Consider the following 72,089-nt stretch of genomic DNA (forward strand, 5'->3'; position numbering starts at 1 on the left):
CGTTCGCATAATATGGTAGTAATGCGGTGGTAATTTTGCATTGTTCATGCCTATTAAAACAATTACAAAATTTTAGCACATATAGCTGTTTTTTTTCTTTCCTTTTAGCTTTCGTGTGAAATCCTTTTGTGTTTATATAGCAGGCTTGCATTCGGTGACTTTCTTCATGTGATGCGTATTATTTGAGCGAAACATTATTGGTGACCTTGAAACACAATCAATTTAGCCTGATCTACTTGTACATATAATAATATCGAACAAAAGAAAAAGTTTCCCAAAGCGTTTTTGCAAAACCCGGATATTTTTGTTCACGTGCTCATCACTGACTTCAGCGCTATATTTCGCATGAGTAGCTCCACAAGAGGATGTCACTTCTTCTGTGCACTTCTGTGCCACAACGTGCGGCATTAATCAGTTATTACGTTCCTCGTTTGCTAAGCAAGGAATGTCTGTACTACAATGCGTCACGCGATAAATTATTGCGGTGATGAGAACGCCGGAGGCGACACCTGAGCATGATTGCGCGCACTGAATTGAATAGTTTACCGGGCGGACGTGCGTCCACAAACTAGCACGTCGGCGACACTGGTCACAAGCGAACTCTGTTATTGGTAAGCACAGACAGCATTTCGGTCTAAGTGGCTCGAATGTCATACTGTGAAGAAAGCTTACACGATAAAGTAAAAGGTAAGTAATATGACCATGTTTACAGATCACGATGCAACCGAGCTTAGCTACGATAAGATAGTGTAAATCTGGGCGTATGCAGCATTGGAAAGTCAGTTGTGTTTGCCAGTCCGGGCCCTAGTGATAGTGAACATATAAACAACAATTCATTTCAACATGGATGCAAAATCTTATCGTACAATGAAAGATAAAGGACCATACAAGGCGCTCATTCCCTCACCGCAGCTGTGGCCCAGTGGCTTGGTCGCCCGCCTCGGCTTCGGGAGGTGGCAGGTTCGAAACCCACCGCCGGCCACCCAACCGGTAAAAAATGGGTACAGGCTTCCCCCCACCTGGCGGCCGGTTCTGTCAGGGGGAGCGCCTGGGAGGAGGCTCTTCATCTCCCGCTGTGGCCCGAGAGCCATCCACACCGTTTCGAGCACCGTCTGCAAAGGCGGTTTGGGTGTGTGTTTGTGTGTGTGACGTCCATGTGTTTGTCTTTCTGTGTTGCCCTCCTCTAGAGGGATGCCCAGGCATCAATGCCGGGGTTACCACGAATGGATACCTGTGAAGTGGCGCCATGTCCTGTGTTCTGGCGGGAACGACGGACGCCGAGCCTCCTTTTGCTCCTTTTTCTACCATTGATAACTGAATAATTGCGGTACATCAAAGTTCATTCACTGCAAATTTTTACTAAGGAAACAAAGTAAGTAAAATAGATACAAAGCTATTTTCAATGACAAATAAAGTAAAATAATATTTTCTTTTATGATTTGTACCACAAATTTATTTTAATGATGGACTGAGCAAGGAATGGATCTTTGCGTATATCTGCACTTCGGTCTAAAAAATTAAAAGCTCCAAAGTAATCAGAAAATTCAAGTTAAGGCGTTATGGCACTCTTGGGCACCTTTGTGTTGAAGTCCCTTTCGACGTGTTTTTCCGCATTGGTTGCCGATCTAGCGCTGTGATGACATGGAGCTTGAGAAACAACTCTAAATGTCGCCCATGGTGCTTTTTCTCCTGCAGAAAACACAAAACAGAGACTGTGAGGACCTATCAATTTTTCCTGGGTCACCAAAACGTTACCTTCAAAGCCTAATTGCAGGCAGAACGTTTAAACTATTTTCCAGCAACAGCATGGCGACGACACTCTCGTAAGAGCTTTGAATCTCTCATAGGAGGGTATCATTAGAGAGAAATTGCCTAATTTTGACTTTTTTATGCACGCATGCGATCTATTGCACCAGCGTTTCAGCCTGCAAAGGGAAGAAACTGAATCAAGCTGTGTTGCCCACAATGCACCAATATAAGGTCTCACTTCCACATCGTGCAGAATTAAGTCGGCATCGCTTAGCGCCGTTTGTCCTCCTAAAACTTGGATATTAGCTCCAATCAATTATTTTATAATTTGATGGCAAGTAAAGTATTATTACATCGCCCTCCGCGATAGATCACAAACCATGCCAATTCTGACACCCCGAAAATTTCCGAGGCCTAAAATAGCTTCCTGGAAGCAATATTTTTACCAGTTAACAGCGTTGTTTTTAGACCAGCGAGTTTTGAAAGCAGGCTTCATGACATAAAGTTATATTGGGTTCTCAGTTTTACACCCCAGCCTTCTTATGCATTTCGGAAAATCGCCACAATAGCCACAGAAACACCGGTAAAGCAAATTTTGGAAGATTTTAATAAGGACGGTTACAGAACAGCACTAATAAAGCAGGACAAAAGGGCCTCCATTTTTTTTTAACAAAAAAAGCGGCAATTTAGGAAGAATTGCGTACGCGCGGCTGTATTTCTAACCATCATCCTATTGCGTGCTTTTTGCGTCTTGCCGTTGCTTTGAGCAAGCTTGTGGACACACATTTGTGTCTGAGCCATCTAAATAAATAAACTGCTCGAATAGTGTTTAAATAAAATATGCCTTCAAATCTGCATTTTGTACACCTTCTAGAAGAGTAGTGTATATTTGATTTGACAAATAAAATAATGTTCTTGAACCTTCTCTGGTGTGTGTAGCTTCCACAAGCAGGAAAGAGTTCCCACCATTGATGAATTATAACAATAAATGAACGAAATTGAAATATGTGAGCTATTATGTATATAATGCAACCTATATTTCTCTTCCAATATAGCTTACATCGCTAATGTTATATTTATCCTGCTGGGCTTAAAGTAAACGTTTTGTACTAATATATAACAGCGCAAAAAGACAAGGACGAGGCGAGAGGACAAGGACGGCGCTGAACGTCCAACTTTTATTGCGAACGAACCGCGTGAACATATATGCTCTGAAACAATCAGGCGTCACTGTCAATGCATGCGCAAATAAGAGCGTTCTTTTTCAGAAAGAATGATAGATGCAGAACTAACACATGCTTCTGCCCGATTACATATTAGTTGTGATTCTAGGATTTCTCGTGTTACACGTCGTTTGCTTATTTTTCTAATAACAGTGCCAGCAAGATCAGGAGAACAGTCCTTACAAGAAAGGCAGTGGGTGGCCAGAAAACCTACAAAATCTTTGTCGTCACGGGGATTTTTTACATTGTTGGCGTGTTATCTCAACTATCATTCACACATCTCCCAGTTTGGCCTACATATGTTTTTCCACAGTTTAACGGAATGTCGTATACTACGCCTACTGCGCATTAAACGAAGGGCCGCCGAAGCTTTTTGCCGCAGTTCATTTGCTTGGTATCTCCGGATTAGTAATTTTGCACAGTTTTGATAGTTTGTGCGGAGCAGAGAAGACGACTTTCACGTCGTACCGCTGCGCAACTTTTTTCAGGTTGTGTGACATTTTGTGAATGCACGATATCACAGCTACCGTTCGCGTACGCTGTGCGTGGGTGTCACACTTATTTCCATCGGAGCGCATGTTTTTGAGGAGGCCTTCAGCAACCGAGATGATGATTAGGTGCTGCGGATAACCGGCACAGCTCAGCCTTTCGGCTTGATGGTTAAGCGCTTCTGAGATGAGATGCGGGCAGCTTTTGCCGAGAGCGTTTTTGAAGCAAGAAGTGGAAATGGCTGCTTTTACGAGCTTTCAGTGGGCGGAGTTGAAAGGCAGAAGCGGTTTATTGGCGCGCGGTTCATAGCCCCAGCAGACACCATCGCCTTTAAAATGGAGCCGGATATCTAAAAACCTAATTTGGCCAGTTACTTGGAGTTCATGTGTTAAGTCAAGAGGGCTCATCACCGTTCCAAATGTAGCCAACAGCTTTCTAGTAACATATTCAATTGCCTGCGCGTCACAATCTACCACAACTAAAATGTCATCTACGAACCGAAAGACCCTAAGTACGTTTAGGTCTTTCATGGACGCGATTAAAAGACGAACTAAATGAGCAAGTACTAGGTTGCTAAGGACTGGGACAATGCAAGACCCAATGCATATGCCCTGCTTTTGTAGGTGCGGTGTCCCTTCAAACTTAACTTATGTTGACTGTAAATAAAAGGTTAAAAGCTCTAAGAAACCTCGGACTGGAACTTAAATTGTGTTCTGGAAGGCAATTCAGCCAAAGTTGTCAATAGAATGTTCAACGAATTCAATGATTAGCTTGTGAGGAAGAGAGTAAAAAATAACTTTAACATCAGCTGAGAAGGCTTGGCAGCACTAGTCACAATTATTAGAAAAAAATTCTAAAACCTGGTTAGAGTTGTTAACCAAAAACGGATCGTCCACGAGTGAAAGCTTAAGTTGTTGTAAAAAACCTGCCACAGAATGCCGCCATGTTCCAGACTCAGAGACAATAGTCTTTAGTGGCACATCTGGTTTATGGGCTTTCGCGCTAAAAAATACATTTAAAAAGTTATTCTTGCTCATATCGATCGCCTTCTCAAGCTCCGAAAGGTTTAAACGTTCTCAAAGTTTCTTTGCGCAGGTCTTGACTTTGGTCAGCGATACATTTGGATGATTGGTAAAGACCGACGACATAGCATCCCTAGACTTTGTTTTAAAAACTGTGTTAGGCATTACGGTGAATCCACCCTACTTATCAGCCAGAAGAAGACGAAGCGATTGATTGCGTAAAAAGGAGGCCACTCGCCTGACAGGTACACCGGGTTCCGAATTCTTGCATCGGCATAGGACATCAACACCCTCCGCGACAAACCGAGCACATGCATCCACCTGGGTATACCGAGACACCTGACGAACCAAAGATAGTTGCTCTAACCGAGATTCCCTAGGCGGCACAGCAAACTTTGGTCCGAGGGAAAGGACACGTTTCATGTAATCTGGCAATATAACGTCGCCTACGATGTGCACGTTGCAAGGTGGAGCGGGCGAGCCCTGAGCAGGCTTGGTTCTCAGTCGTCTCAGCACTTGCTGCCAAGATGTACCAACACGCCCAATTTAACACTTTAAACGTTTTGTGTTTTTCATAAATCTGTCCTCAATTATTTCATTTTTCGGTTGAAATGTTAAGCCAATTTTTATTTGTTTGTCAATGCACATTTAGGCGAATAGTATAAACAAGCGATATATAGTTCATTCCTTTAAAACTTTACGAAGCCTAACGCTGTCCTTGCTTTATATTCCAGAAAAAGACAAATACAAATTTTTATACACGAAGTTTCACAAGCAGTTTCTTTAATTTTTTCAACAATGCAAAGACGGCTTTGTGCAGTGAGCATCTTACAGGTTCCTTACACCATGAGCATGCGTTCTTCAAAGCTTGGATATATATATTGTCACTTGGCGGTGAAAATTATGTAGCCGCCACGCAGATAGACTGGCGTGAACCTAATATTAACACCTTTGTTTGCTGGAGCAGCTAAATGTGCCAGTTGGCAGAGATTCACATCAACAGCGCAAGTGCGAAGAGACGACAGACGAGAAATGTGGCGTCTTGGTGTCGATCAGTCGACTCTGTACGATGCACTGTTGATATAACGTTTTTAAGGCGAATGCCTTACTTGCCTCATCAGTGCGGACAGGAAGTATGCGTCCTCACGAGGTGCTCGCTGCATCTATAAATGAATTAATGAAAAAGAAACTTCTGACCAGTATGCTCTCTGGAAGTAGTCGAGCTACGCAATGATCGCCGATCTCCGCCTCAGGAAGCAAATATAAGCCTATAGTACGATGTTTTCGAGTTTTGCAAATAAAACCAACATTTACCTAGCTAACACAATGTTGAGTCAGTGACACGGGGCTTTGATAACGTGTGATAAACTTGGCAGCATCTCGTTTCGCAAAAAAAAGCTTTGGTACCTTAAACGGCTGCTAGGATATCGAAATATAAGATAAGGTCTGTTTTATGAAAATGCACAAGAAGAAAATTACCGCTTTGTTGAATATAAAAGACAGTGGAACGTGAACAGCATTCACCGAAGCCGTGGCCCAGTGGTTTGGTCGCCCGTCTCGGCTGCGGGAGGTGCGAGGTTCGAGGTTCGATTCGCACCGCCGGCCACCCAACCGGTAAAAAATGGGTACAGGCTCCCCCTGACCTGGCGACCGGTCTTGTAAGGCGGAGCGCCTGGGAGGAGGCTCGTTATATTCTGTGGCCTACGGGCCACCGACTCCGGTTTCATCTATTCCGGTTTCGTCTGTTCCGGTTCCATCTGTTCCGGTGTCATCTGCTCAGTCCGGTGTATGTCCTCAAATGCTCGTTTCATACTTGCAGTCCCGGTGTACGTCTCCGATGTTAATTATCCCAGTGATTCTCCACAAGTTCACCATCAGCCACATAGAGTAGTGTTCGTACCCCTTGCGGGAACGACATTCGCGGCGCCTCCTTTTGCTTTAGTTTTCAGTTTTTTAGATATTATAACTTGAAGTATTCAAATTATGTCACTATACGGGGCATAAATTCTGCACTGGAAGCCATCTGCGTCACAAAAATGTGGCAGCGTAGATAGTGGGTGAGAATTTTGTGAATGCAGTTTGTGGCGTAAACGAAAGCGGGAAAGTGAATTTTGAAGAAAAAAAGAAATGATGGGAAGAAATGAGTGCCTTAAAGAGCACCCGCGCCTTGTATTAGAAAGAAGAACGTATTTGGCGAAAATTTGCCGCCGCCTGTGTGCGTAAGCGCTTATGCGTTTCCGCTGTCTTTGAAACCACGAAGGCCTGTCCAGTTTTGCTGCGCTGATATCAAGGCTGTGATGGGGGGCTTTGATTAGTGACTTTTTTTTTAGCTTTTTTTCCGCGTTAGTAATACGTACACTGCACTAATGGAGAAAGTGTTGTTATCGGTCTTTAAAACGTTCACCGGTTTATCTGCGTATCCTGAGCGTCGTGATTTACCGCTTTGTGAGGAATGGAAAATTCATGTTCGAGGACCGGTGTGGTGCAGTGGTAAGATGCCCAGCTACTGTGCCTAAGTACCCGGGTTCGATCCCGACCTCGGCGGCTGCGTTCCGATGGAGGCGAAACGAAGAGGCGTCCGTGTGCTGTGCGATGTCAGCGCACTTTAAAGATCCTCAGGTGGTCGAAATTAATCCGTAGCCCGGCACTACGGCTCCTCTTTCTTTCTATCTACTTTCACTCCCACCTTCCTCCCTTCCCGTACGGTGCTGTTCTGGTGTCCACAGAAACAAGTGTGACAGATACTGCGCCTTTCCCTTCATGTGAACCAATTATTATTATTATTATTATTATTATTATTATTATTATTATTATTATTATTATTATTATTATTATAGGAGCGCCCAACTGAACCTTCCTTCGCTTCACTGCCGTCGCATCAGACTTGATATCACATTTCTGTACAAACTCCTTCATGGCCACATTATGTGCCCTAAGCTCCAAGAGTACATCCTACTGCGCGTTCCGCCAAAGAGCATGACGGAATTCAGACCATTTCAGGTTTCTCCTCTTCATTCCCACTCCCCTCTGGACAGGATGCAGTGGTTATTTAACTCTTTTTGTCCTCACCTTGACATCTTCCAAAACTCGCTCTGTTCATTTACATTGGATGTTCGTAGCGTTGTATTCTAAATTGTACTTTATCACATATAACTCCCACTTTCTAGCCTTAATATTGTATTTACATCACTTTTTGCTTTTTCTCCTGTTCAATGCTGTCTGTATCTTGAACTACTTTTTATCCGTTTCTTACTTATATTTCAACTTTAGACTTTTTATTCGAATCTTACTTTCCCTTGTTCAATTTAACTTTTTTATTGTATTATTCTGTATTTCTAGCCTGTGTTTTAAGTGCCATGCACTCGTTGCGCCTGGAATGGTTGTTTATTTTATGTATATTTCTATATTACTATAATCAATGTCAGTTATTTGTTGTTGTTGTTTTTTTCTACTCTATCTACCGTTCTTTTTTTTTCTTTGCTGATGTGCTCAAAATTGCTCAAAAAAGAAACACTGTGTATATTAGTGATGCTACTCATTGATTGCTTACTTTCCGTGATACTTTTCGTCTCAGTTTCATTTCATGTATTATTTATTTCTTCTTTTGTGTTCTCTGTGTGTGTGTAAACATGTTTGTACTTTTTCATTTTTGTTTCTTTTTTTTTTATTTGTGCTGTAGCACAAAGACCACATGGTTGTTCCTGCGCACAATAAATAAAGATTGATTGATTGATTATTATTATATTCGAGGAGTGCTGTGATATGTACACGAGACGGAAATCAAGGCATTCTATGTCTCCCAGGCTGTTGCCAATGCAGCACGAAATCTATCTGTTTTTCCTTTACTAAGCTCGAAGCAAGGGTATAGAGGCAGGTAGGGAACTTGCAGAGTGCTGAGCAGACTATAATTGGTTCTCAATCATTCTCGTGCCGGATTGTAACGCAAGAACGCCAAACACCTTTATGGAGAAATTCCGCAGTAAGCTTTGAGGAGGCTGCCGGTTTGGTGATCCTAATATCAGGGGAATGCGCAATTCCCTGGCCTTCACAGTTCGGAATATAGTTTGGCTGTACGAGACAATCGGGGATGGCTGAGATGGCAAAAGATTGAAACTGCGGTTTCTCGCTTGAAATAAAGCAGCTAGATTACAATTCCACCCATCGGAACTCCTAGATTGCAAGTCAGGCGCTCTAACCTTATGCGAAATGGTTCTTTGCATCTGTATCGCACCGTTTTTCTCGTAATATGGCTGACAACAATGTAGCGATTCAAATTTTACACACCAGCATATAAAGCCATTAGAGCTAATGTCGCATATCTTGCGTATATACTTGTATCCTGCTGGCGGGCTTTTAATAATTTATAATAATATTAGCTTATTTAACACAATATAATATAGCTACTTCCAGAAATAAATATATATATATATATATATATATATATATATATATATATATATAAGTGAAAAATTGCTTCATACTGTTTCCAAGTTTATTTGTAGTCGACGTCTCGGCAGGAGCCCTGCCTTTCTCAAGACTGATGGTACATGATTCTTCTTTGTCTTCTTATAGGGTTGGCCAGAGGTGATACAAACAATATGGGCACACACAGGTGAGTCAGCTGCACACGCACAACACACACATACACACACAGCTGCGGAGAGCAGGCTAGGCCCAATGGGCCATCAACCCAAGGCACCGGCCGCCGCGAGTCATCTGTATACAGTACAAGACACAATACAGGCAACCGCGGAACAACCTTGGAAGGGAAAAAAAATAAAAAAATAAAAAAGACGAAAACAGGTGGGGGAAGGTGTTTGCTGCAGGTGGTGAGAAAATTATTTTTCTTGTTCTCACTAAAAGATGGGAGCGCCCAGCGTGATGAGAAAACCAGGTGGACACTGCTGGTTAGAAGAACCTGACAGCGGCGAGGTCACCGGTTGTTCCGCTGTTGCCTGTATTGTGTCTTGTACTGTATACAGATGACTCGCGGCGGCCGGTGCCTTGGGTTGATGGCCCATTGGGCCTAGCATGCTCTCCGCAGCTGTGTGTGTATGTGTGTGTTGTGCGTGTCCAGCTGACTCACCTGTGTGTGCCCATATTGTTTGTATCACCTCTGGCCAACCCTATAAGAAGACAAACAAGAATCATGTACCATCAGTCTTGAGAAAGGCAGGGCTCCTGCCGAAACGTCGACTACAAATAAACTTGGAAACAGTATGAAGCAATTTTTCACTTTTATGTAACCTCTAGCAACCAAGTACGTCTATTCATATATATATGTATAGTTACGGTCGTAATATAGAGATGACGACGACCGCACTGGTGTGGTGTTGTGAAGAAGACGACGACGCTCAGGCTAAGCTGGATTCGGTCTGGTGGTGTGTGCTCCTGACAGTTAACTAGCATTTACTGCTGTGTACGTTTCCCTTAATATTTGGTGGAGGATTGCTGGAAGTGCGCCCGTAGCAAACCTGGATCACAGTAGTGGCCGCCAGATTGGTACCATCACTATGCCATCCGACGCGACATCATCTTCAGCGGCACCACCAGCTTCCACCGTCATCATGACACAGCCTTGTGACCCGGGCACCTTTTGCGGCACCGACGATGTCGAGGTAGAAGACTGGATCGGTATGTACGAGCGCGTCAGCAAGCACAATCACTGGGACGCGACCCTCATGCGCGCCAAAGTCATCTTCTATCGCGCGGGTACATACCTTTGCATCGAAGTCGCCCGTCAGTATAGTATAATGTATCTTTACTTTCGTCATTGCCGATTCCACACCTTAATCGAAGCTTTCTACTTCCTTGTCCTTATGACTAGAGGTTGGTGGATGTGCTTGTACATCATTCAGCTTATACCGATGATTTAGATTAATTACGAGGGTGGCTACCCTCTCATTAATGCTAAAGACTTCATCTGTATTATCAGCTATATCCTTATTAATAATAAAACCTTCTCCTAGTTCTAGTCTGTCCTGTCAACCTTGATAACACGGTACATGTCCACCCTTCAGTACGTTATATGCCTCATTTGGCCTCCTCCCCTCACTGAACATGATATCTCATTACAAAGCCTCTAGTTCCTCTAACAGCACTGCTAAACTAGGCTCAATAGCTCGGGTCTTAGCATTAAACTTTGTTAGTGTCAGTTTTCCAATGACGGCCTGCCCTCGTAGCCTGATATTTGTAGCACTCCCTCGCCGCTTCACAGGTCTGACCGCCACCGTGGTCAGCTGCTCGGCAGCTGCTTGTGACTGAGGGCAAAGATTTTGTAAGACTAATCATTTGAGGTTGTGCCAGTTGCTGTACCGTGGTGGCCAGTTCCTCTCCTGGTGAGGGAGTGCGTTGCCGAAGGTATTAACCGGCATCAGGTCGCACCAAAACCTTAATTTTTTTGCGCAATTCTATTGACGCACGTTTTTTTCTTTTTTTAAAATTCGGTGTAGAATTGCGCGGCACCGCGATCCTAACCACGGTACTCTTGCATATTTGAGGCGGATGCGCTACCTCTACCCCACAACTGCAGCTATACGCTAGGTAAATTTATCTGGTTTTGGCGCAGAGAGTGCGGATGCTGAAATGAAATCTAAGAGAATGCAAATGGTTATATCTACGTAATCCTTTAGGTTCTTAGAGACCAAAATAACTCATTTCCTCGCATGTGTCAACAACTATGCCACATATAAACTATTCTAAATCTCATCATTGTATTTGAAGGCTACCTTGGATACAGTGTTATAGGGCATTAGCCAGACATTATAACTTCTAGTATGTTTCTCTCTTCGGCCTCTTCATTAAACTACTTCACGTACAAAAAACGGAAAAACTGAATACCGACACAGTAAGCGTGATGTTACCGCTGCGCACAGTGTAGTTCCGTGTACAGAGAGAGGTAAGTAGAACACCCACTAAAATTGTTAAGAGTGTTATGGTTTTAGCCATATTTGAAAGTTTTTCATAAATCTAAAGTTTTCCATAAAAGCCTTCCAAGGCTTTTGTTTGAAATTGGTGTTCTACAAATGAGGCCCTGACGCTTTGGTATACAAGAAGATAGCCTTTGTGCAGCACGTCTTTTCGGCTGCTAGGCCGTTGGATTTATCGGAGACGTCATAAAGCTGGCCTTTTAAAAGGACATCCCGCATCACACCATGAGCGATTCCATTTCTCATTCGATCCCTGGCTTACGCCGACCCTTTATCTTCATCTTTTTTTAAAGATATGTGTAATTTACATCACATATTGAAAACTTACTCAAGAAGGCTCTGATGGAACCATTGAATTGATGGACGTTCTTGAAAAATGAGAAGTGTACCGTTTTACGGTATAATAACTGCCATGTTGGGATTTTCCTCTAACAGTGCTCAAATAGGGTTCGGTTGGTTCAAAATTTTTGTAAAGTCCGAAAATGTCAAGCAACATGGTCGAAGTGAAAGTGCAAAAATAACAAAAACAAAGAGCAAGCAAGGAAAAATAGTATTCGAATAGGAAGTTGTGTAAGCTTTTCAGGTAACAACAAGAGACAAAGGAACAATTTTAAATTCGATCACTGAAATTGTGAAATTGATGATAAAAATTACAAATGCGAAGTAAGCGGTAAAAGAAAATAGTCACTTGCATGAATGAATATAGCCCTGTGGCATGACTTTAGCTCTTAATAAAAATATAGCATAGATATGTAATACAACAATTGAATTTCGCACTTGTGGAATCTGTACGGTTCTTATGCGTTTCACAAGTAGCGCATTTGACAAAGATTTTCTTCTACTTGCACGAACTGTCAAAAAATAAACAAAATATGCCGATGGGGCAGTTATCTAATGCAATTTTGACCAAGAGGGAGCTCTTCGCGCTACCCAGATTCAAGATCGCATTCGCGGTGTAAACATTTACTTTAGTTCTATACCCACACTTATTCTCCAGAAAAGACAGCTTTTCTTCGTAGTATTCGTTGCAACAGAATTTCTAGCGACAGTGAGAACATACCGCAGGACGATGGACATGTTGAGAAGGGGGAGGGGCTATCTTAGCCTTCTCATAATCATTTATCAGCAGCCGGACAATACACACCTCTGTTCAAGGCCTCTCCGATGTTCCTCAATTAACCTCGTCTTGTGCCAGCTGCATCCAATTCACACCTTCAAAATTCTTAACCTCATCTACCCTGCCAACTTTCTGCTGGCACTGTTATGCTTTCCGTATATTGAAATCCAGTTTGTTACCCTTAGCGACCGCCGGTTATCCTCTCTTCGCTCTACATTTCGTGCCCATTGCTCTTTCTTATCTTTGATTTCGAGTAGGATGGCCTTACTGGAGATATTTTTACGATCCAGTCTGCACGCATCCTATCAAAGTTAAAACATACTGACAAATATCGGGTCAACTTACTGTGTTTTAGACAGGTCAGGGCAAAGAAAAGTTCCCGTTAGGTTTAGCTCTCATAGCAACAAAGCGGGATATAAATGAACCGATACAGATATCATATCTGTTGAGTTAGCATGGGAAAAATCTCAATACCTCCTTCGCATAGAGGCACCACCCAGCTCGTTGACAAAACTCTATAACGAAAATAGAATATGGATACAAAAGAAATGTCGCCAATGCTACATGCGTTCTTAATTTTCTCCAGGCTGCGGTAAGCTTTCACTCCTACCTGTGTTTCTTGAAGGGATATGGAACATTACATCATGTCCTGTCTACTGTATACCACGAAATGCGTGTATTATTGTCGTCTATTTAAAACACGGCTGCATCCAATAGCTGTTTTCAGAACACTTTGTAGCCGCTCGGAAACTGGGCTGTAGAAAGGATGTTTCAAGCTTTCTTTTAATATTCCTCCAGAACTCAGGTGGGGACATAAGATGGTGACAGCAGGAGTGACAATGAATCTTCCGCGTGCATAGTGACATAGATGTGGATGTGCCTGATATATGCCACGCTGTGAGTCCCCATACGCCCAGCGAAGGCGTACGCATAAGGGGCTAAATTAATGTAAAGAAATCGCTTAGTGTCTTGACTCATTTGGTAATTATGGGCTATAAAATCTAAGATATGAACTAAAGGCTGTATTGTTGGCATTTAAAATATCACAATCTCAACCAAACTGTGACCATTAAAGCGTTTCTATGAACTCAGACACCATTTGACTTCTCAGCTACATTTTAATCGTATGTTTAATTTCTGTGGCTGTCCCGCTGCTTAATTCTTCAGCGCACCACAAAACTTCTCCCTCAGGATGACTCAGTAAGAAAGCTAATTTTATATAGTGTGCGTCGCGTCCCTTGGTCAGCTGCAGTTGGCGTTGACTCCAAGAAAAGTGCGACCATCGGATCGTTGAACTAGTTCTCATTGCCATATTTTTGGGAGCCAACTACTCGGGCTTTACCAACAAACAGTCAAGGATGGTACCTCAATACTGTATCGATCAAACTGGGACTTTCATCTCCGATGGCGACAATGTTTCGTTTTGATGGGAACATGATGCAAATTACAATAAAGTGTACGAGTCTCTCTTCTAATGATATCAGCGCCATGTCTGATACAGTGCTATTTTAAATGTTTTGCAGCGCGTACGAAGTGACGGTGTGCAGGTCCCTGGATTTTCCAAAAGCTGGAAGAATGGCACGGTGACGTGCAAGCCTCTTATTAATTATAATGGACTGTGATGTCATTGTCTCTGCATCTTTTCACGTAAATATTGGAAAGACCTATTGAATAAATATCGTTTCCAGCTACACACGAAGCGTTGTCCATTTCATGACGCAATAATAATAGCCGGTCAATGCGGCAGTTTACGCTTGCGTATTTATGCCTTTTTAAGCAGTAGCATTTTTCTTAACATGTGGTAGTATCGTTTAGAAGTAGCGTCTTCCCGGCTGGACTACGACTCTGATGAAGCGTCATGGCTGTCCTGATTGAGGCGTAACGCGTCAGTATTGAATGGCGTAATAAGTCTTCACATAGTTCATTATATTTCACGTGCAGCACCACTGCCTCTAAATCAGCAATAAAACGGCCCAGCGAACCATTCTTCCATCATTAACACCCTCTAGCAATCTTTTGCTATGCCGTCTTCTTTTTCATGCTACAAAATTCGCCTCACTCAGCTAAATTTCTACATGCAGCTTTGTATTCCTCTACTTTGTTACCTGCCTGCCAAGCGTGGCTGTCAGGAAGATTGCTGAGCCTATTTTGGGACATGCGTTTATAATGGTAACGCATTTTAAAACGGATCTCTGGCTGTTCAGGCATAAAAAAACTGGACAGCAGAATATTTTTCCTTTTTCTGTGGAAGAGCTTACTTAGCTCAGCCGTGTATATACCCACAATGAATGGTGGGCATAAATTAACCAGCCCTGTAGACAATTGTCGTAAAGCAATATTGTTGTGTGTAAAGGGGTGCTAAAAAGACAATGTCTCTCAAGGGTAGCACATCTTTTGCGTGAAAGATAACACATCAACAACAAGAAAATAAACAAAAATAATTCCTTTGTTTTCCATTTTATTTTGAAATGTTCTGTCTGATTGCCCTCTGACTGAGTAGAACACAACTAGGCTTCTGCAAGCATCAAGTACTCGCCGGCGTCGTATGCCTGGCCTAACTGAAGCCGTCCGGTGCCAATGTAACACACTCTCGCAAGCACTCAATTTATTGCCGTCAAAACAAAGGAGTGCTTTCAAGCCACCGGATACCCTGCAGGGTGCCCTTGTTGCTGAGGGTTAAGTCATCCGAGTGGAGATCTCTTACTCGAATAGAGGTCATTAGACTCATTCGAATATCCTGGATATAGTTGTAAGTGCGGGCTCCCACCCCGAGGTCATGAATGTTTTTCAGGATAGCATGAAGTCTGACATTATCAAAAGCCCTCTACAGAATAGTTCTGAGAACGATTCTCGTGTCTTCCGTTTTCCCAACAAGAATTCTATGTTTCAGCTGAAGCATTACGTCCTGAGATAGCCAGTTTTGGCCGGAATCTAATCGTGGTGTGAGGGTAGCTCTTGCTCCTTCATAAATCTGTTGAGACGGGTGTGAACGACATGCTCCATGATCTTACCTAACCAAGAAGTGAGCGAAATTGGCCTTAGGTTTTCAAGGCTGAAGGGTTTGGCTGGTTTTGGAATGAGAAGGATCTCTGCCGTTTTCCTTATTCGTGGTATTGAGCCTTCCAACCTGCATGTATTTAGGGAGTTTTGAGTAACTTCATCTAGTTTACAGAGTATCTTGTTGCTTACCCTCTGGGCCGGAGTTGGATTTACAGTTTAGCATGGCAATTTCCGCCCTTACCTCAGCCACATTAATAGGAGAGTCTAGCTTCAGGTTTTCGGACCGACAGAATGTGCGAAGGTTTGGCTAGAAGCAATGCAAATATATCAGTCTTTCTGTTAAAAAAAATAGGTCCTTCAATGTGCCTACATATGCATGTATGAGCTTTTGTGGGCTCTGCCTATGAATGGTTCTGCTGTATGTCAGGTTAAGTAGATGACGGAGCAAATTCTAACTCTTAGAGACTCCCATATTTGCACTCCATGTGGCTGCATGTATCTTCTCAGGTTTGCTGTGCAAGTTTAGCTCCATGATCCTCAATGATGTCCTTGTTAGTCTAACTAATCTGCGCAGTTTTCGGTTCCATTTTTTTTTTGTTGGAGTTGTTTATCAAGCCCTTAATTTTTTTGCCTCCCATAGATGAAGAATACGGCGGTCCGCAATCTCCAGGTGATCAGACCTCTCGAGTGTTCGAGCGGTTGTCTTAACATCCTTGCACAGGTTCTATGCCCAGGCATCCCTGTTTAGAATGTCGGCCTTGCGGCTCGTTTAGCGCGGAAAGTGTCGCATTCTATAAGGAGGGGGGGGGGGGGGGAGGGGCATGCTTTACGATGTTTAGGGCCACGGAAGGCCACTGCCACTGTGGGAAGGCCACTGTGGTAACTGCCGATATTTTAGTGAGTGTTTATTCATGTTGGAGTGCCTGCAATTTTGGCAAATGTCAAATCATGGGACGTATATTTGAAACACTGTTACCTCAGTGGTTGGGCGCTAGTGGTTCTGCAATAAGGTTCAACCCGCACTGTTGTGCCTTAAGCCACATTTTTCGCCTTTCAATTTCCTCATGTGCATATTCCCAAGCAGAGTGTTGAGCGTTAAAATCTCCAGCAAAAATTACGGGGTGATTGCCTGCTAGTTTTAGGGTCGCCTGCAAGAGTGGGCCAAAACTCGCTTTCCTTACATTCGGGCTCCTAGAGCGATTGAGTACAAATAGGTTGGGGTCGGGTTGTTTATGGGAATCAAATCCATTTGTACGTGTGGGACATTAGTAAATGGGGTGTAACGCTGGACAACAGTAATGTTTCCTTTTATTAATGTCATGGCCCCGTGCGTATGACCTCGCGATAAAAAGGAATAATATCCTGCTAGATTGCTATTTATTTGCATCCCTTGTATAGCAATTAAATCAGGTCTATCTATTTTTCCGGAGTTGTTGAATTACCGCTTGTTCGCGGCCTAATTTTCGACGGTTCCACTGCCTGATGGTTACCGACTGCATAAAGAGGGCGGGTCTTTCCTGCTCCCCAACAAAATCAGAACTTCTGCTCGCGCGTGGTAAACCAGGCACAGGGGGCCATACCCAAATCCGGGTGCACGTTAAGAGACAACTTATACCGGAGGTGTTATCATACGAATTTTTGGAATTTACATCCAGAAACACAGCCGAAACACAAAGTCCCTGAATCGCCTAAAGGCTAGCGTCTCTCAGACAGTGCGTCTCATACGTCGAATCGCTAACAGGTATTCAGCTATGAAGGAAATTGGTCTCGTCCGCCTGGCCCAGGCATTTGTTATTAGTAGAATTACCTACACGCTACGCTAACTCAAACTTAACGTAGCATGAACACAGCGTGTTGATTACCTAATGAGACGGGAGTTCATGTCCGGACTTGGTCTCCCGATAAACACTTTCACGGAGCGCTTCAATACCTTTGGAGTCCACAACACTCTTAACGAGCTGGTAGAGGCCCACCTCGCGTCTTAATACGAACAGTTAACCCACACACCGACTGGATGCTTTATTCTTGACGCTCTCTCAATCGGTTACCCCATAACATGACTGGACAAAGTGTCACTTCCGATAAGCCTGCGAAATCGCTTGAAAATCTACCTCTCCCAAAAATATGCACCCTGAATTTCATTCAGACAGGCGAGTAGAAAGAGTAAAAACCCTACACAAGCAATACCAGTCAAATCAAGACGTGGTCTATGTCGATGCATCCGAACAAGCGGACTGTAATCCATTCACGATTGTGACTGTAAATTATCAGTGTCAACAACTTACGGCTGGTTTTGTCATTACCAACGAACCGGAGGAAGCGGAGGAGGCTGCGATTGCCCTCGCGATAAGCTCAACCTCAGCCCTTCATATACTTAGCGACTCGAAAACCCCAATAACAAATTACAGCAAAAGCAAGATATCCCTTATAACACTCAAATTGCTGCTTGCCTTTCAAACAACTCACCGTCGAATACAGCTAATCTCGACACCAGCACATTCCTTCCTTCCTAGTAATGAGGTTTCCCACAATTTCGCCCGAGGACTAGTCAGCCGGGCGACGGGACACCCCCTCATTAGGTCAGCGAGGAACTGTATGGTTTCCTGTTAAGAAATTACACTACACTTCTGTCAAGCGCATACCCTGTACCCTCCGGGACACAAATCTCTTACAAAGGCACAGGTGGTCATCTGGCGAAAATTACAGACGCATTCCTTCCCAACTCCAGTCACCTACGCCCATGCAAACCCTGCATTATACACACCGTACTGTAACTTATGCCACCAGAGGGCCAAAGAACACTGCATATTATGAGCATGCCCAGGAGATCCCCCTCCGCGGGATCTGCAGCCCTCCACCTGCGAGCAGTGGGAGGCCGCTATGCTCAGCTCGGACCCGGTAATCCAACTGCGGGCCATCGAGCGTGCAACCCATGTCACCAAAGCTCAAGGACTCTTGGCCATCTAGCGCGGAAGCTCCTGCCTGCCTGAATTCCTCGAATAAAAGATGTTTATCCTCCCTCCCTCCTGTAAAGAGCATTTGGCGTTATAAGTGCAATTGTGTCTGCTCTTAAGGCAAAGCTGGAGCGATCCCTCAATGTCTTAAATGCAACAAGCAATTTTTACAATAAAGGCGAGGAAAAGACGAGACAGAACACAAAGAAGACGGGACAAAATGGCCATCTTCTTCTTCCCATCGTATTCTCCGCGCTTTTTCCTGTGTTTTTCGCGACTTTAATTGTTAAGAATGTACAGCATACAACTAGTCCAGCGACACGTTTTCATAAACCAGTCATCTAATGAAATTCTTAAAGCCGGTGTGATTGCAAATTTTCTCAACCGTGAATATCTACGGCAGCTAGTCATTTATTGTCAACTAGAAATAAAAGTCAATGTAGAACAGAAAGAATGCTCTCGTCGACGTGACACCTGAACAAAACCTACTCTAGATGCAGCACGAAGTCTTTACAAATATAAGTAACGGGCACAATTCGGCAATATTTTCCTAATTTCCAATATCTTGCAGAACCAGAAGCTATCAAAAGTGTCAGTATAATAAAAAGCCCAGGGAAATGCTTTAGGGTTTTTTTATTTAATCTATATGACCAATCATTTGTGTCAAGGATTCACCTCTTAATCAAAGACACTTTCCATTTTATTTCATGGACGCCTACGCGCCAGCCCATGCGGCGATCCTGGTGGCGATGGTGAGGAAGGCAGGGTGGGCGGACTCGGATGCCTCAGAGGAGGCGACCGAGACACTGGCGAGCGTGGAGGATTGCCTGAGACCTGTTGGGATCCTCGCCGGCTACCAGTCGGATTGGGCGGCGGTCAGTACAGGAGCGGTGGCCCACGCTGGTCGCTTGAAGTTGGTCCGGCTCCGGAGAAAATCCGGCGTCCAGGAATGGGAGGAGAAAGCAGGGTAGAAGGCTGGTACGGAGGAGGCGGCGAAGATGGCTAAGAACGCGGGGGTTCGTAAGGAGGTGGTTGTAAAGGAAGTTGAAGGTTGGACTGGTGCGGAGGGAGTGGGGAACTTGGCGGGAAATCAGGCTGTGCGTTTAGAGGCGGAGCTGATGAAGGCGGGATATCATGTGCCTGGTGTGAAGGTCGCGGTGGAGAAGGAGGCGTGTATATACGTGGCAAGATTTCCAGATGGGAACCTGCACAGAAAAGATCGTTCGTTGACTTTAATTCGGATAGTGGTCCTTGTAGTTTTTGCGGACAATGCTTTGCTGTGGTAAGAGTTTATTATTGACAGCGTGAATGAGCAAAATTGGCACCTTATAAATTTATATTTTCAAGTGCGTTCTCAGCGTCTCTAAACGTAAAAGGGCAACTAAAGAAACCACTTATAAGGTTTTTGAAAACACAGACTCCTGAACTAAATAAAGAGAGCTTGAAGTTTGTAAACATCTATAAATAGTTATTTACATCCTCCTTTAAAATACGTTGTTTCCTCACACAAACTAGGCGCTCTCGTTTCACAGCGAAATGTACTAGTGCATTTTTATAGCAAAAATGGCATTGACTTTGATAGACGGGATACAAATTATCGTGTAACCATGATTTGAATATAAGATACTCAGCTACCTCGAACTTTATATATCTGAAAGGCAGTACCGCACTTTGTTGGCATAAGTGTTCAGTAACAAAGTAGATGCACGTTTGGCGGTTATTGATGACAAGTCTTTCTGGTTTAACGACGAGTGAGGTAAACGCCAAATGAGATATTTATCTTCTTAAACACGTCCTTAGACATTTTCTTTGCCCTTTTAGGCTTGTAACGTATGTTCTTATACGCATACTCTAACAAAATACTACTCGCTCAGTCATGCACATAAGGAAACTGCTGAAGGAACGTCTTAAATAATTTGTGCCAAACTTTTCATATTTGATAGAATTGGCGAGACCTCAAGCTGATTCCTCACTAATGCTACTACACAGCTGGTATCCTATTCTCTCGCCCTATACATAGCTTTGTACTACACTGCATGTTTTCTATGTGCTTTTGAAGGCCCCTGTTTTACAGAGAATTAGTCATCTCGATCCGCCGTTATGATCAACACATTCTTCCTCACCGTGTTTGCGCAGTCTTCTTGTGCCCTTTTTGATCTAAAAAAATTATGTCATTATGTAAGCATACCCTTCTATTGAATTCATCCCTGCTGCGGAAAACTTCAGATGGACCTGAGTGGAAAGCCACTTATCTGCTGGGTGAGGTCACTGTGTGGCAAAAATACCAACATGATCTAAGTTATCTTCGTCATCTCAATAAGTCGCAAGGGTGTATCAATGTCTTACACGCCATATAATTAAACGGTCAATATTGTCAACATGGATGGCTGTTATCGACAAAGAAAACCTATATTGTGGCTTTCTTACACGGTTACATAAATCTGAAACGAGCCACAACCCTATTCAAACTGCCGCCATACTTTACTATGTCATCTGCAGCTCACGGGACTACCGAAATCTATCTTCTTCGATTCTTAATAAAAATTGCAATATGACATGAATGTTCATTGACAAGGCTTTGGTGGTTCTTGATTTATAATCAGTGTTTTTATTACTACTGATAGCTGCCATTCGAAAGGCGTGAATCGGCTGTTATGTTTTGTGTTGTTTCAATTCATCGAGATCGCTTACTGATAGGGCTCGTCTTGCTAAACCCAAAATAATATGGCAAATGCAGCATTTGATTCCTTAACGCGACGGAATGGGGTTTCAAATGATCACAAGTGCATATAATTGTCACATTTCTACGTATTGCATTTCTTTCTGTTCTACTAAGAGATTACTTGAACTTGAACGGGAGCATCTCACCTGCCCTGATTTTCTGCACTAGGCGCTTGGGCCTAAGGCATAACAGAACAAAGCTACTCTTTTTGCGCCAGTATTGATTAGAACACGACAGAAAATGATTGTTTTATGGTGAGTATATTCTGAACGTAAGAACAAAGCACTACTGACCACAGTGGTTTATTACTTTGAAATATAGCTGTATCGTATTTTCGTCTGTAAATATCTTCTTTATGCTGGGTTTTGGAAATTGAAGTCCTAAATAATATCGTTCTACCACGTGTGATGTAAAGGAACGCTGAGAATAAATGTGACCATTTTAACTTATTTAGCGTGCACGGATCGTACCGTATGTGAACGCCTTAAATTATATTTTCATGAAACACTAGCAGCGTGGCTCAGATTTACCTGAACTCGTTCGGCTAAGCAACCGAACACCCGAATCAATGTGCCCGCAACCACTTCCAAGGAAATGTTTCCGAATGAAATAAATATATAAGGGTTCCTTCGAATCCTGATTCGAAGGAACCATTGATACATTGAAAAATAAAGGGTTAAAATTCGATCGAATTTTATTTACTGGCAGTATGAAAAGATAACATGACAACGCACCTTTACTCTTGAGGTTTTCCAATTCTGCACAAACTTGATGCCATGAGAGCACTCTGGATACCCGATGAAATTGAAGGAATGTATTCAGCGATGTAATAATTCGATTATATAATACACAAGATAACTACCATCGTAAATATACCAGAAAACAGGCATTTATAGCAGACGACCAAATACATCCATTATCTGAGATGACTAACATCAGTACAGTGAAGCTCATTCGTGCCCCTTAAGGACAATTGCGGAATACATATGACCTTGGTCTGCCTAAAATTTTTCTTCTGGCTTGCCAGTAAAAATGCGAGCTGTAAAATGTGCGCCCACAACTATTCAGGGGTCTTCATTATTCTGTACGGAAAAGGCCGTGTCACCATGTCTACCCATCCGACGCAGCTGTTTTAGCAGCTTATCTGGTGTTCCTTCTCAGAGGACAGACAGACGTCCGCAGAGTAGACAAGTTATTTCTACTGCTGGATGTACATAGCGCGTTGCCAGATGTGCACACATTTCTAAGATAAGTGAGATTCCCAACAGACAGATCACGTGTTTTACATTCCCTAGCACGGTCGCCTCATATATAATGCGTCATAGAATTTAAAGAACCGTTTCAAAATTTAGCGATTGCTCTTCCCTAAGCACCAGGGCTTATTGGAGATTACGACTGTTTATATTTATTATTTTGCAATTGATTTGTGCGACAGTATAATAAAAAAACTAATTTACCAAGGAATACGTTCTACTGCAGATTTGGACCAGTATATAGAAAAACCCCGGAGGTTATACTGAACGCCGCAATTTTTAAAACGCTTAAGAGGCATCTAAAGGCGCCACAACGAAACGATGACGCTTAACTGCCAGACAAGGGTGCATTGTTAGGTTTTATTAAGGTTTTCGCAACTGTATGTGCGTAAGATTATCGAAAGAGAATTTAAGATTCATGACAAGGCTTTCGCAAATCTGGGGATGGCAGGGGTAAGCATAGTGCCAAAAAGGGGAACTAATGGTTCGCTTAAATAGCGTTCTTGCTAAAATTAACCAGGCTGACCGGTTTGGTTCTCCTTTATATTCTAAAGCCAAAATTAATTCCCAGAGAACCGCAACTTGTTAAGAAATGTGGACACCAGGTCACATTTACTTTGCATAGATTTACAGCATCAGGAGTGGCAAGAATTCTCCACTACCTGACTAAGAAGCGGAAAACGCAGCCTAGTTACTTTGGGCAATGACGGTACACAGGCCGGGTACTTCCGTAACTCTTGCAGTGCGCAGTATATTTTACGCTTAGGGTGTTTTTCAAAAATCTCTCTCAGGTAGCATTTTACGAAGGGCGGCAGGCCAGAAGTGGGAGTAAAAATATTGTATTTGCGCTGATTCCACGACGTCTCCGTTTTTGTGTCAGCAGAACCAGATGAGCCGAGCAGCGGCTTTGAAGAATGTTTTAAGTTACTAGAAGTAGTATCGTGTTTGCTGAAGCGATCGCAATCGAGTTTCCAAAGTCGGCGCAAGACCCTAGGTTTGAGAGAGAATAAGATACATAGGATATAAAATATTCATTAGGTATTTGGTTAATATATGTGTAAATATTATATTGTGGTACATATTTTCCAAACTAAGCTAAATCTAGCATGGGGAACATTAAGCTTATTGCTAGGGGCAGGGCGCTAAGCGTTATTGGCGGTCCTCTGCGGCTTCCATTCCAGAACATTGTTCGCGTAGATTAACCGTACTACTAGCTCAATTAAATCTGTTATCCCTCACATGGTCGTTATAGTTGTAAGCTACCATGTTTTTGCAACAGCTGCTGACTAGATAGAAAGCTCCACTTCACCAAACTCGATGAAGGTGCATTTGAGGATTAAGGCTTCAATGAATGTCTATGATTCCAAGAGTCCCAGTGGGTTAGTTCCGCTTCTCAATCCTACCATCCCAAATAAGCTATCCGATATATACTCCTACTTTGTGGTGTGGTCTGGTTGTGTCTTACCAGCTATCTATTAACAACTGCTGATCATGTCGCCTGCTAGTTAATATTTCCCCAAATCAATGCTTTTGCTTGTCAACTGCAAGAAGTTTCCGGACAACGGGGAAATTAACGCTCTTGCTTCAAAACGCTAATTCAGAATAAGTGTCAACAAAACCAAAAACATGATCTACTATTCATCAGCCTAGCATAGAAAATTTTTTGGGAACAATATTAGGCGGTGAAGTAATAAAAATCTCAGTAAAAAAAAAATAGGGGTCAATCAGTTTATTATCCGCCTGAAACTATTGTGAATTTCCTTATTATGTTAAATATCTACACAACAGGGACAGCATCCCAGATTGTTAACACTGATACAATGAATTTGAGTCTTTCCTAAAAGATCTCGATGATTTCGTTATTTATATGCTGATGGGCACCATTTGAACTACGTTAAATAGAAACGAAGCCGAGTCAGCCAATTTGAAAAGTAACGGGCCCGTCTTCGAGATTAAATCACCACATCTTACTTCATTTATTTGTAAAGGCGAGCTCTTCAGATTACCAAACATAGCAGTGTTTTCATGTAACGAATTGATTCGACGCGAGGCGATCCAGCCCGTTCGGTTTAAACTCGTCGGTATCCTTGACACAGGGGTTAATAAATATTCGCCGGGAACAATCGTGATTGATCGGCATAATTATGGGTTAAAGACACGTGACTTCCTGCAGTAATTTCAATTTCCCCACAGAAAATAAAGCTGTATGACAAAAGCACGAGTCAAAATCAAGGCAAAATCGGCGCGAATGTTCTACTGATCTACCCATAGAGGTATTTCATTCCAGAAGTAAATCACTCAAGTAAATTTGTCGCCATTCGGATCTGAAACCTGCTACTCAGTAGAGATGGGCACGACGGCTCACTTGAACCGCTCACTGGCTCACTTACATCTGTAGAGGTGAGTGGTTCGCTCAGGAGAGGCCGGACATTATATATATATATATATATATATATATATATATATATATATATATATATATATATATATATATATATATATATATATATATATATATGCAAGGAAGCCCACGCAAACGGCGATAAAGACTGCTGGGTTCCTGGCCGATCAGCTGGTGCGCGCACTAAAAGCTCAGACTGTCTTGTTCGAACGAGAATTTGCTTCACTCTACGATCTTCATGTGTCACCTGTCGTCGTCTCCAGTCGTCCGAATAACCCCCAATAAACCCCTCTTCATTATATATATATATATATATATCGGTTCAGTTCAGTCGTGTCCGTCTCTTCGTGACCCTATCGACCATGTCACGCCAAGCTTTTCGGTATCTCACTATATTCCTAACATCACATAACTTCATCTGCAGCGCCTCGAGGATGCCATCTAACCATCGCGTTCGCTGCCTACCCCTTCTCCGGTGAACCTCAGCCTTTCCCAACATCAAATCTTTCTCCAGCGACTCCTCTCTTCTCATCACATGACCAAAGTAGCTGAGCTTTAACTTTAGAATTTGACCCTCCAATGAGCAGTCAGGGTTTATGGTCGAAATATTGACTGCTTTGATCTTATGACCGTCCAAGCAACTCTCAAGAGTCTCCGCAAGCACCACAATTCAAACGCGTCAATTGTTCGGCGGTCAGCCTTCTTCACAGTCCAACTCTCGCATTAATACATCACAATTGGAAAGACCATAGCACGATTTATACGGATCTTGGTTGGCAGACTAATGTCTGCTCTTTACTAGGCGGTTAATGCTAACCATGGCTCTCTTTCCCAGAAGCAGGCGTCTTCTAATTTCATGGCTGCAGTCTCCTTCCGGGGTAATCTTGGAGACCAAGAAGAGAAAATTTGTCACAGCTTCCACTTCTTGTTCCTTGATGCTCCAGGACTTGATAGGGTAAGACGCCATGATCTTTGTCTGTTTAATGTTCAGTTTAAGCCCAAACCTCTCACTCTCTTGTACGCGCATCAGGTGTCTTGAGTTCCACTTCACTTTCTGCCAGTAAAGTGGTATCATCCGCATATCTAAGGTTGTTGATACGTTTTCGTGCAATCTTCACTCCAGCTGAAGACTCGTCCAGACCGGCCTCCCTCATGATGGAGTATGCATATAGGCTAAATAGACAGGGCGACAGTATGCAGCCTTGCCTCACTTCTTTCTAAATCGGAAACCAATCAGTAAGACCCTAACCAGTTCTGACTGTGGCCTCTTGCCCTTCATACAGGTTCCTGAGGAGTCAGATGAGGTGAGTTGGAACTCCCAACTCTTGGAGAGCCTGCCACAATCTACATTGATCTACTCAGTGAAACGCTTTCGCATAATCAATAAAGCAGAAGTAGATGGGTTTCTGGAACTCTCTTGCTTTTTCCATGTATATATATACATATATATACATATATATATATATATATATATATATATATATATATATATATATATATATATATATATATATAGACATGGATTGCTTGTTACTAATGGGCCAGAGTTAAATTCAAACAGGGGGTCACACAACTTTCCCGATTATCTATTTTATTCCAACAGTTTCGGACGGTGGACCGTCCTTCTTCAAGGTAGAATTGAGCAGGGGGGACAGCGGCCGATGTAGCTCAGTTGGAACACCACCGGACGCGTTATTCGGAGGTCGTGGGTTCGGTTCCCACCATCAGCACGTTGTTTTTTCTTCTACTTTGTGTTTAATTATATTTCCCCTAAACAGATTACGTTACTAATCTCTGTAATTATCCAAGTAAACATTAAAAAAAAGACTAAAGTACCATCCCCAACGCTTTCCTTGGCCTCGCCGACTGATGGCTTCTTTCCTTCATGTATTATAACGAACACCCCCATTTCCCCTTAATTGATCTGCTTGTAGCTTACAGGGGTCTCGGTTCTGGCAGTCTTGAAGCCATAGGTAGCGTAAGATTGTTCTAGCACAGCTTTCGCCCTCGCTCTTGATCACGCTCTACGTGACGCTGGTGGTAACAAAGGACGTTCCACGTCCGCCGCCTTGGCTGAGGGTGGCGCTGGTGAACACTCTCAAGGTTCGTATACAGACAACATAAATACCCAAGAAAGTAGCAGGGGGGACAGCGGCCGATGTAGCTCAGTTGAAAAAGCACCGGACGCGTTATTCGGAGGTCGTGGGTTCGGTTCCCACCATCGGCACGTTGTTTTTTCTTCTACTTTATGTTTAATTATATTTCCCCTAAACAGATTACATTACTAATCTCTGTAATTATCCAAGTAAACATTAAAAAAAAAGACGTAAAGTACCATCCCCAACGCTTTCCTTGGCCTCGCCGACTGATGGCTTCTTTCGTTCATGTATTATAACGAGCACCCTCATTTCCCCTATATATATATATATATATATATATAATATTAATAGTAATGAAATGTAAAATCAATTTCGGCTCTTACGTGACGCAGCAAGAGGTGGCATTTAGCAGTAGTTTCTGCCTGCGGTTGTGATTGCTTTTGCGGTTTCTGCCTGTTGAGACGTCTGAGGAAGGTGCTACGAAAGAACGCGGAACATTCGGACCATTACGCTCTGCTTTTCTCCTCTCCGGAGCATGGCACCGCTCCGGACACTAAAAAACACCACGTACTAAGCCCGCCTGGTGTACGACAACATTGGCCGCGATCCCCTGACGCCTGGCCTCAAGGGCGTCGAGGGCCATACTTTGCCAATTATGCTTCTTTACTCCCCCTTTCAGGAGCATCGGGTGTCAAACTATATTACGCATACAGAGCCAAAGCGATTGCCGCGGACCACTTTACACAGGGGACGAGTACGAGTACCGGTCCCCACTGGTAGGCTTGGAACGAAACCACAAAACTGCAAGATAAAAAAAGTGCGGGCATCAGCAGCACTGCGCCCGTGGTACCCGCGGGAAGATCCGAAGGCAGTGGGTTGGTTGTGACACTGACAAGGAAGGGCGGTATAGTTGCTTTTTCGCTTTGCGTTTTGAGAAATCTCACCCGGCTTTGACCGACAAGGCTCACTGAAAGAGAGATAACCGGCTTTTCAAAAGAACTGCCGTTCAAGCCTTCAAGCAGATCTCCATTTATAGAACAAAAGCAAAAGAACCACCTCACTCGCTCTCCAAAAGAACTGCGCACTACGCTCAAACGACAGCCGAGGGCGAGGACATTATTGTGAATCTTGTGAGAAAGGGCATGAGGTTGCCTTCGCGCTTTGCTAATAGATGGCGCGGAAGCCGCACCCGCTGGTGACGGAAAGGTTCACTGAACGAGATAACCAACAACCAGCTCAATAGCTGGCGCGGAAGCCGCACCCGCATAGAGAAAGAGACTGGTAAAGAGCGGACACTACCATAGGGCCCAGTGGCCCATTTGACTGTAGCGCACCGAGCGGCCGGCGGCAACTACTTCCGGTCCTGCTGAATGGCGCGCTATTTGAATGCTAGCATGCGTTGCGCCCTTCCCTGCACTTTTGGCGCATTATTTTGGTTTTACATGGTCTGCTAGTGTTTCTATTAATTTTCAAAATGCATAACATGAGAAATAGATTCCCAGTTCTCTCAACTAGCCATCAACGCAGCTGCGCCACAGCCATTGCAAAACAGTATTGCCGAAAAGACAACAAGTGCTTTGTGAAATGAACATTTATTTTGCTGCATATAAAACACATAACAGATGCAACAGATGTAGAAGGATGCATTGACAAAACTTGGCACACATTAGGTGATGTGCACAGTACACAAAAATAAAAATACACAAGGCGAGAAACAGCACTTAGGTAGAGACAAAAAATGCCATAACATTCATTTCCGAATTAAGACAAATGATATGTATTAAAACAGGCATTATACATAAACTACACAGTCCCAGTCGCGGCTACCTTGCCAAGGGTAACTTGTATTGTTCAGGGCAGAGAGGAGTACTGACACTTGGGCGAAGGCGACACCGTTCACTCGTCGGATCTGCCGTGCTTCGGCTACAGTCCATGGGTCCATGCTGTGCATTTGGAAAAGGAATGAACATGATGCAGAAGGTTGCAATGAACTGTAAGGCCACTGCACCGCGCACACATCTGTGCATATGGGTGCGTACTGAAGATTTGTTGAGCAGCTGTTATGGTCCTGAACAAAAAAGCTGTCATTCGTAAAATTGATACAAAAGCTACTCTTGCAACGTAGAGGTCAGGAAATGCAGGCTAACCGAACCTATCTGAAAATGCATTTCTACAGTGAGTGAAATATCAGCCACTCAACTAACAGCATTCCTCAAAAGCATTGAATAGCTGAAACAATGAAGCTTGCCCTTCATACGGGACTTTGTGAAGCGCAGACCGCCTTGCTGAGCTAAACTGCCCAAAATTCCTCGCAGTTTGTCAAGAATGAAACATTTCTCAGCTTGCAGTTGCCCTGTTAAACGTTCTCAAAACCGCCTCACGCTATCTCACGTCACCACCGCCAGCACGCCTTGTCATGCCTGTTAGCTTGCCCTTCACGCGCGATTTTCTGAAGCGCAGTCGCAGCCGTACTGAGCTAAACTGCCTGAAATACTGCGCAGTTTGACAAGAAAGTCAAGAATTTCAACATTTCTCACCTTACCGCCGCCCTGTTAAACGCGACACTTAAGAAAACGAGCCGTTCGGCAAACAGCGTCAGGCCTGGCCGCACCGGCCGGCTAATACGCCATGTTGGCGCAACGGCGTGCCTTGTTGCCTTCACATGCCACTTTGTCCAGCGTGCTGAGATAAAATATTTGAAATGTAGCTTACTTTCACAGGAACACAACATATTAAACCTCGCCGTGGTTGGAAACTGCCAGAGCGTCACGAACTGCACCTGAACGTCTCTATGCCAGAATAGCCGGCGCGCCTATTCACGAGCTTGGAAACTTAATGGGCCGCGGCCGGCGTGGTCATGGTAAACTGCTTGAAATGCAGCGTAGTTCAGCGAAAAACGTTGCTCACCTTGACGTCGTTCCGCATAGCAGCCCACGAGAGATAAAAATATGCGGTCTGTGCCGCACAGGCCCGGCGAGGCACGAGCAGACAACAGCTCGCTCCTTTCGACAACTTTCTGTCGTCTGCTCCGGCGGGCTACTGCTGCAGCGGGTGTCGTCGCGCGCACGTCCGCGCATGTCCGCGCTGGTACCGCCATCTATCAGTCGGCGGCAGCGCTACAAGTCGCGCGTAATTTCCTGGGGCCAGTTTTCACTGAGTGTCCGCTCTTTACCAATCTCTTTCTCTATGGCACCCGCCTGGACGGAAAGGTTCACTGAACGAGAGAACCAGCAACCAGCTCTCCGAAAGATCCGGTTCTAGCCGCTCCCGATGCGACGGCTCCAGCGGATCCGGCTTTGCTTAGCCAAATCGCTCACCCGCTCTTTGAAAGGAGCGGCTCCGAAGATCCGGCTCACTCCTACTCACATCGCATTCCTATTACCCAGCATGACACACGGATACGCTCCGCATAGATGATGAAGACCAGCAAGCATGTAGCGAATGCGTTGTGTGCTTGTGACTTTGCAATTTATGTTTGGGATGTTCACGGATTTTACAGTGATAATGATTTTAGCTTTCAGATGGTGTTAGCAAGAAAATCTTGAAGTAAAATTCATGCAGTCAAAAGGCGGTGTTAAAGGCGCTTCGCGTATGCTCTTAATGCGGCGTAAGCGTCTTCTAATTTTAGTAAACAAGATTGCGCGTGCTGTTTTGAAAGAAAGCCTACGTTCAACGAGCATGGGTTTGCATAACGCTCAACGTCTGCAGACGTTGAGAGCTCGAACACAAATCTAGAATAGTTGCTTTTTTAGGGTTTTTGACCTGCACATTGTTAGGTAAACAGCTGCTTGTCGACAGGGTTAATTTTAGCTGTTGCTTTGTACAGTTTGTCTTCTCAGAACAACTTAGGGCATCGTACACAAGTCTAGCATTGTACTTAAAACTTCACCTCCAACTCGTTCCGAACATAAATTGCTGTTCAAGGTTCATACCTGCAGCACCTGCTTTGGGCAAAAGCGATAGCATGACTTCCTGAGTTTAGGGGAGTTGCGTAGATTAACCCATGAAGACTGCAAGGTGTTTCGAGCCTAACACCTCGACGCAAACCTCTAGCATGGCACGTATTACGACGTCGTGATGCAAAATACAGCCATGCCTGAATAACAATGATAAGCCAAAAGGCAGCCAACTCTGCTGAGCGTAGTTGCCACAATTTGCCAAGTGGTCCTGGTAAGCTGACCGCTAAGTTTTGTAAGCAGTTTGCATTACCAACCAGTTTCCCGCACATTTCTTGCCTCAGAAAAGGTGGTAGAAAAAGCTGTGTAACAAATTTGTTTTTAGGTGGCATCAGAAATCAGTCAGACCTGTTTTTGCAGATGCTGACGTTTGCAGATTCCGATGCTTTTAGATCACAATATCGAGTAGGTCGTCACCTATTGCGTATATTTTAATGTTGGAGCGAACTGCTACTTTTGAACTCATAAATTCCATCATTGTTTCGTCCGTCAAGCCTAGAGAACAACCACATGTTCCAAGTGTATCTCAAAGAAATTTTTAAAATGACATTGTTTGCTGTTTAAGCAATACTTCAAGCGTTTTTAAGTGAAATAGTACTAAGTGCAAATGGAGCATTTAATAACTATCTACGTTCACGCCACTGCAAAGGCACAAATCTTTCAGTGTTGGAGAGTTTCTAGTGCACTGCGTACCGGCGCAAAGTATTCGCGCCACCTCGCCCTACACTGCCGAGTTCAAGTAACAATCGCGGTGGTGGCCTCTGGCCGCGATGTGGCGGAAAATCTGCTTTTGTGGGCACTGCACGCTCTCCTTATCATCTACGGCGACTTTATCATCGACGATGGCTAAATAATCAATGTGGTTGCCAGTGTTCATGCGCAACCTAAGTGTGACGATTGTTAAACATCGCCATCAAGCCGCTTTCAGCAGTGCATGATGCATCGATTGCGTAATTGCATGACACGTGGATGTACCCAGCATGAACTATTTTTCTTACTTCAGTTATCATATGTCGTTACTCGCCCTCCTGCGCGACAGCATGGAGCCCACGCGAGGTTAAAAGCTTCCTCAAAATTGTATTCTTCAAAACTCTACGGAACATTGTTCAGTACGCACGCATTTCTGCAGTGGAGGAATATAGTCGTATAACTGAGTAGATCAGAGATATTTTCCTTAGGCTAGGCACAGGAAGCTTTTAACAAGTATCAGGTCTCTTTTTCTATCTCGTAATGCCTAGTATCTGAAGGAGAAACCACTTTTCGCGTGCTAAAAATTAACAGCTCTGTCTGAATCATGCGACATTTTCCTCACTCTATACTCGAAACAATGGAACTATTTACATATGAGCAAATATAGGTAACCACTGGGCGACACTTGGGCTTCGTGGAATTTCTCTATCTGTCCTTTCCACTGCTTAAGTATACTGCGTTGGTTGCGGTCAGTACAGAATATGGCGAGTGTCAAGTTCTTCCTTTGCAAGTATTATAGACGGCTTTAATCTACTAAGCTACCAGCGTAACCACTGCAGATCGCCAGCCACACCTTAACCAATCACTATGAACGCGCCTGCGCTACGAAGGAGCCGCGTGCGTGACTTGACTTCTAAGAAATCTAAAGGATTACTTTTATGCCACTTCCCATCAAGAATAAGCAGCCACAGTTAGTATATACCACCCAAATTCCTGATGTCATGTGGTGACGTTAGGTCACCACGAACAATTGCAGGATCAGTGCTCATCCATGTCAGCTGCAAGCGCTTTGGGAGTGATATTTCGTTCAGAGCAGTGACAGCTCCGCATGTTACGATGCGTGATCTTCTGCGTACTTGCTCCTTAGTGACATCGCCTTGCTAGTAATGAATAGTCATAATTTCCTGAAATTATCTTACAAATTGTGGACATTATGGCTCTGTGTGCAGGGCCACCCAACTTATTTCATAACAGGAACAGATTAGCCACAAGAAGAAATGCATCTTTAGAAGAACAAAAGCTTAGTGAGGCAGTTGGTAGGCGCTGTTTACATTTTAGATACGTGTAAAATCTCAGTCAAGCACAAAATCAGAACTGCCAAATGCTACAGTTCTGAAAATTGCCTTCGTATGTAATTTTTCACCCATGAAGTTTCTGGAAAGCTTGCCTCGAAAAACGCTGAACTGTTTACTCCAGGCAGCTTTTTCCTTATAAACTTCCCGGAAGTAATCGGATGACATATGTTAAATTGCCTGCCGTTGGTAAAACTCCACAGCTTTTATAATCATGTCTCAAGATTGTATACGTAATAAGCTGCTGGAGCAAGATCACGACTATAGCTAGGTAGCATAGCGTTACGTATATATATATATATATATATATATATATATATATATATATATGTGTGTGTGTGTGTGTGTGTGTGTGTGTGTGTGTGTGTGTGTGTGTGTGTGTGTGTGTGTGTGTGTGTGTGTGTGTGTGTGTGTGTGTGTGTGTGTGTGTGTGTGTGTGTGTGTGTGTGTGTGTGTGTGTGTGTGTGTGTGTAGCCAAGCACCCAGCAATTCTTCAGTGATTGGGAAAAGGATAGGAGGGAAAAGAAAAATAATGAGAACACTCTCCTTATCGCGTTTTGTGTTTTAATAACAGCGAATACAGCAAATGAAACAGATGCAATAAATGGAGGAGCCTGGAGTAGTAAGACAAAAAAGGTATTCAGTTCAGTTCAGGCGTTCAGTCGTGTCCGACTCTTCGTGACCCTATGGACCATGTCACGCCATGCCAGGTAATATAGCCAGGCAAATCGAATTGTTTAGGGGTGGCAAATCAATAAACAAAAAGATCAGACAAAAGAGAGTAGACATCCGATGACTGTGAGATGAATTCAATGAATCGCGGCGAGCCTACCGTGAGTGCTTCTGCCCACTCCACTGCCCGCTTCTTCCTCAGCCATAACAATTTATTGCCTACCCCTCTATTTTGCTCACTACCTCCCAGCCCGCTGCTACGACCGCACTGATCTGCATACAATATCCCTTGGACATAAGAAAATGCTAACTGAGGCTACCTCAGATAAACCTTAGCTGAATAAGCGTTAAAGAGAATGATTGTAGAGGCTACATGAAATAAATATTTTCAGGATAAATGTCAAATATCTAAATGTTAAATAGCTGCGGACAATGCAAATTGAAACACCACGTTTGCTTCCCAAAGGCACATATAGATGGCAGCAGACATTGTTTACAAAAAGACCGAGTTGAATATTTTGGCAGCCAGGATGACTTATATTCTTCAAGTGAAATAGTTTCTTCTTGATTGAAATGATTCAGCAAATCAACCTTGGCCGGTCAAATTTTTCTTATTATGAGCTGCACTGCTGAATCTTCAGCGAGAGTATTCTACTAATGTATGAGAGCACAACATGTTTGGCATTGCCTAAAGATTCCATTAGGTATTCAATGTAGGACGAGGTTTAAGGCTAGCGTTCCTCTTGTGGGCCGCTCAGATTACGCCAGTCTTTTGGGTGTTAACGTGGAGCAACGGAGACGCCTGTGCGCTTATAAGGATGAGAAATTGCTACTGCGGATAGCAGTTGCAAGTAGGAGACTCCACAGAGTGGCTACTTTTAGTGTAGCCTTTTGACGATGCTGGAAGATTGCGCCGCCCGAGGCCGGTTGCGACGTGGAAAGCCCACAGATGCCCACTATGCAAGGCGGAGCCAGAATAGCTTATTGGGCTGGGAAAAGAACGAAGGTATTACAGAAGCGCAAGCGTCATGCTACAAAAAATTTGTAAAAATGGTTATGTGCAACTTTTGGTTGTCGAACTAACGGTGCTACACGAGATGCTTAAGGGCTTTCTTGCATCATAATAGAAACCAGCAAAAAGACGATAAACAGAACAAGGTGCACACAGGACGAAGGCTGGGCTAACAACTCAGAATGATGAGCCGGAGAGCGTCGCTTTTAAAGAGTACATAACAAAAGAGAAATATTTTCATACTACTTTGGCGGAATTGGTCTGTCGATGAGCTATCAAGCTTTTATGTTTTGTACACGCCCAGACCATAACTGGCCGGTGCCTGTGCTCAAGGTGTTCGATGGCTAAGGGTCATCTCGAGCTGTGAATCAGTGTAGGGCACAAGTAGCTCAACTCAGCTTTGCTTTGCAGTTAATAAATATTGAGCACACAGAAGGGTTATTCGCAGAGATAAAACTGTATTTATGAAATAAACCTGATAGAACGTCTGGTAGGATTGTTTTGAGCATTGTTATTTCATGGCCTTATGTTCCTCATAGTGATTAAACAGGTGGGTTCAAATTATTACTTATAAAGTCAACCAGCTTCATATTCAACATGTTTTGTGACTTTTTAGGTGAACAATATGGAATTAATGAGGAAGCACTACTAAAGATTTAGAGTAAGGTACAAGACAACTTATTTGATTTGGAGGCATATATACTCACGTCAAAAGAAGGCAAGTCAACGCCAGGAAAAAATAATGGCAGGCTGGTCTCATAGCTTCTAACGGGGGATGCTGGCTGCGCTGTCGAAACAGAATTGGGGCGTAATTCTGCTTACGAAAGTTTGATATACCCCTCTGCAAACTCGAAAAAAGAAAACGAATGTACACGTCTTCAAGCCAACTGAATTATATTACACGTGTTAAAGCAAAATGAATTCTAGCATCAAACACGTTCTAAATTAACCGGATGGTAACGCTTAACACGCCTTGAACACCACAATCATAATGTGTCTATTGCGGTAATGTAATCTCTGCTGCTGTATATTAAATTGAGTAGCTAATCACGCATTTGTTACGATCTTCTTGAATAAATAGTACGTTGTAAGGATGATACTGAAGATTTGAACTTTGGCAGTAACATGGAGCATCTCGACTGAACCTTTGCTCAGTTAAACATTAACGTTGATGAGCAGCGGGAGCTGACGTATTCACCGTTTTGTGGGATACATTTGTGACGCAGTGCGACTGTCTTTTTCTGTGTAGCATTACCTCCTAAATGAATACAATAAATGTACAGTTCGCTCTCCTAATTTTGTAGTGTAGTGCAAATAAAAAGTCGATGTCGAAAAGTTCAGTGATTTGTCAATCATTCCCCATGCAAAGGTTTTTACTCCGTCATCGGAGCTTCGGGGACTTGAGCAGCGATACATATACCTAAACAAATGACAGTGGTTATTCATTAAAAGCGATTATAGTGACAAAGTCCGGAAAGTGGCAGTTTCTGCACTACACGTGACATTACGGTAGCCATTCCGTCAAACTACGTGTTCTCCCTGTGTTAATACTGGTTACACAGCGTGAATTTAACTACCGTGGTGAAGCAGTGCTTAATATACTGGACTACTCAACTGCAACCGGTTACCTGCGTTCCAAGCCACCTGGTTTGAATCCGCTCTTATGGTTTATCTTAAGTATGGAATCAGTACAAGACGACATGATCAGTCATCTCCGAGTAATAGGCTCCACGAGTCACTCTGCTGGCTGGCGAACTTAAATGACCGTTCGGAGATCGCTTATTGCAGCCGCTATACATGACACCTCATGAGAACAGCGCAATCAGGGCGACGGGTAAACCAAGAGTGATGACGACTATTGATCGGTGGTGAGGACCGGATTATTGCTTTCGAACTAAAAGCGACACAATAAAGCTTTTTTTAGAGCGCTACGCTCTAGCTTAATTCATTGATTAGTAAAAGTATCTGACGCAGTACAAACCTCGGCGGTCATGCAGGCATGGCGAAATCAGGGTGTAGAAGAGATGTGTGTGAAAATAATATATATATATATATATATATATACATGTGTGTGTGTGTGTGTGTGTGTGTGTGTGCGTGCGTGTGTGTGCGTGTGCGTGCGTGTGTGTGTGTGTGTGTGTGTGTGTGTGTGTGTGTGTGTGTGTGTGTGTGTGTGTGTGTGTGTGTGTGTGTGTGTGTGTGTGTGTGTGTGTGTGTGTGTGTGTGTGTGTGTGTGTGTGTGTGTGTGTGTGTGTGTGTGTGTGTGTGTGTGTGTGTGTGTGTGTGTGTGTGTGTGTGTGTGTGTGTGTGTGTGTGTGTGTGTGTGTGTGTGTGTGTGTGTGTGTGTGTGTGTGTGTGTGTGTGTGTGTGTGTGTGTGTGTGTGTGTGTGTGTGTGTGTGTGTGTGTGTGTGTGTGTGTGTGTGTGTGTGTGTGTGTGTGTGTGTGTGTGTGTGTGTGTGTGTGTGTGTGTGTGTGTGTGTGTGTGTGTGTGTGTGTGTGTGTGTGTGTGTGTGTGTGTGTGTGTGTGTGTGTGTGTGTGTGTGTGTGTGTGTGTGTGTGTGTGTGTGTGTGTGTGTGTGTGTGTGTGTGTGTGTGTGTGTGTGTGTGTGTGTGTGTGTGTGTGTGTGTGTGTGTGTGTGTGTGTGTGTGTGTGTGTGTGTGTGTGTGTGTGTGTAGCAGAGAAGTGAAGGGGAAATGAGCGCTCGTTATTTTAGAATTTAAAGGAGTGAATAGTCTACAAGTTCAAGGCAATGCCGTTTATCAAGAAATTCAGAAAAAATATCTTTTTGTCGACCAGTGTTGCCAAAATGTTGTCAGCTACGCAACGAGACTCTAACTTAATTGTACGCTGTAACATTAGTCCTAACCATTCCTAAAGAATTTTTCACAACCACTCAAGATTTACATACCTGGTGTGCGCCTGACAAGAAAAGGTGATGCCGATAATATTTTTTTGCTTCCTTTGATTTAAGACATACAAGCGATATTAAATTTTGCTTGCTGAGTGAAGCATATAATTAAGGAGTTAGAGCTTTACATGGCTGCTCGTATCAGATTTGTATGGAAGAGACCACATAGCTCTGCTTGGAAGGAAACTACTCGCTAAAAATTAGAGATGGAAGCTCAGCATTCGCGGCCCGAGGTGTGAGATGGAACCCGATGCTTATTCTTAACAAAAACACCATATTTTTGCTTAAGTACCAACTCTGGTTCACGGCTGGGGAACTTTTGGGAAAGTTTTAAATGAGTCCAGCGTAACTCGCATCAGTTTTATGGTAATTTTGGATAAGCTGCCTCATTCAAATTACACAGGTTAATCGTGCTGCTTGTATAAGCAAATGGCGGACATAGTTTGGAGTTTATTAGGCACCAGAAATAAAATCATTTAGATTTTGAAATGGAAAACAAACCTCGCTGTCCAAATCTATTGAATGGGTTCTTCGTATATGTATAACTTGAATTATGTGAAGCCGAGTTGCACACTCACAGTTTACACGCATGACCTCTCCACAAAACAAGCACAGGGGCCGCCACAATATAGGTGACTATGTAGTCCACTGCGTGCTTTCGTTAAACATTAGACGTTTAATAATCAGTTACACAGCAGAGAATAGATACGGAGGCGTTCCTCCCCACTTATAGATCAAACAGTGCGCTTGACATCGTGAAGCTTGACCCGCGTCAAGGTACGCAACTATATTGTGAATACATTAGCAGCCGCATTGCTTAGCTCTTTAAGGCGACAACAGTACCATGACAAATCAGAGCCTATTGAAAGTATAGACTCTAATCTATAATTTTTCGGAATTGCTTTAGTTCACCAGCCATTAATCTTTTAAAATTCGAGCATGAATAGCTTCTTATGTTGTGTCGGATCAGTACTAAGTCTGATATTCAGCGTATTGTGAACAGGGAAGTTGTTGAAATATGCAGATGTTTGTGCGACCCCAAATATGATATGAAAAATAGACGTCGTCCTTAGTACGCCTTGACAAAACGGGAGTTCCACTGCAAAAATTATTTTTCTTCTGACAACGGGCACATTGAATACGCTATTACTCTACTACCACTTCGCAGGGCAAAAAGCTTTAAACGTTTTGGGGGACGTTTTGGAAAATATTGCATCAATTTGCAAAGGCCACATTTAAGACCCAAAGTGTGGGTTTTCATTTCCGAGTTCTTTTAACCTTCGCTTTTGTGACATTTTTCACTAAGATGATTTTTGAGGAAGAAGTGTTGCCCTCTTATATTTTTTTACAGGAGATCTGCACTTCTTGCAGCCAGCCACTTTAAAGAATGCAGCTTAAATCACTTCCATTTGCCGAAATCTTCGTACTAACGGGCTTTTCCGCTCAGCAAAGTAACATAGCTCCCATTGACAATAATTAGCTACGACTATGTTTGATGTAGCGTTGAGCCATGCTTTCGCCTATGAGATGCGTTTCATTCTTAGAGCTCTACATCAATTTGTAAAAAAAAAACGTCCCTGGTTACTGGTTTTAGGGCGCTAAATGTAAGCTTTTGAATGTGCTATGCAAACAGACGCATATGCAGCTAGCTGTCTTCATTTCTATATAAAATGTATGTTAAGCAAGGCTCTCAGTTCAGTTCAGTCGTCCAGTCGTGTTCGACTCTTCGTGACCCTATGGACCATACCACGCCATACTTTACGGTCTCTCACTATCTTCCTAACATCACATAACGTCATCTGCAGCGCCTAAGGATGCCATCTAACCATCGCGTTCGCTGCCTACGCTTTCTCCGGTGATCCTCAACCTTTCCCAACATCAAATCTTCCTCCAGCGACTCCTCTCTTCTCATCAGATGACCAAAGTAGCTGAGCTTTAACTTTAGAATTTGACCCTCCAATGAGCAGTCAGGGTTTATGGTCGACAATATCGACTGATTTGATCTTCTGGCCGTCAAAGGAACTCTCGAGAGTCTATATCTGGGTGAATATTTGTAGAATATAATCAGGTGAAATTATGATGATGATGATGACATCAATTTCGCTTGCTGGACGGCTCATCAATGAAGACCAGATTAGAAGTTGTTGGTGGCGAGCATTTATTAAAAGTATAGTCAGGCCGCACAGCAGATTGATATTTCATATCATATTTAAAGTGAGTGTGATTCAAATAGAAGTTCGGCGACTACGATTCGTTGCAGGAGGTCGCGGGGCGGCAGGCCGCTGCGAAGCGGATGGAAATGATTGGGAAGACAATGTGGGCAAATGTGGTTGCTCCGGTACCGATGAAGACCGACGCTGAAGGCTCCCTGAGGGTTGTTGAGAGTGACTCCGGCTGCCCACAAGGGATGCTGTGTAGGTAGGTGGTAGTCCGCGCTGGTTACCAGGACCAGACGTAGAGTCCATTCTTGCAGGTCGCGCTACGGAGCCCACAAGCGTGGCGGTAGGCCGCTGCAAAGAAGATCGCAATGATGGCGAAGACAACGTGGGCAAGTGTGCTTGCTCCTCTACAGGTGGCGAGTGACGCCAAAGGCTCCCTGAGGGCTGTTGAGAGTCACTTTGGCTGCCCACAATGGATGCTGTGTAGGATGGTGGTGGTCCGCGCTGGTTTCGAAGACCAGATGCAGGATCTGTTCCTGCAGATCGCGCTACGGAGCCCTCAAGCCCTCTCCTTCGGCGTGGAGGTGAGGACAAAGAAAACGGTGCAGAAGCCGGCTGCTGTGAAAGGGGGACGGGCTGCGGCCGGGAAAAGGAGGGTTGGTAGGGAAGCCTTTGTTGGAGTATAAGAGGGTCTTCAGTTCTATACGGAGGTGGAGGTGAAGAAGGTGAATAGCCCGACTGGTGGGGAAGCGGAGCAGATAAAGACGAGGACTGAGGTGGCTCGTATGGAGGCGGAGGAGAATCAGGAGGGAATGCAAATTGTTGATACGGAGGCGGGGCAGAAAAAGAAGGGCTTATAGGTGCCTGATGGGGAGCGCCATGGAAAGAAATTGGAAGAACTTGGACGGAGACATCCACAGGTGAAGGAGGTGGTGCTCTAGGTTGTGGCGAAGAAGGGGGCGTGAGTATTCGAGAAGATATTTCCAGCGGCGAACCTGCACAGTAGAAAAAGACAGGATTTGAACATATTACTGATCATTGCCAGTTGTTAACAGTGTCTACCCATGAGAGGAAATTTATAAACAATATTTAAAAACCATCTTTCCATTGAAAAAAACCGTATTGCTCTAGGTGAAACATCCGACTGCTGAGATTGCACTAATGTAAATAAGCTGCATATAAGAAGGTTTGTTTTCAAAATTATATAAATTCAAGCTGAGAAATATAATGAATATCTCGAAAAAACGCAAGCCATTTAGAGATATAACGATACAACTTGCTGGGATGTTTTGAAATACGTTATTGTCTACGGTGCACGGCGTGTTTTCAGACGCTTGGCAGGCTAATGTACTTCTATGGCGTTCACCCATCCCTCTCTCACAACTTTTATACCCACTAGCCCGTTTCCCCCAGTGCAGGGTAGCAAACCAGTTTCTTTTACGGGTTAACCTCCCTGCCTTTCCTCCTCATCTTCCTCCTCCTCTACCTCCTTCTATTGCATTAGATGACTGGCCTGAGATTTATGTAAACAATCCTCTACTCTGAAGTTTTGGTCGTTTTTATTAGCATGATATAATTCTATCAGTCTTTTTCCCTCCTCGCGATATCGCAATATAATTTAGCATATTTCCTGAAGGAAAAACTTGTAGTTACCGATTCATAATTTAACTGTATTCGAACGCTTGTTGCTCATTCATTGCTGGCTAGTTCCTGTGCCGTTTAAAGAGAGCAGGAATGCAAAAACGATATTCATTGTCTATTGCTGAAAAAACAACGCAGTCTAACTATAATTATGGCAATTTCTTACACTTTCGTTCATACGAATACGTTGCTTCGAGAAATTGTACCTGTTATCTGCTATCTATATTTGTGCATAGCTAAATCTTCAGTGAATAAATGTCACTGTTCAAAAACATTTTGCTTGAAATATGCTTGATTGGATCAATAATACATCCTAAAACGCGACACTGTGTATGTTATCCCTGCTCCAGCGCAATCCACATGAGATTACCCTTTACTGGCTCTTCTATATGTATATATATAGATATATATATTGTAGGGTGGTAATCTTCATCGTTATTGCCACTAACATGCGCCGCGTGCTGGCGCTCTCGAGGACGAAGAAGTTGTTCGTTGTCTTCGTGATTCGGCACGCCTGACACTCCGCTGCGAATTCATCCTGAGCAGCTGAATCCCTCTGCGTGGACTGAATAAACACAGCCCCTACAATTGGTGCAGGTGCTCCTGGGTACGTTCCCGTCCACCCTGGAACTAAGAAGTCGCACATTGCCATCTGCGTCCACCATGCCGGATGATACCGCCTCGACATCGCCACCTCTCCCAACCACGGTCCTCTGTTCTGGAGCTGTACGGCAGCGTGACCCATGCCTCTTCAGCGGCACGGCCGATCAAGACGTCGACGATTGGTTGTCGACGTACGAGCGTGTCAGTAGCTACAACAGATGGGACGACACTACCAAACTAAGTAACGTAATCTTTTATCTAACTGACGCGGCGAACCTCTAGCTTCGCAACCACGAGGCAGACCTGCCATCTTGGTCTGCATTTAAGAAGAATTTTTCGGAAGTGTTCGGCCACCCTGCAGTTCTCAAGCTCTGAGCAGAACAACGCTTGCGCGAGCGCTCTCAGCAGGCCGAAAAGTCGTTCACGAGTTATATAGAAGACATCGTTGATCTCTGCAAACGTGTAGACCCCCTAATGTCCGAAGCGGATAAGATCGAAAACATCCTAAAGGGCATCTCTCAGGGCGCGTGCCAGATGCTGTGGGTGAAAAGTCCTGCCACGGTACCTGACGTGATCAAACTTTGCCAGAGCTATGACGAGCTTCGTAAAAAGCGCGCTTCTACCCGGCGGTCCAGTGGTAGAGACGACGCCATCTCTGCACTAGCGCTGGGCGGTTCTACTCCATCAAAGGACAGCCCTTTGCTTCAACAAATCAAAGCGTTCGTTCGAGAAGAGGTCGCCCGCCAGCTATCACTGATCCCTCAGTTACAGGATACTGGCCGCCTTGTTCCTGACATGGCTCCGTCTTTGGCCCCTACCATACGGCGTGCCGTGCAAGATCACATCGCTGATGTTCTTCCGCCCAGCTCCATGCACCCGCCCAGCCCTGTGCTCCCGCCCAGCCCCATGTCGGCGCAAGTAACGACACCACTGACTTACGCCCAAGTTGCGGCCAGGCCGCTAATGCCATCAGCATCTCTTTCCTACTAGGCCGCTCCTTCCAACCTTCCTTCGCCTTTGCCTGGGTCTGCATTCCATGTCCCTATTCCAAGGGTACGCCAACGCCCTACGAACCCTTGGCGAACCGCCGACAAACCGCCAATTTGCTACTCTTGCGGGCTGCCGGGCCATGTCGCACGCCTTTGCCGCCAACGCCTTCCACCTTCTCGAGCTGACCTCTGGAACTACTCCTACTATACGGAACATATATATAAATATATATATATATATATATATATATATATATAGTACATGCTTTGTGAATATGGATGGGGATATGAGGTCTGATGTACTGTAGGGATCAATATTTGCATTGCATGTAACCATTCGAAAAACTAACCTATAGCCTAAAGAGGCCTTCTGGCTCTTGGCTTGAAATGTCAACACAGTGCGCAACTGTGTATATATAGAATTTAAATTCCTAGCTCAAAACACTGCATTCCAACTCTAAGTGTAAAAATTACAACTCACCCAAACTTTGAGCTTATTTCAATCTTGCGGGCATTTACCAGTGTTTACCTATAGCCCGAAGAAATGTCAGTCTCCCCCACCATACACACAAAGAAGGCCACACAATTCCTGCTTTCGTCGCCTGAGATCATACCTATAATCTTGCTTCCTTATATGTCCAGTATTTCTTTCATCCTCTCTTCTTTTCTCTCCAACTCACACCCCTCCTTCACCTGCTTTTTTATGCTTTGCTTCTTACACCAACCACCACTACATTACCATTGTACTTCCTTCTCTGCCCCCTGTTTCTTTTCAGCTCATAGCCTTTACCCGAACCTACCCAAATCGTTTACATTCTCACTCCTGATGAAGGCCAGCTTCTGGTAGAAACGTCGAGTCGAAATATTACTAAGAAAAAATTATGAATCATATCTTCGAATATATATATACCTATATATATAGTAATAAAGGCCCTTTCACAACGCGCTACGCCTCGAACAATGAACAGAACGTCGGCGACTAGTCTTGGCACGTAGCTTGTTTGAGCACACGAACGAGCATCGGCGCGAGCGTTGTAGGGTTTGTAGGGTTGTCGTCGTTGTATGTCTTCAGCGTCAGGCACTTAAAATTTCAAACCCGAATCCTTGCCTACAATTTCCGCCGCGCGAAAAGACACCCTCCTGGCGGCTTAAGGCGATGTGATCATGGCAAGATCGTAGTAAGGTTTCAGGCGGTTACTGTCTACTATTTCACGGTTGCGGCGACGGCGGTCAGTAGACAGCGCAAGTTGTTTGATGAGATAGTTGACGAGTGATGTTTGCTTGATATATGGTAGGGGCCCTGCTATTTGCTGAGACGTTTTTAGGAACGTCCCCCTAGCCATAGAAGAAGGTACCCACAGCCAGACGGAAGTGTCTGGACGGTAAACAGGAAGAAGTGCTGACTTATCTTTGGTGGCTTCTTGCTGCTTCTGCTGGGCGTGTGAAATGAAGGACCGAGCAAGCTGGCGGTATTCTTCAGCATAAGTTGCAGTTTGGGAAACAGTCGTGAATTCTGAAGAATCCGTTCAGTATGGGAAAATGGTGGTCATGGTACTACAGGGCTCACGACCGTACAGAGGAGGAAATATGGCGTGAATCCGATGGTAACTTGAGTCGCAGAGTCATAAGCAAACGTCACGAATGAAGAAACGCGGTCCCATTCGGAGTGGTTTGAAGCAATATACATTGAGAGCATGTTGCACATGGTGCGGTTGAAACGTTCAACCATGCCATTTGTCGGGGGATGGTGCGTGGAGATGGTGCGGTAAACGATTTTGCATTCTCGAAGGAGACCTTCAATACTTCCGAGAGGTAAGAAGGACCTCTATGACTCAGGAAGTCTATGGGAGCCCCGTGGCAAAGAGTGGTATGATGTAGTGGGTAGCCCATATTTTGCACATAGCCAGCGGGTAGCACATATTTTAGTTAAAATGCTAGCTGCATTTGGTGCTGACATGACTCATTAGTAAACATCTGATCCGGGTCTCAAGTATTACTCATACTAATTGCTTCTGAAGCTTGCCTTTCTGCTAAGAGGCGTGCAATTCGGATTTGATTTGAATTAGTCTTTTTCAGGACAAATTTGGCTATAATGCCTTTAAGTAGGTTAGATAGTGCAGCGGTGGTTTTCTCTATAATGTTTAGGTGAACGCTGTCAATTGCCAATGATATGAGGTTTTCATTATTATACTAATAGGCTCTCTCTTTCCTTTCCTTCTCTACGGACAAGTAGTTGGGGCATACGCTGTAGGTGCAGTGTAGGTGCGCATGCAACTGCTAACACTCTGCGCCATTCGCTACACGTAATGCACGATGCAGTAGTGCTGATTTTTTTTTGCCTCAGCTCTCGTTTCAATCACCCTAAGAACAATGTTTTTCGCTTAAACATATTCTAGTTATGTCATCCGGACCAAATAGCAATGATGTTGATTTGAATTAGCAGCTCTCTGGCTGGTTATAGTTTAAACATTTTTCAGGAAACCATATGGTAAACATTGGTGTATTTTATGGCAAAAATAAAAGAGAATACATTGATTTTATTTAACATTAGGCTAAAGTAAAGTTAGAGCTACCCTTTTTCACGCTATGCCAGCACTGATAGCTGAACACGTGATATGACGTAATTACCTTTACTTGAGAAGTTCTGCCGTTCAGCACAAACACGGTCCCAGGAAGGTGTCCTACGCAGCGGAATGAAAAGCAGTAGGTTACTACAAGAAAACAGCTGTTCTCAGCATAAAAATATTGAACAAGTTTTCAGAAGCAGTCTTTCGAACGAAATATCGGCTAACAACCCCTTAAAATAATTTTAGCTGTTCATAAACTCAATCTGTATGGTGCTCATTGCCGCCTATCACATTTCTTACGGGCAGAAAGCCTCACCGTTGTATTCCCAAATCTACCTTCACTCAAACTTCTACTCGAAGCGGGCCTCGACGCCTGTTTCTCGTTTTAGAAACCAACCTCTACTCGAATCAAGAGTCCACGTTGGAGGAGAAAACTCGAGCTGTCTCTAGAATCTTGTACTTTTCTTTAATATTTCTCACTTCTGAGCGATTGGATAAGTTTTGTTAGTAATTCTACCAATTTTAAAATTTTGGAATCTCAAAAAGAGCACGTAATGCCAACTTTAGATAACGCACCCATGGAAACAGATCGCATGTCCCCAACTAAGGAACCATTGCCCACTGAAAAGGTGGAGACCTCTACAGGTAAGAAAAAGAATCAGGTATGCTCCCAAGCGAGTGCCCCAAAACTCCCACTTGTTAGAAGAATGAATGAGATAGAAGAGCACAAAAGGCAAAGCGTTAGAACTTGGGAACTCCATTGCTGTCCTCGGACGTTGGCGGCAGGAGGCCATCCAGATTCTACAAGAACTTAACATTGCGCATGACAGCCCAGATCAGCAGAGTAAGCACATCGAATCGGTACTGTGAGATGCGATGAGGCAGCAGAAAACTACCGCTTCTCCATGCGGCGCCGAGGGGGCAACTCAAAGTAAAACATGGATTCTGCCAAACGAAACCTTACCACAGTCTGGCAGTGAAAATGCAGAGGTCTGGATGCGGATGTGCAAGTCGGGCCGACTTGCACATTCGCGTGCAGAACATCACTATGAAACCAGCCATTATCGCACTATAAGAACCCTCCAGTGTGACTCTTCTAGGATATGTGACCGTCACCTAACTATGAACTAGCCGCAGATATCCAGCAACGACTCTCCTGTTCAAAAAATACCAGCTATGTGCGCACGAAATTGAGGATGTAAACCTAGATTATACCTTTGTTGAAATCATTTCCAATGAAAAGGGATAGAACATTAAATACGTCCTCAACTTCTACAGCTCTCCCAAGGATCACACCTGAAAACAGGTAAACTCCAAGAGACAATTGTGAAGAAGGTCAGAAGAAACCACGTTATTATAGTTGGGGACATTAACGCCAATCAACCTGAAGGAGATCACCCATAAACTAATGGTAAAGGCCAGCAATATTAGAGAAGAATCAGGAGCTGGGCCTCACGCTAGGAACGATAATATCAAGCCTATTAGAACAGGGAATAGTTTACCGAGGGACACAAATTCTGATATTTCGCTAGTTTGAAACGGGATTAATCCCACATGGATCAACACCAGCGATAACCTTAACAGCGATCACTACATTGTCGTTGTTACAATAGAAATCATCCTCCGTAATAAGAGGACATGAAACTCGTGCAAACATACCGAGTGGGATAAAACCCGGAATGACATGGAGAGTAATGCGCCGTACACCATATAAGAATTGGAATAGTGGGTCCAGGATACATGTGAATACGGCATTAGGCAAAACAGCGGCGTAGAAATGAACGGGGAGCAGACCATCACAGACTCCCGGCTAGTCAACATGTGGAAAGCCAGACACACTCTAGTGAAGAAATGGAAAAAGCAGAGAATTGATCGGAAGCTCAAGCTGCGCATGGCTTTTGAATTAAATTGAAGATCACACCATTAACCTTACACGTCAGAAATCAAGTATCTGAAGATATTAACGGGCGGCTTTGAGAAAGACCACGTGGAGCCTCCGCTGCCACCTCCTTCCCACAGCCCAGGCGCAGACATCAACAGAAACGCTATAGGCATGATCAAACACGCATATTCTGGAAGCGAGGATTAGTTGATATCATAATATAAAGATAGATATGTAACCTCTGTTGTGACCGTGCATGGTCCGCGCTTGCGCGCACTATTGTGCGCCTGTGGGCATGGTATTGATATGTGCTGTTGGGGCAAGGGCTCCAAGTCAGCCTGTTCCAATGAATCTTTTTGTGTGAGCATGCTTTTCTTTGTCGTGACCCTGCAACTGCCAAGTTGGCCCTGCCAAGGGAACGTCAAGAAAAATACAAAGAAACGTCGCCCTGTAAGAAATAGCCGAAAGTGCTTGTGTTCAACTGTTCACCCTTCCTGTCGAGAGGCGCTATTGTCAAGTGAGGAATGCCTATTGTCAAAAGGAGCCGATAGGAGTGACACGTCCGCTGACGTGCAGGAGAAGAAAGGAGCATGAGGATTACGGCCATTAGAGGATTTCCCGTGAATGCAGGAAAGAGTTGCGATTGCCGGAAAGGGACAATGCTGGGAGCAGTATTCGAGGTGCGCACGTACACTTGGGTTGCTGAGAAGGAAATCCACTTGCCCGAACCAACATGGCGAATCTTTGCAGAAGAATCGAAATTTACCTCCTCGCTGTTCCCAAGCTCTACCCGCCAACAAGTGACCACGCCCGACGAAACAATACGGAACCAGTCAGTGCATCAGACCATCAGTGCAATAATGTGATCGGTTGGTTGCTGATATCTGAGGGATGTGCCCTGGAACTGATTGGTCAGCATCTTCAGAGAGGGGCTGGACATAAGGGGATTTAAGGACGTTGCAGAACACGAATTGACGCTCTGTGCCATGGGTAAACAGCTCATCCAGACGCCTCTCGCTATGAACTCTTAACGCTTGCCATTTTGCTGATATACCCTTTTTTCATGTAAATAAGTTTTCTCAAAGTGCCATTAAGCCTGCTTGTATATATTTCACCAACTTCGAAGATTCAATCTTTCATCAACCCGGAGTCTCTGCACGAAACCAACTGAAGGCTGGGTCGACTTAGTCCCAGCGTCACGACACCTCTCGTAAAGATGACTATTGTTGCCCAAACTACATGGGACACGAGAACTGATCCCATCAAAAGCTATTCTCGGACGCAGATATCTGGGCTGCAATGTCTCAACTGAATGCAAAATCTGTGCCTGGCCCTGATAAAATCACTAATAAGATGCTGCCGAACCTAGGCCTAAGGCTGGTCACTGCGTTGACGGATTAGTTCAATAAGTGCTGGGAGAGGTTGCATACCCTAAACCTGGAGGCACGCCAAGATGATTTTTATCCCAAAACCGAACAAAGTCAACCTCGATAGCCTAAGGTCATCTCTCTTTCCTCCTGCTCAGGTAAGCTAAAGGATAATATTGTGCATAGTAGACGGCACGTCTATGCAAAGACTACTCACTTCTACCCCCCCCCCCCCATGGTGCCTTCATAAGGTGGCTTTCGACACAGCATGTCATGCTTCAACTGTAACATGACATTATTAACTGGTCGAACAAGGTAACTACGCAAGGCATAGAAAACATTTGACGCTGTCTTCCATTATATTATACTTAAATAGCTGAAAAAAATTAACCCTGGACAACTACGTGAGGGCCTTTCTCAGTGAGCGCATGAAGAAACTGCGTGTGGGTACCCTGAAATCCGACTCAATAAAGCTGGGAAACAGAGTCGCCCTCAAGGGGCTGTCCTCTCTCCGCTCCTTTTCAGTCTGGCACTAATCGAGATCCCAGATAGACTCGCCAATATACCAGGAGTACAATACAGCATATACGCCGACTACATTACTGTAAGGGAACAAAGAGTTCTTGTGATGAAATCGAGGCCGCTCTTCAAGCAGGTGCAGCCGTCATCATTGACGAGGTGAGGAAAGCAGGCCTAGAATTCTCCCCAGAAAAATCAGAGCTTATGGTCTTTCATAAAGCAAAATTAAATGCGCCCTGTACAACAGTCATTGTACAGGGCGTGAAAGTAAAGGAGGTCTAGCAGGTGAAGATCCCGGGACTCAGGCTTTGAAACATATATGAAAACGCACCAAAATCAACATATCCAAACAGGGGTTCACCAAAGGACCAGACTATTACGAAAAATTACTAATAGTAAACGAGGCAAGAGAGAAAACTACCTCTTCAAACTCTTAGACGCATTCGTCATAAGTAGGATTACGCATTTTTTCTCGCACTTGACGCTTCGATGAGATGAGGTGGAGATAGTCGACGCGAACATTAAAATGGCTGGTACCCAGCAACGAACACTCAAATGCTGTTTCGGTTGGCTCCGGCGTCTCCCGGGGCTCAGTTCTTGGACCCCTTTTATTTCTATTATATGATATTGATATTTTGCAAGACATCGCTTTTAGAATTAAATTGTATACTGATGACTGCGTTCTCTACTCTGAAGGTAAAAGTGCTACTGACCAAATATGTAATTGCTTGGTGTGACATTCGTCAAATGCCTGTAATTTTTTAGAAAACTGCATATATGTAACTGACTAAAAGGGACCTTTAGAGTTTCAGTACAACTACAATCAAAACATATCAAAAGAAGGTTTCCAATACAAATATTTAGAGAGATTGTGTTATAGGTAATGCTAAAACAAGGTATTTTTGCTTCGAAGGACAAATAAAATTTCCACTCCTAGCGTTTGGCTGCTTGCATACTAGTTCATGGTACTTTTCATATAAGATTATGCTATCATTATTTGGTACTAGTACACGAAAACATATCAATAAATTTGAAAGTGCAAAATAGGGCCATTCGCTTTATATATAATACCTTCAGAGATCATCTGCAAGCGCACGACTAACAAGAGCAGGTTTAATTTCATTAGACAACAGAAATTGTATGTCGCGTTTTTAATTTGTGTCAAGTAATTAACGAATATTACAATGTAGGTTTTGCAAACATTATTTCACTTTTATCAGGGTATGCTACAAGGCAACGTCATACTTGGACAATAACCTCTTTTCGCACAAACAATAACATATTATTTATTAATATTTATGTATTCATTTTTCCCAAGAACTGTCACTCACTCGAATTTATTGACCAGCAATTAAGTTCTTCAGCCATTCTTAAAATTACTTGAATGTCATCTGTAGGTCTTCTGTAGGTACCTGTCAAGACGAGTTACTGGAATTGATGCTGTCTTGTTGTGCGCTCTTGAAACTGTCGGTATAATATTTATCCGCCTCTCAAGAATTCTGTATTTAATTTATATGTTCCCAACCTACTAAATCTCTCCACGAGAGGGCGTATGTATTATAAAAATAATAAAACAGCTATGTGCCTGGCTCGCTCGGCTCCCAACGAAGACCTACTCAAACTGAGGGCCACACTATCTGCGAGAAACCTAAAGTAGCACAACGAACTGCCCAAATAAGGCGGCTGTCCAGGAGCCTACCAGTAGAATACTTGGAAGACTAGGTATTGGGGGCGAACCCCTATAACACCTCTCTCAAGCTATTCCGCGCGACATCCGAAAGAGGTTCACTATCGAACCTTTGCCTCATAACATGAACCCCCAAGCACAACAAGTTCGAAGAGAAGCGCAATTTAAGAGCCTGCACAAGACCGTAAGCCGGTTGCAGGATATCATCTACGTCAACGCAGCATTAAATATGTTCAGTGAAACACCCCAGCATTAACCCAGCCAGAATGGCTATGCCCACATCCAGACCGCTAGGCGCAGAGGAGGCCTCCATCGCCTTTACTAAGCAACTATAACACCAAGAGACACTAAGTTGCCGATCAGTAACTTTGCTAGAGGTAGAATTTTCAAGCCCGAATCACAAATGCTCACTGAAACAAGAGAATTTTCTCTCTTGAGAGCTATCGAACTAATACGAATTCCAGCTGATGCAGTGAATCGTGGAAATGAGGCTACTTACAAATACGCTAAAAAAATTAGCCGGCCGAGCACTGTCGCAAAATGAAAAACCAGAATTATTAGGTAAACCATTTATATTATACCACAAACTAATTGCACCATTACACAGCAATAAGAACACTACCACTATCCCATAAAACACTAACCAGACAAGGGCAAGTCATAAGGAGACAGCTACAGACTGGGACACTCCCCAAACCAAACTACATATCAAAATCTATATATAAAACTACATATCAAAATCTATATATAAAAGATATGAATCTCTTCTGCAACTTTGACGGTGAGAAAGACAACTTCGGCCATATAATTTGGTCGTACAAAGCACATAAGCCTCCCTAAGAACTCTTGCCAGGTCCCTCTAACGAAGCTTTGGATAAGCAAAGGTACACCATTAGCCTGACATATAATTCAAGGCCGTCGAATGGGACGGCGTCGCCAAAGTTCACCACGGCCTGCTTCACGCTGGCTAACCTGTCTATTCGTGCACACTTATTGGCAAGAAAATTTACGTCAGGCTCAAGAAGCTTGAGTCAGTACGGACACTACATTGGGCACTCCCAGAAAGCCACTCCACTTTCAACCATGGCGGACGTAGCATCGTTGGCTCTCTGTGTGGAATTCGTTCTCCGAATATAGCAAGATTTAGGCGAAAGTCAATACTGAGAATATGAACAGAACCTATCTGTAAGCATCCGCTTAGTAATAGAGACCCGAAACTTCACGCACGATATCATTTTATGGCTGCGGCCATGGCGAGCCACCTCATGTCCCCCGCTGATATCAAGCATATTTAACAGACATAGGCAGCCAGCACCAGTGCTGTAGTTCAGCCTCGTATTAGCCTTCTTCGACGCAAGCACGTTTAACGTGGTCATTAGATATTAATTATTGTTTGAAAATATCCGAAGTGTCTAGTTGCGGCGAATTTGGGGTCTAATTGTGAGCTCTGCCTGCGCGGTATGTGCGCATGTGGCAGCAGACTTGTGGGGAATGGCGTGTAGCATACAGGGCGCTCGTAGGCACGGGAGACGCATTAAATTTTGGGGATACCTGTGTAGCACGCCACGTATCAGAGGCTAGTCAAATTCAGTACGCGTGCGTTGCATGCATGTTTTTAGTGGTCTCCACCAGGTCATCCTGGGGCCAAGGGCGAGTGACATCGATTTCCCGAAAGATGATAAAGCCAAATATTCACATTATTTCTCAAACCATTCGTCAAGATCTATATCAATGACATAGACTGTTGGACGAAACACCGGTAAAACTTTTTACTAGTCTGTAAACATCAGTGATGTTATCAAGTTGTTTACAAGGGTCTCATGAAAACGAAAAAGAAGCAGCCTTACACTGTGCAGCATGCAGTGTTCGGTACAAATTCTGACATTAACTTTGTAATTATACGTCACTCGCGTATCTACGACTGAAGAAGGCTTCTTCAAGCAGTTCTTGGAGGAACCGCCGAAAGACGTTCATGCATCCTAATGGACCCTTAAGTGGAGGACGGTTGTTTGCGTCACTCAGCGGAGTGGAGCATCCACGCATCGTGCGTTTGTGCTGACCGGCCTAAGACTCTACACCCACTCGGTCCTCTCATTTTGCCGTCTTCCCTTCTGCTCTCCTTTTCAACCAACAGCGCCTTGGACGGAGGGAGAGCATACCACGGCTAACGCATAACGAACTTCGCTCTCTCTTACTTTTAAGGGCGATGACAGAGTCGGAGATAGCGAGCCTAGAGAAAGGCGGGTTTAAGAAGTCCAGAGAGGGCGGACCGAGGCTAGAGGACCTTCTGCCCCAGTCAGATGCTCTATCTGCTGCTGCAAGCCGATTCAACCTTGGCGGCTCAATCGGTGTTAAGAAGTCTAAATAAGTCGTTTGCGTGAAGTCTTTATCTTAGAGAGTTGACCTGCGCGGACGCACGTTTTTTCCAAGTTGGGTACACGGTGCTAGCCCTGAGAGCAGAGACCGTGCCGTACCAGGAACCACATATATTTTTCAAATTTCCTTTATCTCACTCGCTCATGAGATGTCATAAAGCGAGGCATAAATTTATAGATCTGCGCAATGAGCTTTGGCATTTCCTAGTGCAGACATCTAGACATTTCAGACCTTTCAGACACAAAACGCAGACGCGGGTTTTACGCGTGATGGCTGCTATTAAGCTTGATAGAGTCGATTTGAAGATGAACGATTTTTACTAACTAGCCCACCAGAAGGCACTTTAAAGCTACAATTCTCTTCTTTTCGGCTGTTACGGCTCTTTTATGTTCAACGAAGAAGCACTGAATGTTTTGTCTTCCTACCTTGCATATGTCAAGTGCAGGACCCGCATCGGAGCTTTGTACGCGGTTGTTTTATTCGGGCATTTTTGAAGACGAATGTTCTTCACCAACTAGCTCGCCACAAGACACGTCTGAACCATATATCTTCTATCTTGGTTATATGTATGGCGAAAAAGCGGCTAATTTTTGTAGTTCCGCATAGCACGCAGTCATGTACAAGGCCCTCGTCTGCGTTTTGCCTGCTTTATATCTCTGTTCTGTCCTTGTTTTACTTTTGCAGTTTTGAAAAAGGGCCACTTTAACCAACTAGCCCTCCAGAAGCCACTTTGTCTCTTATTGTGGACTCTAGTCTGTGTTCTATGTTCAAAGAAAATGTCGCGATATTTGTGTGTTCTTTAAAGCAGCCATCACATGAAAGACCCGCGTCTGTGCTTTGTCTGTAGCGTGTATCTGCTCTATTGTAACTATATTCGAGCAGTTTCTAACGTAAAGCGATAAGTTGGTAAGCTTTGCTTTGGAGCATTCAGTGGCTGCCCAGCGGCTTTATTATGCACTGAAATTGCAAAATATGAAACGACCTTGCTTCGAAGAAATTTCTAAAACCGATTTATTGAATTTGTCATATCAAGGAGTTATTCTGTTGTCCTCTCCGATGATATTGCCTTCAAAATGCCATAAAATAACTGTTTTCAACAGTGACCTTGTACGTGATCTGCATGCACGGCGAGCCGTAGAAGACCAAGAGTGATCAAAAGAGAGTACAAACAGTTGCAACTTGCGCTATAGAATAACAAGTAACAATTCATTTTGAGGAAAAGAGTGAGAGGTGGCGTCATTTGAAGAGTTTAAATAAACACTACCAAAACTTGGTACGAATAAGATTTGGCAATATGCGAACCTTCCTCCCTCTCTATTTGGTTGATAGCAAGAGTGTCGAAATATACTGCAGGCCATACATTATTTTAACATTTAATGATCAAAACATTCTAATAAACTTCTCAACAATGACGGGCCAAGAGAGATAAGAAATAAAACAGAAAAGCGGGGAGGTTAACTATAGGCGATGCCCAGTAGAGAAAGGAAAGGAAAAAAGGGTGAAAAAGGAAACAAAGAGCACCAAGGAAAATAAAAAAAATAAAGGGCATGTGATGACGAGGCAAAACGAAACCTACGTATGCGATGTAATTATGCAACATGTTATTGCAGGGGTTGTTGAGAGTTGGGAAGAAAGGAGCTTCTACGTGGCCCAAAAAATTGTATAAGTGAGCCTGTACCAGTTAAGCTATTTCCCACTGTTCAGCTTTTGGGTATATTACGCTGTTCACCACTTGTTTCTATTTTGTTTGCACAGATTCATCTCGTAACACTATCGACGACAAAGCAAGATTACCCCAGAAAGGGTAAGAGCAAAACAATATTTTATTTAGAATTTTACATGTTTATCTTCAGAAATCTTCATAAAAACTATGTCGAAGAAACCTGCTTGGCGCCTCGCACTCTGCGAAGCTTCCGTACACCATTCGGCACCTGTTTCTTTTAAATTATAAAATATAAGCGATGATAACTCCATTTCGAACTCAAGAAGTGACGTAGTACAAGTCTTTGAAGGCGCTAATAATGAAAAAAATGCGAAGGTGGCCAGACTTAGTGGAACAGACGCTCACCGTTTGCAGAGCAGTCCTGCCTTAAGGCGGCTATTAAAAGAACAGATCAGTGGGTGTCTGCTGTGCACAGAAAAAGCTCACAAAGAAAGTGAGCTGCGAAGTGGAGTGAGCCTAGATTGGTGTGCGGCGGATGGCACACTTGCGAGCTTTCGATAAATATTTAACCGCACTATGTTGTGCTTCTGAATGCTCATCCCGAAGCCGGCCAATCAACCCCCGGTGTGCGAAATTTCAGACATGGCGCACAGCAACTCCTTTGGAAAACGCGAAAGTAAAATTCATGCAACCTTATACTTGGACCTATACTAGCATTTCTAAGCAGTCTACACTGGTTGGAGTAAAGGTCGAGGGAAACAATATGCTCAATATATGGGTAGACTCAAATTGCCATTAAAATCTATGAGTGTGCATTTCCGTTCTAGAGGCGATTCGTGGTCTTTTAACTTCATGCCTAGGTTTATAGTTTTTGACAGGGAATATTCATGGCTGAGTAATAGAAGGGATGATATTTTGCATCCAGCGGTCAGGGAAGTGAAGCGATTGTTATAAAGCTGCATCTGCGTTCCAGGATAATTGTGCTGGTAATTACGCGAGAATGCTCAATTTCATGCTTCCAGAAGGTTTCACAATGACATACGCTCAAGTATTTTATCAGACCATATAAAAAACAAGTGCAGTTGAAGCAGCTATAATCTGTCACATTTAAATATTTCTCAAAACATCTCATAAAAACGTCCGCTGCTGTTGCTACCCCTTGAAACTCCTGTAAGCGCCTAATATTTGGCTTGCTTGTTTGGCATTAAATTCCCAGCAGTGCGAAATCAACGAATATTTAGCTGTAATTTAAGAAAAGGTATTCTACTGCGTATTTGCGTAAGTTGAGCATTAAACAAAATTTTGAGTATGAATGCTCCTACTCACAGAAATAGGAGAGAACAGACCACCAGATGCACAGTGCAAGGCGCAGGCATCACTGCGTTCAAAACAATGCGAGCGTGTAGCACGTTGTAGGACAGAACTGTACGCCCGAAGAAGCGCAATGCTTAGGTTTTATGCTCAGTTGAAATATGCTTTTCGCACATGTCGTAAGAAGTCAGGAATAAACATTTTTCCGAGATCAGTGCAGAATCTGCTGTGGAGATATGCGCAAGCTTGAGCCCTGATCTTTTGTCCGGGAGATGCGTCAGAGAGATTAAGCGAGTGCGCCATTGCTTTCCTTGTATACTTATTTAACTAATTAATGCAGATCAACCCTTTTGTTACTTGGACATCTTTCTATACCGCTCTAATTGATGGTGCCATTCTTTTTTGATATACCAACTAGTTACTCTTTTACAGCGCCGAATAAGTAATGTCCACATAAAACCTGCCTACATTGCAATTTATTGCATATGAAATACAAGTTTGCCTCAAAAGCTACAAAATACTGTTGCCTACTGTGACCAATTTCCTATAACAATCCAGTTTATGCAGATAATTTTCCAACCAATGCCTTTTTAACTGCGCTGTTCGGAGCCTTCCCTGCGCCTAATGTTACTTACTGATTACTATAAACAAGGAGTGTTTAAGCATATTTTACTTTCAACATGTTTAATAACTGTATTCGCCGTGTTTTCTATAACCATGTATTCTGCTAGATAAAAACACATCGCGAGGAATTACGTGCTATGTTATTCCTAATAAATGTTACCTTTTTTACCACAAAACCTTCCTTATAAACTTACCCAGCAGGCGTAATCGTTTTGCACAAAGGTCGCTCATTAATTCTTCGCAATATATATTCCTTTATATCGCCAGCGAAATTATTAAATAATTTTTCCACAGTTCCCAATAAATATGCGATAACGTGCGTTTCAACTGAAAGCTGCACCGCTTTTAGAATATACATTTAATAACAACCTAATGCTGCAATGCTTTGCACGTGTCTATTTACTTGAAACTAATTTTTGCAAAACCGAGGAATATATTGGTTTCCCAATTTGGTAGCTGGCAAAACATTTCTTCGCTGTTGCATGCGTATTGGTCAATGCATTATGCGCGAAGGCCAATTAATGCATAAAATTTAAATATTCTGTAGAGACCGTCTGTGTCCTCAGTTGTCCCAATGTTATGCTAATTTTTGAGAAGTGAAGTATGAAGCATCGGGCGCTGGTAGTCGTGAGACGCATATTTCTTTCATTCCTTCTTGCACGACTACAGAAGCATTGCCTCCCGAAGAATTTTTTATTTTCACCTTCAAGCAAAAGCCTCACATCGCTAGGTAGACCCCGTCTTCGCGTGACACTAAATTTCACCAAACCACAGGAAAACTATTGCTATGCAGTTTAGGTGTCCACGAGGAAACATGTGACAGATACTGTGCCTTTCCTTTCCTATAATCAAAGAGATAGTGGTGGTGAAAATATTTTAATAAAAATATTTAGAAGGTTGTAACCCCGATTTCAGCCCTGAGTCCGGAACCCCATCGACGTAGGCTGCTGTCCGTGCTCTTTCTATGAATTCTTCTTGATTCCTTGCTTCCCAGTTGAACAGAACTGGCTCCCACCTCTACTCGTTGCCTGGTTATTAATAGTGACCCACACCTTCTGGCACAGGGTAGCCTTCTCTCCGCAGTAGTTTTACTGTGAATCAGATAATTCTATATCTATTGCGTGTAGTTTTCTTTCGTGGTTGATAGAGCTGGTCTGTAGCTTGCGAAGGTGTAGTTCCTCCACTTTGTCTAGTGTCTCAGCCGATGGAGGGTAGACCAGGAGAGATAACCTCACGTGCTGAAGTTATTTCAATCTCAGTTAGCAATAGTGTAGGAGGTTCCACGAGATCTGTACTGGGTGCCCGCGGGAAATATTCTCAGCCTGACGTGTGTGCGCTCTCGTTCGCTGAGATACCCTGGTGACCTAGTACCCATGTTAAGTGTTTACAGTGTGGTCGGTAGCCACGTGCGTAACTTCTTCCAGGACCTCAGCTGCTAATGGTGCATTGCTGCCCCTGAGGTGATTGTGAGATTCTGCCTGTGAATCTCTAAGAACGAATTCTGAGATATTGTGTTGCAGATGAAGCAATTGTCCCTTCTTCCGCAGACAGTCTGTCTTATATGATTTAGGCCCAAATAGAAGGGTGTTTTGCTAATAGTGTCGCACATGATTGATGGATTAGTCCGCTGGTAACATTCCTGCACAAATTTTGAGAGTCTGTGCAATGGCTGCTTTCTCTGCGTGAGTGGGGTTGGACGTGCGGACTGTGCAAAAAAAAAAAAAAAATTGCTCTGTTAAATAATTTGCCTTCGGGATTCGTTATGCGATGGTCGTCTGCCCTTGGAGGATAACATTGGGTTCCAAGGGAAGGAAAGCGTAGCAGGGAAATCAGGTAGGCGGAGGAGGTTAAGTTCGCTGGGCTCAAGTGGATGCAGCAAGGAAAGAACCGGTTTAATTGTAGGGAAATGGGAGAGGCCTTCGCCCTGCAGTTGTTATAGTCAGGCTAATAATGATGATGACAGATATTGCGCCTTTCCTTTGTTATAAACCAACTTAGTAGTAGTAGTAGTAGAAGACTTTATTGAGGTGCCACACTTAGACGCCAAATACATCGATGGCCTGCTGGACGAGCAGGCGCGGTTCTTCTTAACCCTCAGCACCAAGCCAGTCCACCCAGGTCCAAGTAGTTTGGGATGAGGTGGGAAAGAATCCCGATTGCAATTCAACCGAACATGAAAATAGGCAGTGTGAAAGGTTGACGTAAGGGGAAGGACGATTGGGGCATGATGGATCGCGACGGAATTTGTAGAGATATAGCCGGGCGGGGGTTACGAGTGTGTTCAACTGTATTTGCCGAAGGATATGAGCCTCCCGAACGGAAAGATTAGGATGAGGGTCGGGGTAGAGCTTACGGTCTAAGCGAGCACTGTTGTACTATTCGCTGATGTTGGCGCTAAGAGACAGTCTCGACCCGCCTTCCAAGGATCTTGGCCAGCGGATAAACGGTGCCCAGTTACGCGTTTCACGGGCGAGCTGGTTCGCAAGCTCATTGCCGTCAATCCCCGAGTGTCCAGGAATCGATCCGAGGAAGACGTGGCAGGGCTGCGGCGCAACAAGTGCAGCCTCGAGCTCCGTGGACAGATGATGTGTTAGACTCTTAGGTTGAATGGCACGGATAGCAGCCTGGGAGTCCGTGCATATAATATACTGAGGCACAGGTAGGAGAGAATAGAAACTTTGTATTGCATGAATGATGGAGAGGACCTCAAGCAAGATAATATTCGAAGGGTGAAGAAAGGGGCCGCTAGTGTGTGTGACAGGGGTAGATAGACGAGGATGAAAGAGGATGCAGCCCGACTAATGGGCTCGAATACCTGGGTTCAATCACAACCTACGGCGGGTGCATTTTGATAGAGGCGGAACGAAGAGTCGTCCGTGTGCTGTATGATGTCAGTGACATAAGGCTAACGGCGGTCTTCCGACACTGTGACCTGAGAAACGTGAAGCAAAAAGCGAAGACACATTTGGCAGCCACAAGAAGGGTTTCCTAAACCTAAAAAATAAACACCAAGGAGAGCAAGAAAAAGACAGGGGTAAAAATGACCCCCTGTATTGAAGCGACTCACTAGACGTAGGTTCCTCTGAGTCCCGTATTCCTAATGGCAGCCCACCCTTCTTTTTTTCCTCCAGAATTCTCGATACCTGCGTCCCTTGATATTATAGCTGGAGCACCAATGGCGGCTAACAATCGGTCAAGGGTAATAATACAGGAGACATTTGACATAATGTCATGTCAATTACTTGATAATTAAGCATAAGGTGAAACTTGCCTATGGCACATAATATTCGATCGACTGCTTTTACAGAATCTATAAAGTTTTACTATGCTCCTTTATTGCGTTTTGTACACTGAATTACTTGATAGGAGCGTAGATTAAGCCATAACCAGTGTGCTTGCACATAGAGCTCACCTTTCAATAGTGAATATTGCAGTTTAAATGTATTTATGTTTTAGAGCCTGTCGAAGATAGTCATTTGTATGCTTTCGCATTGTTCTCCAGCAAACCTCCATATTTCGAACCTTCTACTCTAACAGATATTTCGTTCCCGTCAACATAAAATATACGAACTATATTTTCTTGCAGCGCAAGTAATATTTCTTTTAAAGCAATTAGGATTGAATAAAGAATTTCAATGACTCCTTGTCTCCTGAACATAGCCTCACCGAGATCTCTTGGCAGTTACGACACTCGTCTGCTAAACTCAATGAGACGTGTGAAATCTTAGTTGTGGCGGCTGCTTTTCCATTGAGACGAAAAGCAAGACGTTGACGTACTGTGCGATGTCGCTGCACTGTAAAAATGCCCCTTATGGTCGACATTTGGGATCCTCCTCTTGAGACACACCTCACAGCTTGATGTACAGTAGGAAGCTAAAGCCTTAAAGCCATAACCCAAACCATATTCTAATGAATATTTTGTATTTGTTCAATATAAGTCTTACTTTTGTTTCTATTCGAAAATGTAGTTTCAAAACTGTTGCCTATCGCTATTATAAATGTACCTTTGGCATGTCGGCCGCCTGCTTTAATGAATCCATTCCAATGAATAGTTTGCTTTTATTAGTCTAGAGTTTCTTGCAGTTGCAGGATGTTCATCGGAATTAACATCAGCAGTCTACAGTCCTTCAAATCAATAGTCCAAAATACTGCAAAAACCATAAAATGCAATCGAACAACAACAGAGAGAGCGAGATATATCCTATGAGATTGGCCCAAAATTACCAAGAGGAGGTTCTATTGCTGAAAGACACGCCGTCATAACTCGATCGCTAAGATCTGCTTCCTCAGCGCAACTTTGATACCTGGCCCAAGTAGCTGTATTTTGATGAAGGTTTAGTTCGCTGCCTTTAGACGTTAAGAATCCCGGACGATCGCAAATAAATAGGAGTCTTTCACGTATATTGCGTCCCTCGTAAAGTGAACCTTTTAGGAGTGGTTTTAAATCCATTTTGCAGTGTTAGTCATATGAGAAATTTCTTTTAGGTAAAGCGGTGCAGCGGTGGCGTAGCGGTAGAGCATCCGCCTCGCATGCAAGAGGATCGGGGCTCAAATCCCGGTGCCGCGCAATTCTCCACCGGATGACAAAAAAAAATAAAAAATCCGCGTGTCGATGGAATTGCATATACAGGTTTGGGGTGCGACCTGATGCCGGTGAACACCTCCGGCAACGCACTCCTTCACCAGAACAGGAGTTGGCCACCCTGGTGCAGTAATTGGCCACAACCTCCTATGATAAGGTCCATAAAACCTCGGCCCTCAGTCACCAGCGGCTGCGGAACAACTGACCACGGCGGCGGTCAGACCTGTGACGCAGCAGGGGGTGCTAAGAAAGCCTGGCTCCGCTGGACAGGCCGCCATTGGAAACTGACCCTGGCAACGTTTAATGCTAGAACCCTAGCTAGTGAAGCTAGTTTAGCAGTGCTGTTAGAGGAACTAGACGGCATGAAATGGGATGTCATAGGGCTTAGTGAGGTTAGGAGGCCGAATGAGGCTTATACTGTACTGAAGGATGGGCATGTACTGTGTTATCGAGGTTTACCAGAGAGGCGACAACTAGGAGTAGGTTTCCTTGTCAATAAGTATATAGCAGGTAATATAGATGAATTCTATAGTATTAATGAGAGGGTTGCAGGCATCGTAATTAGGCTTAATAAGCGGTATAAACTGAAGGTTGTACAGGCCTATGCACCTACATGTAGTTATGATGACCAGGCAGTTGAAAGCTTCTATGAAGATGTAGAATCAGCAATGCGAAAAGTAAAGACGCAGTATACTGTACTAATGGGCGACTTCAATGCCAAGGTAGGGAAAAAACAGGCAGGAGGCAAGGCAGTAGGTGACTATGGCATTGGTTCTAGGAATAGCAGGGGGGAGTTACTAGTTGAGTTTGCAGAGCGCAATAACTTACGAATCATGAATACCTTCTTCAGCAAACGGAAGAACCGAAAATGGACATGGAAAAGTCCTAACGGAGAGACTAAAAATGAAATCGACTTCATAATGTGTTCAACCCCCGCCATTGTGCAGGATGTAGAGGTAATCGGGAAAGTTCGATGTAGTGACCACAAGATGGTGAGGTCCCGAATTAGCCTAAATCTGAAGAAGGAACGCAATAGATTAGTAAGAAAGAAACCCATCAACGAATTAGCGGTGAGGGGGAGGGCAGAAGAGTTCAGGATCTCGCTACAGAATAGGTATTCAGCTCTAACTGAGGGTGGCGACATTACCCTAGAGGCAAGGAACAATAATTTCAGAGATATCATTACTGAGTGCGCGGTAGAAGTAGGCGGTAGGATAGTTAGAGAGGATACCGGTAAGCTGTCTAAGGAGACGAAAGATTTGATTAAGAAACGGCAGAGTATGAAAGCTTCCAATCCAACAGACCAGATCGAATTGGCCGAGATATCAAAGCTAATCAATAAGCGCAAGGTGGCCGATATAACATGGAGAAAATTGAGCATGCTGTAAAGAACGGGGGAAGCCTTAAAGCGGTACAAAAGAAATTGGGCATAGGCAAAAACCAGATGTATGCGATAAGGGACAAGGCGGGCAACGTCATCACTAATATGGACAAGATAGTCAAAGTAGCCGAGGAGTTCTATACAGATCTCTACAGTAGCCAAAGTAGTCAGGACCGTAATGAGATTGGCGTCAGGGAAAAACAGTCAGACGTTCCACTAGTGACGAAGGACGAGGTCAAGAAAGCACTAGAAACTATGAAAAGGGGGAAATCAGCTGGAGAGGATCAGATAACTACAGATTTGCTGAAGGACGGGGGGGATATCGTGCTAGAAGAACTGGCCACCCTGTATACGCAGTGCCTGGTGTCATGGACGGTACCGGAAGCATGGAAGAATGCAAACATTATCCTCATTCACAAGAAAGGGGACTCTAAGGACCTTAAAAATTACAGACCAATCAGCTTATTGTCTGTTACGTATAAGGTATTTACTAAGGTAATCGCTAATAGAATCAGGACAACCTTAGACAGCAATCAAGCAAAGGATCAAGCAGGGTTTCGGAAACGGTACTCTACTATCGATCATATCCATACCATCAATCAGGTGATAGAAAAATGTGCGGAATATAACCAGCCCTTATACATAGCATTCATTGATTACGAAAAAGCATTTGACTCAGTTGAAACCTCGGCGGTGATGCAGGCATTGCGAAATCAGGGGGTAGACGAGCCATACGTGAAAGTGCTGGAATATATATACAGTGGCTGCACAGCAACCATAGTTCTGCATAAAGAAAGTAACAAAATTCCCATAAAGAGAGGTGTTAGGCAAGGAGACACAATCTCCCCAGTACTATTCACAGCTTGTTTAGAGGAAGTATTCAGAGACTTGGAATGGGAGCAGTTAGGGATAAGGCTAGATGGAGAATACCTCAGTAATCTGCGATTTGCTGATGACATTGCCTTGCTAAGCAACTCGGGAGATGAACTGCAAATAATGATTGATGACCTAGACAGGAAAAGTAGAAAGGTAGGCTTGAAAATCAATATGCAGAAGTCTAAGGTAATGTTCAACAGCCTCGGGAAGGAACAGGAGTTTACATTAGGTAGCGAAATACTGGAAGTAGTAGGCGAATATATCTACTTAGGACAGGTAGTAACCGCAGATCCGGACCATGAAAAGGAAATAACAAGAAGAATAAGATTGGGATGGAGCGCATTTGGCAAGCACTCGCAGATTATGACTAGCAGCTTACCGGTATCGCTCAAGAGGAAAGTATACAACAGTTGCATCTTGCCTGTACTCACCTATGGGGCTGAAACGTGGAGGCTAACCAAGAGAGTTCTACTTAAGTTGAGGACAACCCAGAGGGCTATGGAACGAAAAATGGTAGGGGTAACATTAAGAGATAGAAAGCGTGCAGAGTGGGTCAGAGAAATAACTCAAGTTAACGACATTCTAGTGGAAATTAAGAAGAAGAAATGGACATGGGCAGGACATGTAGTGCGAAGAGAGGATAACCGATGGTCGCTGAGGGTAACAAACTGGATTCCAAGAGAAGGAAAGCGTAGCAGGGGGCGGCAGAAAGTTAGGTGGGCGGATGAGATTAAGAAGTTCGCAGGGGTCAAGTGGATGCAGCTAGCACAGAACCGGGTTAAGTGGAGAGATATGGGAGAGGCCTTCGCCCTGCAGTGGGTATAATCAGGCTGATGATGATGATGATGATGATGATGATGATGATGATGATGATGATGATGATGATGATGATGATGATGAAAGCGGCCTTGTCTTGTAATGAATCCTAATTTGAAAATCTCAAATTCACTAAGCGTTTAACAAAAACACCGTGCTGTCGCGGGCCAGGAAACGGTTGTAGCTGATAATAATAATAATAATGATAATGATACATACGTACATCGAGGTCAAGTGAAACGCGAATGCAAAATAAACAACAAAAAAATATTTGCTACCCGAGAAAGGCAGTGCGGAACCTGTTAACGCTTCCTAATTAAATTTATCTTAAGATTTGTTAACTCTTTCAAACAAAACGCTACTTAAAATGCTTGGATATTCACTCATTCATTGGTGTGCTGTACTGCCGTGCCCAAGGACTGAATGACTGTTGTAAGTTGTATTCCTATCCTTGTGACTTCCACCGCAATTACTTAATTTGAACAATGTCTCGTTTTGCTATGAGTAGAAAGCACACTGTCTTCTTGCACAGAATAATTATTGAGGCTTATATTGCATCGCAAATTTCGTATAATCTTTATTTTGTACTAAAAATAAGTTGAAAAAGCGAAATTAATCGGAGCCTTTCTGGAAAACTGGAAGAAAGCCAACTCTAAAATAAGAAAGCACACATAGAAAGCTTCTGATTCATCTGTTTTTCTCGTCTATTGGGTCAACCCGTGATGGTGCTTTTGCAAAGCCGGTGCCCTGTGCTGGCGTGATATCGTCAGCCTTCATCAAGAAAAGAAACCAATGACATCCATCTGAGGCACTCCCTAGATGGATGGAAGAACATATCAGGAAGGGCAGGAAAGCAGTTTTAATCCTGTATTCACTGCATTCCAGTTTTCCATCCCTTTTGTTTTTACATATTGCTGGGCAAGACAACAGTAAAACACTTAGTGCACACGGTTGAAAGAATCGCGCTATTTGTTTTGACATATTGCTGTCCAAGACAAGAGTGAAAAAATTGTGTGCACACGGTCGAAAGAATCGTGTTAAGACGCGTTGCGCTCTCTTGCGAAAGGACGCGTGACTCCGTGGAAGACGTCCACTCAGGAGAACAGCAAAGCAGGTCAGCCCCCTCGGGAAAACTATTTTCTCTCTGGGGACAAGCAAGTGAATTGAATGGCTCCCCGTCTGGCCCACAAAGAGACCTCGCCAGCGACAGGAAATATGATTCGTCGTGAGCATCAATACAAATAAGCCATAAGTAAAGCACAGAGGGTGAAATAGAGAGAGCGGACAACTGAAAATCGCAGCTTACGGGATTTCGTATGCGGTGTGGAATTTTTAGAACACTTTAAATACATCTTGTTCATCCTTCAAAAGTATGTTTGTTTAAACATTAGGTCCGTGAAACATCTGAGGCTGCATTGTAGCAGAAATGCAAAACATTTAGAACGTTCCTGGCGTGAAATTGTTTATTCCTTAACATATGTCCATGGGCAACGGAGCCAGTTTAGTGGGTGTTGCAAGTTCTGTTGCGCCATGCTGTAACATATAGGTGTACACATGTCAATTGGGCTAAGAATTTCAATTAGACGGTCACAAAAAAAAGAAAATGTAAAGCCTTCATCTTTTTAAGCTTCACCTTTTTTGCGGCTGTTAATAGCGCGCTGACATATTAAATCACGTTTGCTCGTACAGGGGTCTATATTTTGTTTTCACACATAATTTACAAAAAGTATTGCATGCGTTTCCCGTCAGTGTGAGAAACCTTTGTGTGGGCGTTTTTTAGGGTGTCTCGTACTCACGAGGACACGTTAACTATCATTGAGAGCTGTGAATACCAAATTTACATCAATAACATCGGTTATGCTTTTTTTCCTATTCATCAAATAGGGGCACACTTTTCATTTGTTAGCCTCCAAATTTCGGGGCTCAGTTCGGGTACAGTGCAATGCAGCTTACTTCTACATAACGTTCATGGCAGTGGTGACATCGCAAAGAGCCTTGTTAGAGGACTCCTGCTTATTAATACAATTCGAGGTTTTTATACCACGGCTCCACAGCACATGAGAGTCCACTGGCTTTGCAAAGTACACATGCACCCTTTGTCACTTGCCTCCATTGAAACTTGGTTGTCGCGGCTTGGTTCCAATCAGCTCACTTGCGCTCTTTAACCGTGCACTTAGCCACTGAGTCACAGCCGAATGTGGAATTTGCGTGTCATTTTGAAGCAACGGCAGTATATTGTAACAATCTGTTATGAATATTTTCATGTTAAATTTCTTGTGCCGCGTGCGAGATTATTGTTGAATGGTCCTGCAGAAGCCTGGAATATTACTACTGCAGGTAAGTGGAAATAGCAGAGGCGCAAGTCACTTAAGTATTGATTCAGCCTCTATCAATATGCATAAACACGAACGAAAATTCGCAAGAACCACTAAGAAGGAGCATAAGCGTGATTTACATTTTTTTAAGGGTCATCATCAGCCGGACTACATCCACTGCAGGACGAGGGCCTCTACCATATTTATGCAATTATTTCTGGCCTGTGCTAGCTGCACGCACTTCACCCCTGCAAACTTTATCCTCATCCGCCCATTCAATGTTCTGTCATTCCCTTCTTTGCTTTCCTTGCCTTAGACTCCAATTAGTTACCTTCCAAATTGTTGATTTACACTAGAATATCATTAACTCGAGCTATTTCACTAACCCACTGTGCACGTTTCCTATCTTTTAACGTTACATCTGCCATTTTGTGTTGCAGAGCCCTCTTCGTTGTTCAACCTGCGTAGGACCCTTTTTTGTTAGCCTCTATGTTTCAGCCAATTAGGTGAGTACAGGTAAGATGCAACAGTTATATAGTTTCGTCTTGAGCGATACCCGTAAGCTGCTAGTCATAATCTTCGAGTACTTGCAAAAAGCGTTTTATCCTAATTTTATTCTCTATAGATATTTCCCTTTCATGATTCGGATCTGTGGTTACTACGGTTCTAAGTAGAAATATTCACATATGACCTATTGCAGACGGCTGTTTCTTCCCGAGACCGTAAACATTATCTTAGTCTTCTGCATATTGGTTTTAGACCTAACTTTCTGCTTTTCCTTTCTAGCTCATGAAAACTTCTTTGCAATTCATCCCCTGGGTTACTTAGCAAGGCAATACATCAACGAATCGCAGATTGCTGAGTTATTCTCCATCCACCCTTATCCATAACTGCTTTCATTCCAAATCTGAATACTCCAACGGTGAATAGTACTGAGGCGATCGTGTCTCCTTACCTCACCCCTTCCTTTATGGTAATTTTGTGTTATTGCTTGTTAATGTTTGTATTTTCATAGGTATAACTTGGCAGATATTAAGATAAAGTATACTAGAATGAACATATCCTTAAACACAGCTTCGAATGCAAAACTATCTGCCATACCAAACTAACTCGCAGTTTTTAATTTCGCAAAATGGTGAAAGAACAGCACGAAACAAACTAGAACAAAGAAACACGTGAACACAAGATAGGCGCTATTTAGCCATTAACCAAATAGCCCAGACAAAAGTCATGATCAAATTTAGTACTTTATAAGACTTTCTTGTGTGCGTCCTACTAAGCTGCCTTTCCGTCTCCGTTAAATAGCCTCTGGTTGGTCGCCGTAAGGGAGACAACAATTAGAATAGCGCATTTCAAATTTACCAAATGACATACGTTATGCTTCCACCCGTAAGGAAGTGAGGCCAAAAAAGTAGAGCAGTAACCACGTTCTGCAGTCGTCGCTGGAGATATTGCCGTCAAAGGCAGAAGCTGTGCCAACAATGAGAAGCGAATCCGATGGCATTGCAGCTTTCACCAATTAACACAATCAGAGCTGGCATTCCTCGCCAGCCTCCTTCAGTGAGGAAACCACAGTGGGGCTAATGGACATGGCACAAGAGACACTAAGCTGCCGCTTCTTTGCGTGTCTGGCGTCTGTAGAGGATGCGGGGAGATCTTAGTCGCCAGTGCTGAGCAGGCATAGTAAATCGCGGCTAATTATGTGGCTAAGTTTCAATGCCCTTATAGTAAGGGTAGAGCGAGCGCAAGGATATAGAAACAGAATGTCGTGCAAAAACTAAATGGCTCATTTGAAAAGAATATGAATTGCAATAGCTTGAAATTCATCGAGAATTGTGTGTTCTAAATAATCGTTGTACACCGATTTGAAACGTCTTTTGGCCATAATTGAAGTGCAATTTCAAATGAGCGCTTTGTAAAAACCAGAGATTCAAGTGTATATATAGGTATTGTAAGAAGGCTATGACCAGTTGCAACTAGTTAAATGCAATGAGTTTCTTGGAATAGGCTTTCCTTCTAATAGCTTCTCGTTCAGGAATCTTTGTGTCTGAAAATGGCGGCTGCGAAACGCTTTCGCTAGCACCATGTTCATGTCTTGCCCCGCAAAGATCATAACAATGCATACTACGTGCATAACTCATACTGGCCGGCAATTTTGCTTTGAAAATAAAAAACACAGCCAGGAAAAGCCCTTCTGATATCGTCTGCAGCCGATCGTTTTAGTTTGCTTTTACCCGCGATTAATACGCCACACTATTCTTAGGCAATAGCAATAAAATGGGGCTCCGCTAACTTCAGATTTCGTCTGCACTCAAAATGCACGTGCTGGAGAATAGATCATTCATCGTCTTTCATTTAACTGCTGGTCTGTTAATGCTGCAGCCAGCTTGTTGCCAGAAATATCCTGTTGTCATTCATAGTTAGCATTTCAATGTGTCCCAATTTCCATCGCATGAAATGCACCGATTTTCACCAAAGAGCTACTGACCTTGCTGTTATCGCATTGTACAATTTCTTCTAGTTCCTTTCTTCCTGATCTTAGCGGTGATATCAATTTTTAGTTGGTACCAACACTGTCGGCTCTCATTCTCTTAGGCACAGTTACGCTCGTCTGCTCTCCATAGGTGGCTGCCCGACGCTTCATAATTATTATTATTAGCCTGACTGTCCATAATGCAGAAGAAATGCCGCTCCCGTATTACGCTAATTAAGCAGGTTCTGCACTAACTGTCCATGCTGTTCTCAGTAGTCTCCTATTCCCACCCGTCCACAAAAGTGTCTGCAGCCCCGTAGTGTATCTTCTTTTCGAATTCATTAGCTGTCCTCGGTAACCATCCGTAATCCCACATTGTGATTACATGCTCTAGCTACGCCCATTAGTTTTGTTGATTTCTATTAGACTTTGATAACTTGATTTATTTCCCCCTCCCACTCAGCACATTTCATGTCTTCTGATGTTACGCATGTTATTTTTGTTTTCATGACTATCTGCATGGCGCTCGGTCTAGGTTGCATCCATTTCATTAAGCCCGAAGGGTCTGTCACATAGGAGACTAGCGGTAAAATACACCTATTATGCTTTTACTCTTTGGTGGTATACTAGTAAGCAGCTCTTCATTGTCTGAGAGCACTTACCAAATGAGCACCACCGGGATCTTCTTTCCTATTTCGCAATGTCATGGTCCGCATCTTCGGTTACCATCTGCCCTAACTAGAGCCTTTTTTCTCTCTTCAAATCCATCACTGTCTATAGTAAAGGCTCATTTGTTTCCGAAAATATTTTGCGTTATTTAACATCCTGAGCAATTTTTTAGACCTATTCTTCTGTCATGCCCTATTTATATGTATTTTCATCATTATATTCCACCCCTCCTTTACTTAGTAGAGTAAGTTATCACTGAAACAGAGGTTACTGAATTCGGAACTAGCTGAAATGTCTATTTTGGGACAGGTTACCGACATTTACTTATTTATCACATATCTGCAAAAACTTCAAAATGCAATTTTGCCCTTAATTTGTACAACACGTAACAATCTTGTTCTTCATTGCTACGCACTTGCAAAACAGAAATACCGTTAATAGAAATTGGACAAGTAGTGTTCCTTTCACAGCGGTCGGAGGAAGGCCTCTTGAAATGTAAAAAAGCACGTGGTCGTGTGCAATTCGGACAACCAATGGTAAAAAAGTACTTTCCGAAACAGGCACCTCGGATAACGCTGCCACCGCTGGATCTTCTTACGCCGCAGGCGCGCCGAGGCAGTCATTCCTTTATTAACATAAGTTTCCTTCGGTAGTCAGGTACACTGACGCAGTTGAAACCAAAACGAGCAAGAGTTTGCTACCCCTCTCTGTCGCTTCTGTATTCACCGATACAATGCGTCCTGACCAGTGAGAAGCTGCTTCTTGCAATGAGCTAGGTGGAATCACCTCACATTGATGACGTTTCTTAGCGGCTGCCTTAACATCTCAGGGTGACTGTATTTATGTATTGGTTTATGTATAGAAAAGTAGTCAGATTTACGGCTTCTTAGAGCCGCACGCTCCACGTGAAAAAAGTCGTCCAAGTGAGACGTGCAAAGAACTATCGAAAACCTTTGCACAAACCTTTTCGTAGCCTCGTACCCAGACTGGAGGCTCGTTATGCTCAAGAAATGGTTTCGTTTCTTCGAAATTAGTGTTTTGGCAGCCCCTGGCACGATCTGCTAGTGAGTTCAGCATTGCGAGATTTGACAAAACACATTTGACGCCCCCCGTCCTCCTCCTTGTGGTGCAATGAAGCAGACAAAAACCTTTAGGCAATCAAGACGATTCTCTGGAACCACCCGTGCTTACTTTGCACTGAAGGTCATCTCACTGAGGTCCGCTGTGACAAAACTGTCTGTATGAGCTGCGGCAGAACCATGCAGCGAGACTTCGCGAATCCATCAGCAGTCACCTGTGGCTCTTTTTAACCTTGTTGAGAATGGACAAGCCTTTCTCCTTGCATTTGCCTACTGTAAACACCTTTAATTGAGCTTTCTTCCCGCTTTCTCATTGCAGGCTCTGCGGATACGTGACCACTTCAATGGAGAGGCAGAATACAGTTGCTTGCACCCGATTTGAATCCCAATGCCAGCTGCCGCGGGCGCTTTGAGGTATTTTGGCTCTCTGCCTTGTAAGGTTGAGTGTAAAAAAGTAGCGACCATTTATTGCTTGGTTGACACTGGTTTCGTGCCGCTGTGAAGAAGCGGAACTGTTCTGGTATGCGCGTCGTTTGCAACAGACTGCTGACATGGTGTCCACGTGACACGAGATTTAAGACTACGTATACCACGGTTCCTTTGGTTCGACGTCGAAATATGCGTGTACAAGCCTTCAGATAGTGTGTAATGGACGCTAGTAGGCGGTGTTCATAAGCAAAGCCTCTGCTGTGCAATGGATTTAATGCATAATCTTCGAGCAATGGGATACACTGCGGCAGCAAGCAAAAAATATTTATCAGCAAAATACTTAGTAACATGTAATATTTAAAATAGCTCTTCAGACGTGCCGTAAAATTCTCGCTCCGCGAAACATTTATTTTTATTAACATCACCCTATATAACGCAAAGTCACCGTTTGTTGCTTCCGATAATACATATAGAGTAGTCTAAGTTCTCACACGAATGAAGCAATGATTTCATTCTTGAAATGAAGGTTTA

General features: G+C 43.6%; 1 long non-coding RNA gene across 1 annotated transcript; it reads right to left on the reverse strand.

The window, feature by feature from the left end:
• Nucleotides 1–1,474: 1,474 nt before the first annotated feature.
• Nucleotides 1,475–35,532, reverse strand: LOC146181567 (uncharacterized). Its single transcript, XR_014700452.1, has 3 exons — nucleotides 35,348–35,532; nucleotides 21,940–21,992; nucleotides 1,475–1,689 (listed from the first exon to the last, which is right to left on the reverse strand). It is a non-coding gene; the product is annotated as an uncharacterized LOC146181567 (long non-coding RNA).
• Nucleotides 35,533–72,089: the final 36,557 nt, after the last annotated feature.

The sequence above is a fragment of the Amblyomma maculatum genome, chromosome 8, assembly GCF_055883805.1.
Source record: "Amblyomma maculatum isolate TAMU_Amacu chromosome 8, ASM5588380v1, whole genome shotgun sequence".
Taxonomy (NCBI): Eukaryota; Metazoa; Arthropoda; class Arachnida; order Ixodida; family Ixodidae; genus Amblyomma; species Amblyomma maculatum.